We start from the raw sequence: 70,328 nt of genomic DNA, 5'->3' as shown, positions 1-70,328 counted from the left end.
ACCTTCCAGTTGATGTTGATGTACTATTGCCTTAGTCCCAAGAGAGCCAGGACCTTTATAATGTAAATATTTCTATCTCTATCTCTATATCCATATATATAGAGAGAGGTCATATTATTTCATGAGTGTTTTGCCTGCATATGTGTCTTTCTGTACACACATGGGTGCTTCATGCCTGCAGAGGACAGAAGAGGGCATTGAATCCCCTGGAACTCGAGTTGTAGATGGTTGTGTCTGGAAAACAGACTCAGTCGTCTATGACAGTAACAAGTACTCTTAACTTTTGAGCTCTCCCTCCGGCCCGTTTACAGGCTTTCTTATTTCTGGGCTCAGCAAAGGTCCCCTCAAGGGCAGGTTTTGTTTATGTTTAGTGTCTTCATTGAGGTTGAGTGGGGCCAGCAGTCTAATGGGGGAGAAGATCCAGATCTGACTGTGAAATTTTGTCAAAAAAGACAAACCACAAGTTGAGCTGTGGAGATAATTGGCTGCTGATTAAGATCCCTGAATCAGATGTTTCTCCATCCTATGATAGAGAACACAGCTCCCAGGGGCCCGTGGCCTCCGTGAGATAGCAAGGAAATGCAATGGAACGAGCCACCTGGCTCACACAGGAGGGAGACTCAGCTAGCCTGTGGCTCTGTTCCAAAGTCCTGGAAGGACACTAAACTTGGTTAACCTAAAGATGACTTTTTTGGCCCGACTCCATCTGCCCACCCACGCTGGGCCTCCTGGGCTTTGAGAGAATTTGTTCTTCTAAATAAGGTGTTTTGCTTTTTATCTTCCTAGCCTGGAAAGTGCAATTTTCCTCAGTGAGGAAGAAAGGTCATTCTTCAGAAGTGAGGGCCACTTCTCAGACGAGGACGCCCGGCGGCTCCTGAGCAGGACATCTGGCACAGATGTGTGCACCACATGCAGCCTGGGTAGGTACAGGGAGTGTGGCACCTCTGGTCTCTTTGTAAGCTGTGGAGACAAGACTGTGCTGCTTACTAGAGTCTTCCCTGGGGCAGATTCTTGGAAAAGCAGAAACTGGCATGAAGGGTGTGGACCAAATGTTTTGCAACTGGGTGGAGCCCAGCAGTCTGGTCAAGGCCACACATGACTGTCAGACTCTGCCCTCCCTGCCTGAGCTGGGTTGATGTACTATTGCCTTAGTCCCTAGAGAGCTGGACCTGGGCTAGATGCTTCTGGCTCTTTCTGAGCTCCCTAGGGACCCTCTCTTCTCCTCCCTTTCCAACTATGCAGCCTCCCTCAGGCCATCCCCCAAAGAAGCAGCGAAAGCCACACCAGGGATCAGGGCAAGGCAACCCTGTGTCCTCAGGGTTGGGTACAGACAACAACCTGGCTCAGAATCCAAAGATGGCAGGGACTGGTGACACAAAGAAGTAGTCCTGAGGCTCTGGGTGTTGAAGGAGCCTATGTCCTGTCATCAAGCACCAGATGCAGACACACTGGGCCCTCAGCTTCTGTGGACAGGAAAATGTGGGGCCCCATTATGATCTGACAGCACCCTTACCAGCACTGAGGCTGGTCCTTCTGCCTGTGCTGGTCAGACTCACTTCTCCCAGCTCAGGCAGCACTGGCTTCATGACTGTTGGTTGGCCTGGACACTTGACCTCTAGAATTCCAAGACCTAGAACTTCTAGAACTTCCAAAGGTGGTGCCTTTCTTCTCCTGCATGCTGTTGTCATGCATGTCTTCTTCAGTGCTTTTCCTCATTTGGTTGCTATGGCAACCCAGCAGGCAGTTAGTGCTCACCCAAGTAAGTGGGAATGAGGGTTCAAGTGCCACCCTGGGTGACAAGCAACCTACAAAAGGAGCTCAAGCCAGTTTGTTCTGCTGCTTGGTGTCTGTGCCTGTGCTCGCTGTGAAGCTGACAATGATCACAGGCACCCCCAGTAGGCGTGGGGGCAGGGGAAGGGGCACCCGAGGTAGACACGTGCTCCCTCCTTGCCTGGAGACATCTGAGAACATGGGTTCTCTGGCCCTGATCACCATAGGTGCTAGTGACTACACAGCTTGCATTCACCTGGCCACACGAGGCAGAACACGGGGCACAGGTAGAGGAAGTGACTGTTGCCCTTTTCCCTTCTAGACTGGTTAGAAGAAGCTGAGGGTGAACAGCTGGAGCAACGAGGTAGGTGCTCCCCTGCCTGCGGGCTAAGGTCCTCTTCTTATGGCTGAGTCTTGAGGGTGAGCTCAGGTTTACCGGGTGTGAACACCAGACAGAGGCAGCAGCACTGAAGAGCAGGTTGCTGGCCATCAAACGCCACACCTCTGCAGGATGTTGGTGGATGTGGGATGGGTGGCCGGGAGCTCTTCTATTATAACTGCCGGAAGCTTTGGGAACCCAGACCTCTTCTTCAGCGGACCTCCCAAGAAGGCAGAGTCCCCTCCCCTGCTCCAGCCCACATTGCTGTGGGCTCCTTTTCAAGACAGATGTAACTACCCAGATTTCCCACAGTGGGCCTGACTATACTACTACAGGAATATAGTACACTACTACAGGAGTGTAGTACACTACGACAGGAGTGTAGCAGTTGTATTTAGGGATTGGAGAGAGCCCTTTTCCCTAACTTAGTCTAAGGGGTCCCTCCCTCTTGGGGTCCATTCCAGAATACCCGTACCATTGTCCTCTGCAGCTATCTCCTTCCCCAGAGGGTCTAAACAGGGGATCTAGAAATGTGAGCCCCTGAGGGGCCTGGGATAACCCCCAGGAATGTACCTATGTACGCTTAACTGGGATTCAAGGAAGAGGACCAGGAGGAGGCTGGCACTGCTGGGATGGGTCCCAGCCTCCTTCTCTGGGTGCAGCGAGCAGAGGCAGATGAGGATGGAATAGCTTTCTCCTGGGTGGCCCATCCTCTGCTCAGGTCCTGACAGAGGCCCCAGGGCTCCTCCATCTGTCCAGTCAGGAAGGCCCCTGTGTCTGGGGATTTCTAGACCAATCCAATAGGCTTTACAGACGAGGAAAGTCTGGCTGGCCTCAGCCATGCTATGTAGCAGGAGAATCTCAGACACTTGATTTTCCTTCTGCTTCCGAAGTGCTGAGACCAAAAGTGTGTGCTCCCACATCTGGCTCCAGATTGTCTGGAACATATATTTTTTAAAGATTTATTTTTTTTAGGTGTGTATTTGTCTGCCTGTGTGTATCTACATGACCTGTGTGCCCGCTGTCTATGGAGGCCTGAAAAGGGCATTGGATCCGCAGTGGGCAGGGAACCAGGCCTGTGTCCTCTGGAAGAGCTTATTTTAACGTTCACACTTGAGAGCAAAGCGGCTGTTTAATACCAGTGAAGGATTGACCCCAGAGCCTTTGTTCATTCATTTCCTTCCTAATAACTCCATGTTAGGCCTGTGTTGTCCCAGTAGGAAATAGGTGTGTGCTTACTCTGCCCTCATGGAGGACCATGGCTTTGGGTCTGCACCTGACTGAGGCCCACAAGCAGGCGGTGGTAGATTGTGCTCACTGGCCAATCAGTAAACTGTCCCTGGGATCATTCCCCAAGGAGACTGCTACCACTTTCCCATGAGATGGCTGAGGCCAATGACCACAACCTCCCTGCTGTCATTGTCCTTAGTTTTGTCTCTGTGTGTGCATGAATGTGTGTGTGTGTGTGTGTGTGTGTGTGTGTGTGTGTGCATGTGTGTGTGTTACTGAGTACTGAACCCAGGCCACGTGCATATTAGGTACCCTTTCTGTCGCTGAGCTATGCTCCCATATGGCCTCCATAGACACCGGCACACAGGTCCCGCAGATAGACATGATGCTTAACTTTGTCTGTTTTATGTGGCAGCCTTTGAGCCCATGCTGACTACTTGTACCAATTGGCTGTTGGTGATTTCCTGGCTCCTAGAGTCTGAGGGGCCTGCAGAGTCTCACACCTGTGGTTGGAATCTGACTGTGGGCCCGATGGTTAGGTGGCTTTCAGTTCTTTCTAAAGAGCAACTGTTTGCAAGCCACCCCTCTGCTCTAGCATTCAGGGTCTCTGGGCAGGAAGGTTGACAAGAGGAACCAGAACTCTCGTGTTCTGGAATCAGAAAGTGTCATCCAGAAAGTGGAGCAGCAGGGACATGCAGCTAGTGGAATAGTGGGTGGGGGACAGTGGTGGGGGATACCACCCAGATCAAGTTGGGACTCAGGGCCACAGCTGATCCAACCTGGCCTTCTGTGACTTCTAGAAATGTCTCTGCCTTACCTGAACCCAGAACCACATGAGACTCTGCAGATGGTAAAGAACATTTTAGAAAAGTGCAAGGCCTGCCCTGACCACCCTGAAGCCCCGGTGTCCTGGAGCCTTGGAGTGGTGTCCAGCAGAGCGAGTTCACCGGACCTTGAGGAGCCTCCCTTCTGCCTGGATCGTGAGGATGACTGGACAGACCCCGAGCCTCTGGACTCACTGCTGCAGGTCCTGAATGCCCCTGGTTATGGGGCCCACTTCCGGAGCCTGTACGATATCTCTCTTCCCTGGCTGAGCACCGCACTCTATGGCTTTGATGATGAAGAAGAGCTGGCCGAACGCTTGGCACAGGCCCGAGGAGTTGCCAAGAAAGTCGACTTGAGCATGGCCCTGGCGAGGCTCTGCCTCCTGCTGGGGCGGCTGTGTGCCCGAAAGCTCAAACTATCCCAAGCCCGGGTGTACTTTGAAGAGGCACTGGGGGCTCTGGAGGGGAGTTTTGGGGACCTCTCTCTGGTGGCAGCAGTGTATAGCAGCCTGACTACTGTGTACCTAAAGCAGAAGAACGCAGAGAAGTGTGTGCAGGTGGCACCCAAAGCAGCGGCACTGCTCCTGGGGACACCCGGCCACTCCTGCAACGCAGATGCGGAGCTGCTGAAGTATGCACTGCGCAGGGTCATCTGTGGCCTCAGCCCACAGGCCGAGGCCCGGGCCTGCTTCCTGCTGGCCAGGCACTACACCCACCTCAAACAGCCCGAGGAGGCCCTGCCATACCTGGAGAGACTGCTTCGCCTCAACAGGGATGCAGGGAGCCCACAGGCCTCATGGCCTGAAGACTGTTACCTGCTTCTGGCCGACATCTATGGCCGGAAATGCCTGCCCCACCTGGCGTTGAGCTGCCTCAGAGTGTCCTCACTGTGGACAAGGTGCTCTCTGCCTGGCTCCTTGAGGAGTGTGGACCTGGTACTCCAGAATGTTCCTGGGCCAAACAGCCAAAGGAGGGCAGGTCATAGCCTTCCCTCCCAGATTGCTTACTACCTCAGACAGGCATTGGCCTCTCTGGCTCCCGGCACAGGACAGGCACTGCGTGGGCCGCTCTATGCCAGCCTGGCTCAACTGTACAGTCACCACCAGCAGTACAGCCAGGCCATTGCCTTCATGTCTCAGGCTGCAGAAGCTGACACTGCAGCTGGGGTCCACCCTGTCGTGGACCGCTTGGTGGCCCTCGCCTGGTTGCACATGCTTTGTGGAAACAGCTTAGTAGCCATGGACATCCTGAAGTGCATCTCAGATGCAGCCGTGGCCAATAAGGACCAGGAGTGCGTTATGATGAACATGGTGGCCATGGCCCTGAAGAGGATGGGCAGGACCCGGCAGGCTGCCGAAGGCTACTTCCGAGCTCTGCACATGGCCTATGCACAGGGCCACCTGCAGAGCCAGGCAGTGGTCCTGGCTAACTTTGGGGCCCTGTGTCTGCAAGCTGGTGCACGCAGCTTGGCTCAGCACTACCTGCGCGAGGCTGTGGGGCTCTTCTCCCAGGTGCCCAGTGGCGTGTGTGGCCGGGACTTCACCCAGGTGCTCCTGTGGTTGGGCCAACTGTGCACACGCCGGGCCCTCCCGCAGCAGGCTAAGTGCTACTACGAGTGGGCCTTTCTGGTGGCTGTGGAGACAGACCATCTGGAGAGTAAGTATTGACTGACCTTGTTCCCCCTCCACACCTCCTCCTGGGGTCTGGGTGGGTCATGCCTGCTTCTGCGAAAGCATGCCATTCCCCCCTCAGAACACCCTGGGGTGGGAGGCAGGGGACAGAGACCTCCCACTGAGTCATGGAAACCTGGAGATGTTTGCCACCACCTTTGAGGCAAACTTCTTCCACCTCTTCCTGCTCTGGGCTAGATGTGAAGGATGTGCTGAGAGTAACACACTGTAGAACAGCGGTTCTCAACCTGTGGGTCGCGACCCCCTAGTAGGGTGGGGAGGCCAATTGACCATGGGGTTGCCTAAGACCATTGCAAAATAGATATTTACATTACAATTCACGACAGTAGCAAAATACAGCTAGGAAATAGCAACAAAAATAATTTTGTTGTTGGGGGGTCACCAAGACATGAGGAAGTGTATTAAAAGGTTGCAGCATTAGGAAGGTTGAGCATCACTGTTCTAAGGATGCCACAACCCCTTCCTACTGCCCCATCTTGAGGTGGAGGTCCTCCCAGACATAACATGGAGACTTGGGGCCCCACTGAGCTAACACAGCCTGGGGTTCTGTGAGCTGGACCTCTGGTTCTGTCTTCTGCAGCCCTGACCACCTCACATGGCCTCTTCATTAGAAGTCACCAGGCTTCAGAGCCGATCAGGTTTATCTACAAAGACCTTGTGCAGGTGTAATCCAGGCTCCACCCACAGGTGGAAGGGACCACGTTCTTGCTAGGGCCAGGAGCTGGACAGGAGACAGATGGTCATGGGCAGCTCTACTCCAGCCTGTGGCCTGGGGACACTTCTTTGACTAACGGTCTGAGGAAAGGTTAGCCGAGTAGGGAGTACTGGAGGAGCTGAGGGCGGGACTGCTGAATCCATGCACTTAGCAGTGTTGAATGGTAAGCCTCAGTTGGGGGAGGGGGCGGCTAAGCATCATCAGGAATGACTTGTCCTCTTTTCCAAGAGGACTGGAGAACCATCAAGTCCACAGGATGCTCGTTCACTGTGGCTGCGGAAATGGAGAGGAGGTGTGTCTAGTTAAAGTCTGTTAAAGTCTGGTTAAAGTCTGGTTAAAGTCTGTTAAAGTCTGGTTAAAGTCTGTTCTCTGGCAGAGAACCTGATATACACATGAGGTTTTAAGGACATGGTTTGTGTAGAGGGAGCCACAGAGGAAATCCCCCAGCAGGTAAGGACTTGGTAGGACAGACTAACATGAAAGGAACCCAGGAAGCCTCAGGATACATCCTGCCTCTGGAGGCCAGACATTCGAAGCCTCAGCAACCTGACCACATAGCCACCAGCCCATCCCTGCCAGGCGTCCCCAAATGCAAGGCTTGAGCTGAGGACCCAGCCTTATGTGTGTCTCCTCTGCTCGGGAGACTGAGGGAAGACCCCAGGGCCACAGGCCAGCTCACCATTGAGTCAGTGTTGGTGCAAAGTGTTTCTGGAAAGTGTCCTGGGGTGTTGACGGGCGGCTGTTCACGGTGATTACAGCATTCACGGTCACTTCCATGAGACTGACAGCAGCACACCCCCTTGTTTCTGGTTTTAGAGAATCATAGCCTCTTTTCCCTGGTCAGGCTGGTGGAAGGTTTATAATTCTGTCGGTCTTGTCAGAGCACCAGACTTGGGCTTTGTGGGTTTCCTCCGCTGTTATCTTACTGTCTCTATCACAGTTGATCCTTTGTAGTTCATTAAGACGGAGTTGAGGTTTGGGGTTTTTCTTCCCCCCTTCTCCTTCTCTCATCTCCTACCTGTCTCCCCCAACCCCTCCCTCCCATTCCCCTTCTTCTGCCTCACCTTCTCTTTTCCATCTCTTCTCTCCCTCCCCACCTCCCATGTCCATCAAAAGCACTCAAAGCTATCAGTTTCCCACTCACCACTGCTTTCAACACCCCTTAAGTTTCTATCTTCTTCTTCTTCTTCTTCTTCTTCTTCTTCTTCTTCTTCTTCTTCTTCTTCTTCTTCTTCTTCTTCTTCTTCTCCTTCTTCTTCTCCTTCTCCTTCTCCTTCTCCTTCTCCTTCTCCTTCTCCTTCTCCTTCTCCTTCTCCTTCTCCTTCTCCTTCTCCTTCTCCTTCTCCTTCTCNTTCTCCTTCTCCTTCTCCTTCTCCTTCTCCTTCTCCTTCTCCTTCTCCTTCTCCTTCTCCTTCTTCTTCTTCTTCTTCTTCTTCTTCTTCTTCTTCTTCATCATCATCATCTTATGTGCACAAATATTTTGTCTTCATGTATACCTGTGTACCATATGTGTGCCTGGTGCCACCAGAGGTGTCAGATCCCCACTTCAGATGCCCTGGGCCTGGAGTTGCAAAGGGTTGTGAGGTGCCATGTAGGTGCTAAGAATCAAACCCAGGTCTTCTGCAAGAGAAGCTACTGCTCTTGACTTTGGAGCCATGTCTCCAACCCTTAATTTCCAATCCCTTAAACTTCTATGCTTCTGTTTCCTTTGTGTCTCTTCCTTTAACCTCTGGCTATTTGGAAATGGGCAGCTGAACTTTCTACCGTTACTGTTGTCTGTCTGTCCCTCCGTTTGGTTAGCAGAACTAAACCAACCATCCCAGGGTTTCACATGTGCTAGACGAACGCTCTGGAACCGTTCTGTATTCCCAGTCTTCTTTGAGAGAAGTCGTCACTAGTTGCACTACCTGGCCCTGAACACATTCTGTAGTTCTATTTTGCTGCCCTGTAGCCAAAGAACACATTCCCAATGACGTCAGTCTTTTTGCATTTCCTGAGACTTGGTCAGTGCCTGGAGTGTGTCTTTAGAGACTGCCCTATGAGCCCTTGAGCAGACCTGAACCCTCAAGATCTGGTTTGCTTATGGCATGGCTAAGCCTTCTGCCTTTGTGTTGATTTCCAAGTTGTCTTGACAGTTGGGGATGCCTCATGGCTCCCAGCCCCCGGCTTTGGGATAGTCCAGTGAGCCATGGTTTGGAGCTTTGCCTCTTGGGTGGAGCCTGGGCTTATGGGTAGAGCACAGCCTGATGTAGACTGAATTTGTTGTCCTACGTGGCAGGCGCCAGGAAAGATGCTGGCTACGGATTGTCTGTGTGTCCGACTATATTGAGCTGCCATTTCCCTGGCCTGATGGCCAGGGTGGAGATAGGGAAGGTGTGGTAAGACAGAAACAAAAGGTGTGGACAGGGCAAACGGCTGGTTAGGATCCTCCCCTCAGCATTACAACCTTCCCTGCTTCCAGCTGATGGAAAGCCCATGGTATGCTTCTCTACAGCCCTGCCGCTCTATAGCCTGGCTCTGGGCTTGAGATCTCTGATTTTTGAGGACCCAGCTCAGAAGTGAGGAAGAGAGAGTCATAGAATGGGGCCTTCAGCCCTTCCACACACAGGCACTGGGGTGCTTCAAAGGCGATTGCATCAGAAGAGTAACACCTCCTCCCGCTGTCCCCACCCAGGTCAGTTACAGGCTGTGCAAAAGCTGTGCCTCTTCTACAGCAAGGTGATGCCCAATGAGGTGCGATGTGTCATCTACCACGAGTTCCAACTGGCACTGGCACGCAAGACCGCCAACAAGGTGCTGGAGGGGCAGCTGTTGGAGGCCATCAGCCAGCTCTACCTGTCGCTGGGCACTGAGCGGTAAGGGGGGGTGGCACAGAAACCCCGGAGAGCCCTTCCCCTCAGGAACCAGCCAAACCTCAATGTTCCAGGGCTGGGGAACATGATATTCATTGTTCATGACATAGGAGTTCCAGCATGGTCCCTGCTCTGATGTGGGACCAGCCCTCCTACCCTTGTTCTCTTGGTTAAACAAGGGTCACCACTACAGTCATTTCAACCTCCCGTGCCATAGTTGCTGCTGTAATCTGACCCCTACCTGCCTCTAGTCTTTAGTTGTCAGCCTGGGGCCAGGTGGGTGTCCTTCACCTGCCAGATGTCCGATGGTGGCCATGTGTTCTCCAGGCTTCTCACCACAGAGGGCAGAGCCAACTAGATACCCTGTAGCCAAGGCTCAGGGTCATGCTGGAGGTGTAACCTACTGAAGTTCTGGCTAGCCTGCCAGTTGGGAAACTCCTCAGTGTGACACCTCTCCTAAGGCAGGGGGCACCAGAGCAGGGAAGACCCTGTGAGGAAACAGGAGAGACGCCTGTCCTAGCACAGACTCACAGCAGGAATGGTGGCCTGGATCCAGACTTCTTGGATACCTCCCTGGGCTGCTGTCCATCTCAGCTCCACCCAGGTCTCAGGACCAGCCGCTGCTGAGAACAGTCCTCTGTAACACTGCGGTATATACAAGTTTAAGAAGCCCTGGTGAATGATCTGAATTCTGCCATATGCCAATATCTCTCAGAGAATACAGACTGTGTGTTAGGGTTTCTATACCATGACCACAAATAACTTGAGGGAAGAAAGTGTTTATTTTCATTTTCATTTCTATATCATAGCCCATCATTGAGGAAAGAAAGGGCAGGAACTCAAAACACAGCAGGAAGCTGGAAGCAGGGGCTGATGCAGAGGCCATGGAGGAGTGCTGCTTACTGGCTTGCTCAGCCTGCTTTTTTAAAATGCCCAGGACCACTAGCCTGGAAGTAGCTCTGCTTACAGTAAGCTGGCCCTCACACATCAATCAAGAAAACATACCATAGGCTTACCCACAGGCCAGCCTGGTGGGGACATTTTCTCAAATGAGACCCCCTTTTCCCAAATGACTCTAGCTTATGTCAAGTTGACATACAGCTAGCCATTACTGGCTGGATTCAGCATGCTGGGGTTGATGGCACATAGAGGCCTCCTTACACATAGCTGCCTGTCTTCCCTCGAAAGAACTGCCTTTGTCTTTCAATGCTGTGAGGGGGTGCTTGGGGCAGGACACAATGCTGCCCACGGAGGATTCCTTCAGGTCCTGACCTTCCAGGCCGTTCTGTAGGCAGATCCTGTTCTGATGCCTGTGTCTGACCCCAGGGCCTACAAGTCGGCTCTGGATTACACTAAACGGAGCCTGGGGATTTTCATCGACCTGCAGCAGAAGGAGAAGGAGGCACGCGCCTGGTTGCAGGCAGGGAAGATCTACTATATCCTGCGTCAGAATGAGCTGGTGGACTTATACATCCAGGTGCGCTCAGTGCTGGCAGGGTGCACTGGCTCCCTCCCTCACCACCCAACCCACCTATCTACCCACCCACTGCCCTGCGCCCACCTGCTTATTGACCTGTCTACTCAGCCATTTATTCTGCCCTCTTACCTATCCACCCATCTACTCACTCACCCATTGACCCACCAGCCATCTATCCACCCATCCATCCTTTCATCCACCTACCCACTCATCCATTCATCACATCTCCCTCTTCACTACACATTCATTTGTTCACCCACCCACCTGTGCATCCCCTCATCCACCCATATGCCCATCCACGTGTTCTTTTCACCTGCCCATCACAGTTGTGTACCTTCCCACTCTGGCTTCCTCAATTTCCCTCCATGCTCAGCCTCTCTGATAACCAACTGAGCTCCCCGGGCAGAAGGTAGGCGCCCGCATAGTACCCACCCTTGTCAGTACATAGCAAGTGCTTAGTGTACGTAGGAATGATGTGTCCTCTCAGTTTGCACACAGAAGAGCTTGCTTCGGCAATCTGGACAGATGAGGAGCATGGGAGTGGCATGGTGAACTGAGGATCTAGAATCCAGGAGCCCAGGGAAGGGCCATCTGAACTGGAGATCAAGCCGCTTTGAGCCAGGGTGGGGAGCTAGCGCCACCTGCTGGGAGAGAATATCAAGGTCCAGCCTAGAAGCTGGAGCGAGGGTGTATTTATTATCTCATCACTGAGCAGATGTTTTTTGGGCACCTACTCTGTACCAGGCATTGCAGGCATCCCTGAACACAGCAGAGAAGCCCCAGCCTCAGGCTCTGTCTTGTAGCACTGATGGGAGAGAAGTGGGTATGGATGGGTCAGGAATGAATAGGATAGGGTGGGAAACCTCAGGAGGGGCAGCCAGCTGTGATTCGAACATAGTGGGCAGGTCAGAAGCCAGGCCCGAGTGCTTCCCTGCTCACCCAGGCAGCTCACACCTGCTAGGCTCTGGGGATGCAGCTGAACTGACACTTCCTAGCTCTCTGGTCCTGAAAGCTCCTCTCTTCAGAGCCACAAACCCACAGGGACAGAGGGAGGTTGGTGTCTCCAAGTGTGAGACCCACGTCTCAAGAGACACGGCCTTTCCAGAAGGTACAGTCTCTAGAGAACTTCTGGTTCTTACAGGTGGCACAGAATGCAGCCCTGTATACTGGGGACCCCAAGCTGGGCCTGGAACTATTTGAGGCAGCTGGGGACATTTTCTTCAATGGGACCTGGGAGCGGGAGAAAGCTGTGTCCTTCTACCGGGTGAGTGGCCACTCTATGTGGGGGTAATCCCAGCTCCCAGCCTGGGATGTCAGAACAGAACCAACCTCTGTCCCATGGAAAGACCAAAGGGAGGTGACAGTTCCTCACACACATGTGGGCTTAGGAGGAAATTTGCTTGGCAAAATGGGTACTGCAGATTCCTAACCTCAGTATATGAACAGGACCGGGCACTGCCCCTGGCTGTGACTGTAGGGGACCAGGAAGTGGAACTGCGCCTGTGCAACAAGCTGGTGGCCCTTCTGTCCGCGCTGGAGGCACCCCAGGAGGGCCTGGAGTTTGCCCATGAGGCCTTGGCACTCAGCATCACCTTAGGTGAGTCCTCAGCCCTCAGCTCTGCTTGGCCTCCAGTCCCAGGTGTGGAGGCTTGGCTTCTCCCATCTCCTGCGGGAGCAGCTCTGCTGAGCCTGCAGTGCCTAGCCCACGACTGAGCACGGAGCGGGCAGGGACTTAGGAGAGAGCAAAGCTCGGGGGCTTTCTCTGCTTCTTTCTCTTGCTGGGACCACATGCCGGCCTGCTTGCCCTGCTTTCCACACGGAGGGGCGGGCGGTGGGGGTAGGGGGGACTTGTGTAGGCTGTCCTCTTCCACCTCCCTTTCCTGCCTCTTCTGTTCTCACCCACTGTCTGAAGCCTGATTGGCTCATGGCCTGCCTGCCCTACCGGGTAGTGTCCTCACACCTGCCCCTCCACCTGCACACCCCCCTCCCCCAGGTGACCGCCTGAATGAGCGAGTGGCCTACCACAGGCTAGCCACCCTGCACCACCGGCTGGGCCACGGGGAACTGGCTGAGCACTTCTTCCTCAAGGCCCTGTCACTCTGCAGCTCGCCCCTGGAATTCGATGAGGAGACCCTGTACTATGTGAAGGTCTACCTGGTGCTGGGTGACATCATCTTCTATGACCTGAAGGTGGGCAAAAAGGGTGGGTGCTCAGCCTAGGGTACATTCATTGCTCTGCCTGAGTGTGGGGAAGGGTGGGGGCTCAGCCTGGGGTAGAGTCATTGCTTCACCTGAGTGTGGGGTCTACACTGTAGTCACTGTCTCCCAACAATGGCCTCACGGTCTCTTGGAGCCAGACCTGACTGTGAAAAGCCAGCGAGGTCGGCAGACAGGGCTACCCTCTTGTGCTGGTCAGACTTGGCCCTCTCATGTAACAAACAGAAGGCAGAGGGCACCATATTTTCCCAGCAGTGGGAAAAGCGCTAGGAAGCTTCCTGAATGCGGTGATTTCTCCCAAAAGAACAGAAAGAGACAAGGACATGTATGAACATTGACCACTCACATCGCAGAATCCAGCCCATACCATGGTGCCTCTTCCAGGAAGCCCACCCAGGATGTCAGCCTTTCTCCACAATTCCTTACTGGAATTCCATGGCATTACCTTTCCTGGTCACCTAGGAGGGATGGGTGGAGATAATAGCACCCTGCCTCATAGTGAAGGAAACTAAGGTTCAGGAAGGGGTACACTGGTCCCAGCCTGCCTCTCTGAATCCTTGCTGGTCACAGCTCAGGCACAGGTGTGAATCCAAGCTATCACACAGGTGCATGCACACACACTTTGGCTTCCCACATAGCTGAGAACCCTCTCCTCCAGACCTTCTACCTGCTGAGGTGCTGGGTACCTCTCATGCTTCCTCATGTCACAGAGTTAGCCAGGGAAGGATGGCCTTAGGCCCAGGGGGAAGAGTACCTACCATCTGCTGTATGTGGTCCACTCTGTTCTTGGGTCCTGGCTCTGTGGGGTTGGTACAAAGAAGACATTGTTAGATCTTGGACTTTGTTGCCAGCTGAGGAAGATGGCCCAGATGTGGAAGGGGGAAGGCAGGCTGGGTGGGGCCTCAGGAGATTGCTGTGAGGTGTGTCTAGAGGCAGTTTGCATCCTACTAGAATGCTGAGTTTGAGGCAAAGATGCCCTTGACCTGGGAGTGGCTGGGGGTGGGGGTGTCACACCTCACCTTAGGTCCCAGTGATGTGGGCCACATGTACACACTCAACAACAGGGGCCCAGGAATTCCCCAGAGATAGTGAGGCCCGGCCGTCCCAGGAGACCCACCTCCTCCTGGGAATGCATTGTACACTCCCGGAGTGACTAGAAGTAAGGCAAGGTCAGATACAGACAGCAGAGAGGCTCAGGAGAGAAGCAGAGGCCATGGCAGGTCAAGACCTTAGGCTCTGGGATCTGGGAGGATGAAGAGAGCTTCAGGAAAGGGATGTGAATGTGTGCACAGGAAGGAACCGAGGGGTGACCATAATGCTGATCCAGGTCATCTGGGTCTCTGGATCACACTTGGGTGGGACTTGGAGCTGCTCTGAGCCAGCACCCAAGCTGGTGTACCCTTAGTGGCAACAGATTTAAAAAGCAATGTTCAGCTGGGCGGCGGCGGTGCACACCTTTAATCCTAGCGCTCAGGAGACAGAAGCAGGCAGATTTCTGAGTTCAAGGCTATCCTGATCTACAAAGCAAGTTCTAGGACAGCCAGGGCTGCACAGAGAAACCCTGTCTCCAAGCCCCCCCCCCCAAAAAAAAGAACAAAAACCTGGGGCTCAGTGGTTAAGAGCACTGACTGCTCTTCTGGAGGTCCTGAGTTCAATTCCGAGCAACCACTCGGTGGCTCACAGCCATCTGTAATGGGATCCAATGCCCTCTTCTGGTGTGTCTGAAGACAGGGACAGTATACTCACATAAAATAAATACTTTAAAAAAAAAACAACAAAAACAACAAAAGATGTCCAAACACAAAGACCAGAAATCTCCAGCCATTTTGGGGGAAAAGGCTAAGTTTTGGCTGTGACGCAGTAAGATGGGATGTCCCCATAGTATCCTGATGTGGCTCTGTTGGTCCACCATCATGGTGGGTTGTGTATGAGAGGGATACTGGGACCATGTAGTCCTTGGAGGTCACTCAAGGTATTTCCATGCCCACTGCTGCTGGTTATGAGTAGATATACCAGAGTGACCCTGAGATCGTGTCATCCGTGGGGGGGGGGGGATGCTCCAGGCACCCCACCCCCCACTCCGGTGAGTTGGCTTAGCACAGTCTGACATATCTGCCCACAGGACCCCTTTGATGCAGCTGGGTATTACCAGCTGGCACTGGCAGCAGCCGTGGACCTGGGCCACAAGAAAGCCCAGCTGAAGATCTATACCCGCCTGGCCACCATTTACCACCACTTCCTCATGGACCGCGAGATGTCCCTCTTCTTCTACCAGAAAGCAAGGACCTTTGCCTCAGAACTGAACCTCCGCAGGACCAACCTGGTGCCCCAGCGCTTCTGTGGCCGGGCACCCTGGCTGGCCCCTGGCCATCCATCCTGACAACCTGAGAAGGCGCATATACAAAAGGGGACTCTTCCTCTTCTTGGGGTGTGGGCAACTTATTATTATTATTTTGCTGAGGGTTGGGGGGAACTGAAGGACCAAACAGTAGTAAATATTTTTCAGCAACTCTGGTATCTTCTAGGTGTGTGATATGCCTCCCCAGGAGCCCAGGCTGTGCCCCATTCCCAGCCCCCTGACCCATCCTTGTCTGGACCCACACTGCAGCCTAGCCCCACCTTGTTTGCAGTAAGGACTGAATCCAGCAGCAAAGCTTCCTGCTGGCTCTCATGGTGTGGCCTTGGCAAATCAGTTACCTCAGTCCTCTATTCCATTGTCTATGAAAAGGGAAGGTGTTGGGAGCCCCCTCAGCTGGACCTAAGGTGACCTCTCCTCTGCTCTCTTGTGTATATGACACAAGCCTGCATCGTTTATCCTCCCAGTACCTGCCTGAGAGAAGTTCGGGACATGATGGCCTCCATTGGCAGTGGGAGATGTGGGGACCCAGATTATCCATTACCACACAGCAGGGAGGAACTGAGCCCCAGAGTCAACCAAATACAGTGACCTCCCTGCCAGCCTGCCCGGAAGGACATGGCACCTTACACCTTGAGAGCAGCTTGAGAATCTCTTCATCCCTGATGATGTCAGGAGAGCCACAGGCCTGGTCCATGTGGTGGCCTCATGGCCACCCTCCCCAGCCCTGCGATTGCCTGCTCTCCTCTGGCCTCCGCTGTCACCTAGTCCCCAAGACCTCTGGAGTCTCCAGCCCAGGAAATGTGATTCAGGTCATTCCTTTGTTAAGCAGGGATGCCATGGCACGGGGAGGGGGGGCTGTAAGTGGCCTGTAAGTGCTCCAAGCCCCTCCTTCAGTCATGTTTAAATAAGTGAAATTTCTTACTTTAATGGCTTCTGATGGCACTGAATATCACAGTGTCCCAAGGCTCCCATAACCTTTCAAAGCCCTCCTGAAGCAGATGCTTCTACCAGTCTCCCCACCAGGGATGGGCAGAGAACTTTCCAGAACCAGTTCCTCCCTGACCCAAGCCCTTTGCCAGCTGCTGACTGTCCCATTCTTGGGAGGGTTGGGCCACAGGGGGAGGGGTGCTGAAGATAAAAGGTAGTGATGACCTACTCTGGGTTCAGCCAGAGTTGTCATGGTTACTAAGGACCTGTCTGCCAGTCCGCAAGTTGCAAGTTGTCAGCCACTAGGTGTCCTCAGCTGCCAGCTACCTCAGGTTGTGGGGCCTTTGGGAGATAAATCTCTCTGAGCCCGGGTAGGTCAGCACAGAAACAAAGTGGCTGTCTTAGGGCAGAGGTGAGACTTGTTCGAGGTGAGGGTGCTCCCTGGGCTGGCCCTGCCACAATGCTGTTTCCTATTAGGATGCTCGTGAGCCCAGGGCGTCCCAACAGCCTTACCATGCTGTACCTAGGTTAAGTACAAAAGACACTGTCTTAACCTCTCAGACCCTCTGTGTCATTGTCTGTAACCGAAGTAACCCAACCTTGAGTTTTTGCAAATGGCAGGCTGAAGACAACGTGGGGACAGAGTCGCCAGCAGAATCTCTGCCTAGGCAGAAGGGGGTGGTAGAGACTGGGGCCTGGTGCACTTCTTACTGCTCTCCCATTAGCATGGGTCCAGGATATCCTGTGGCTTGCCGAAGGCTGCAGCAGCCTGCAGACCCATTGCTCAGAAGCCAAGCTTTAGAAGGAGGTCCAGTGTCTCCCAAATCTATGCAACTCCCTTCCTTCACACATGGCCTGACTCTGAGGCCATGAGCCCCACCGCAGTAGGGCTGATTCACTCTCTTGGGAGCACAGTTACCTGCACCAGCTTGTCCCGGGACAGATACATGCAGGGGTCTAAGGAACTGAGTAGCTTGGGGGTCAGGATCACAGGGATCCTCTATGTGACCTGAGCCAGAGCTTCAGGTTGCTTTAGTGGGCAAACAGCATCCACTCGGCCCTTCCCTGCCCTCCGTGACACCTCTACAAAGCCAGTCCTTTTAGTCACACATGGGTTGACAGCCTGTGTCCTAGGGAGGCAGGAATCCTGGGCTTTTATCTCTAAAGACCTGAGGCAATAGTGTCTGGAGGTCAAGGATGCCTCTTTGACCCAGTCAGCAGGCTGAGAACATCTCTGTGGGGACCTAGCAGCCTGGCAGATGCAGTGGGTGGGTGGGGGGGGGACAGACTTCCTCTGTCTGAGGACAGAGACAGGCTCGCCCTAGGAGGAGGGTAGTGACTATTGACTCCTGGGCCGTGTTTCCCTGTTCCCAGAACTGCCATAGCTTCTCTCACTTTCCCATCATGCTCGTCTCAAGAGGCTGGAAAAGGATCATTGAGCAATGAAGTCACTCTAGATGACCACTTCTAGACCAGAGCCCAGCGTAAAGGCCTCAGCAAACAGTCATATTCAGAGATGACCATGGATACACCCATTCCAGGCACGGCCTGTGTTGGGCCAAGAGAAGCTAGTCTAGCCCTGACCTCAGCAGTTGAGGATTCCCCTCCCCCTCTAGGGGATAGGGATCAGGGACTCTAGGGGGACAGGTCAAGTAAGCACCAGAGAGGATTCAGGTCCATATTGGCTCTCAGCCATCAACAGCAATGCAGCCACCTGAGCTGAGAATCCTACTATTGCCGGCAGGGGCATCAGAAAAATCCACTTAGGTCAAATTGGGTGCAGTCACCCCATCTCCTGGCAGTGGCACCTTGGGAACCGTGGTATCAACCTGCAGGTCTTTGGGGATGCAGCAACATTCAATTCACACGGCTCTGAGCAAGTCAGCCTCCCCTGGGTCCTGGTCCATCTCTGGAACACTGAGGTCCCTCTCAGACATGATCATGGGAACCATAGGAGGGTGTGAACCCTTGATGACTGCTCCTGTCACTTGTATTTTACTGCAAAAAGCTTAACGGAGACGCCACCACACAGGGCCATGCTCACAGCAACCTGAGCAGCAGCACTTGTGAGGCCAGGGGCTGTGCGGTGCACACCAGCTCTCGAGAGGTCCAGCCACCTCATCCCAGTCACACCACGTTCAATGTGTGGAGTGGAGGGGTGTCTGCTGTTCCTCACTCCAACAAGGACACAGAAAGGCAGTTGGGGCCACTTGAATAACCCAGAGCATCACACACACACACACACACACACACACACACACACACACACACACACACACACACCGGAAGTCTGCCTTGCTCTAAAAGACAGGCTTGGTGAGGATCTCATTTGCAAGGTAGTAGCTGGAACGTTGGCATCTCCAGGGCAGCTCTGGCTTTCTGGCTAGGTGACTCCAAGCAGAGTTAGAAGGAGGATGTGAAAGCAGGGATCAGGAAGTGGGTCAGGGTAGAGGCAGAGGAGCTACGGTGCTGGAAGTTTGTCCGGTGGTGGAAGTTTGTCGGCAAGGTGATGGGTGACTCATAGACACTGTGAAGGGGTGGGCTCTATATCACAGTTGGGGGATGGGACATGTCTTGGAGGGGTTATTCCCTTTGGAGAGTTCATGGGGTCCTATAGGTCCCAGGCACAGGCAGTGTGGGGAAACAGATTTCCCTTTGACAGATGCCTCAAGGCATCTTCCTCTCTTCACCCCTGCACCTTGAGCTGCTGGGTGCCCACCATCACACATGGTCAGGATCCCCTGAGTCATAGGGGAGCCACTGTGTCCCCTGTGTGCCCCCAGGGTCTTATGTCATCATCTGATATTTATGTGGAGGGGCTCCTCTGGCCTTGAGTACCGTTGCAGCCTCTTGATGATTGTAGTACTGGACTCCTCAGCTCCCTCCTCTGTGACTTCAGAAAGACCCAGGCAGCAATGCTTCACCAGGCAGTTCTGAGGACCCAGCCAAACAGGGTCCCTTGCAACCAGAAGCTCCCAGCTCACCCACTAAGGCGCCAGTCCCTTGGCTAATGGGATAACTCCAACTCGGATAAGGGTGTGATCAGAGTGCATGTCGAAACCCAAATAGATCAGACAAGGGTACCCAAAGGTTTCCTCTCAGGCCCTTTCCCAGTGTGTCAGAGGCTCAGATGATGGGTCCGAAAGCAAAGGATGAAGTAAATGCTGTCAGAGAAGCTGTGTGCCAGACTCCTATGTTTTCCCCTAATCCCAGTTCTAATGCCCCATCTTCAAAGCCACCTCTGCCTGGCACACACAGTCAAAGCACTCCCCACTTCTCAGCAGTGTACATGTCTTTTCAGCTCTGTGCAGTCAGCCTCATCAACGCCTTCTACAGACGACACCGAGGCTGCATAAGGCTGAGGGATCCCAATAGTCACACAGCTGTGGCTGCCCAACCTCTGACTGTAGAGGTCGCAAACCAGAGGGGACTGGTCCACCTCTCTCCACCAGCAGCTAGTCATGGCTGGAGCCCTAGGGAGTTACCAACTGCCACTTACAGATCTCCCAAGTTCTGATCCCAAGGCTCCATGCAGCTGCCCCCTGCCCCTGCATGTCTTCCTATCACCTGGATCACATCAATGCTTGACCTGAGAGGCTCAGGCTCCTGGGTCAACTTCCTGCCATCTATCTAAGGTTGCAGCCAGGGACAGGGTGAGCGGGTTCATGCATGAGCAGATGTGTACCTGTGTGTATGTATGTACCTATGCCCATGCCTGTGCCTGTGCGTGTGAGTGTGCGTGTGCGTGTGCGTGTGTGTGTGTCTGGTGTAGGGGCAGTTCTCTTTCTCTCTGACCCTCCCCTGATTGTCTAGGCCCTCTGATGACCCCACCCACCTAGGCCTGCTTCTTTTCTCTGTTTAAACACCCACAGAAACACATCTTGCCTATTGTGGCTGCTGTGACCAGGTTCCATGATCCAAATGGCTGATAAACAACAAGCCCTGGCTTCTGTCTGTCTGTAGGGCAAGATGCAGTGAGCAAGGCTTTCTGCATCCCAAACCCTTTACCCTCCAGTCCTGTTCCAGTCCTAAGTACCCCTCCTGTTCAGTACTCTTGATTTCAGGGGTCAGGGTCCTCCATATTGAACCATGATACCAGGATCAATTTCTTCCAACCAGTCTCGGCAGCCACATGAACAGCAGCCATTCTCTGCCTGACTCAGGAGGGAGGAGGTTCCCAGCCCCCATAAGGCTTTTCACAGAGTCACAAGCTCTCCAGGCTGACAGGCCAACACACCCTTGACAGTTTGTAGAATGACCAGACACTCTGCATGTGGCCAGGCAGGCTGCCTTCCTCTCTGAGCCTTTGGATACTCACCTGTCAAATCCCAGTCTGTGAACAGAAATGTGTTCCAAAAGTGTACAGCACTCTCTGGGGCTCTAGATGGGCCCAGCCCAAGGTCATCGTGTGTCACTTTGTAGGAGTTCAAGGAAAGTTCCCAGTCTGTTGACACAGCCCAGTTTTAGGCCTGAGTGTCTGTCTGGGGTTGTGCACAGTGACTGAAATGCTGACACAGTGCAGAAGACATAACGCCTTCCATGCAGACAAACGCCTTCCATGCAGACAGACAACAGGGCACGGGCACAGGGTGAGCCACAGAAGCTGCAGCTCAGTGTGGACTTCAAATGCATTGGTTATTTAGATGTTCCCACCTCCCTGGACACCCCAGCTCCTTGGTTCTGTTTACATATCCCCCAGGACTCAGGATGTGCTTGAGGGAGTCAGGCGTGAATGGCTAGAGGAGCACGCAGGCAAGGGATTCCAGGATTCCAGACTGAGCCAGTAACTTCTGGCTGACCATGAGTCTCAGGGTGTGCCTGCAGAACGGGCTTCGAGAAGGGACTGATTAAGCAGCTGCCAGATGGAAGGGTTTGGAGTGTGAGCCCACATGGACCAGGCGTCATGAGGGAGGGTGAGAGTCATGCTGATGGAGTAGCAGGAGTTTCCCTGGCTTTCTGCTCTGTACCCCTGGCCATGGCCCGAGCGTGTGCATCCAGCACCATGGTCCAGCACCATGATCAGGAATAGAGAGATGAAATGTCAAAATTCCTTTCAAGATAACAATTCAGTATGTGGCAGATGCATCAAGATGGCACCTGCAGGAAGTGAATAGACAGAGAGGAGAGGGGCATAAAGACTTTATGTTCACTGACTGGTGACGCCCCCTCCCTGTTTGCTCTAGTCAGGAAGCTCCCTGCCTGCTGTTCTCTCTCTGGGCTCAGCCAGGGAGAGCCGTGGGCCAGGCAGGACAAACACCTGGCAAGCTTCCCCTGTTCCTCCTCAGGCTCCACCTCCCAGAGCCCCTTAGCTCTGGGACACACAGCTCCCTGCTCAGGCATTTGTGTCCTTCTGCTCCCCAGGTGGCAGCCCCCCAGACTCCATTGCCTGTCTCTGCCATCTATGGGGTGGCTTTTATCTTCAAATAAGGACCACTTTAGAGAGGTCCTGCATGCCCTTCTCCCAGTGTTCCTCAAGACCACATGCTTCATAACCCTGTAGGGCCACCAAGGTGCTGGCCTGTGGCCCTGTGTCATCACGTTTCAGTGGATGGCTGCCACAGCAGAGAGACATGTCTGGCAGCCAAGTGCCTCCAGCCATCCCTGGTAGCCTTGGGACTGTTGCCACCATTTTAGGCAATGCAGGACAATGACACATAGGCTTCCCTCACTGAAGCTCTGCATCCATCCGAGGCTTGTTGGGGCCAGTGATGCTCCTCTTCCTGTCAACAGCCATAACCTGTGGCTTGCTGGGGACAGACCGTGGCTGCTTCAGTCTTAGTTCGGCACAGTTGGCAAGTTTTCAGTGGTTATGAATGAATGTGCTGTGGGCCATCCTGTCCCAGCCGTCATGGGGACAAGTTGCTGCAGTGAATGGCTGGGATTCAGCACCCAGGTCACAAGGTGATAGTTAGCCTTTAAGAAGTCTGTGACCCATTCCCTGCCATTTCTCTGGAAGGATTTTGTTTGCGGTTGGGATGGATGTGCGTGCATGCTTGCATGTGTGTAGGTGTGTGTGTGTGTGTGTGTGTGTGTGTGTGTGTGTGTGTGTGTGTGAAAGAGGGGAGGGGGGAGCTTAGGTCCAAAGCTTACTGACTGGTTAAGTCTCCCCAGCCAGCTTGATCCAGGCAACCCTTGTCTCTACATCAGAAGCACAGGGATTCCAGGTACTCATCATGCCTCCCTGACTTTTCATGTGGGTGCTAAGGTTCCACGCTCTGATGTTCACACTCACATGGCAAGCACTCTACCCACCGATCCATCTCCCAAGATGCTCCTGGGATGATTTTTGACAAAAATCAAAATTAGAAGAAAAACAAAACTGGTCCTTGCTTTCTGGTGGCATTAGATGTAGTAATTGTTCCTTGTGTCTCTAGCTCTAACTCTTCCAGTTTCTGTGAAATAAGCATGCATTTTGCACTACATATTTTGCAACCAGAAAGAAGCAACTCCCTAAAAAGCATGTGCTAACATGAGAAGATTCTCGGGGCACCAAGCTTTTTAAAAGAGTAAGACATTGTAGGTCTGTCAGTCAATACTCACATACTCACACACATACTCACAGGATAAATTGTCCCCTTCCCTAGTCCCCTGCTGGGTGCATAACTCCCTTCCCCCCTTTGCAAGGAGCTGACCCAGCCTAAGAGAGCAGCTCTGTCCTTGAGGAAGGATGACATCATCACAAAGGCATTTCTCAAGCACATGGGGACAGCTGAGGGAGCCAGTGTGCCTAAGATGACAGGGACAGAGATAGGAAGGCCTAACCTATCTTTAACTCTTGGGAACCTGGCTTAATCTCCCACTACACAGCTGAGGTGACACTGGCTTAGATGGTGGCATCACTTGCTGTGATGCTCACAGCTGTGTGTGTGTGTGTGTGACATGGTTGTGATATTGATGGGGTGTGTGAGCTCAGCTGTAGAACACTTCACAAAGTTGACAGTTCTGAATGCAGACCAGAAAACCTGTCCCTATCTGTGGTGGCTCGAGTAGGAATGGCCCCCATAGACTCATGTGTTTGAATGCTTGGTCCATAGGGAGTGGCACTATTAGGAGATTTGGCCTTGTTGGAGTGGGCGTGGCCTTGTTGGAGGAAGTGTGCCAATGTGGAGGTAGACTTTGAGGTCTCATATATGCTCAAGCTAGCCCTGCTGTGACAATTTCCTTCCGCTGTCTTTGGATCAAGATGCAGAACTCTCAGTTCGTTTTCCAGCACCATGTCTGTTTGCACGCTGCCATGCTTCCTGCTATGATGATAGTAAACTAAACCTCTGAAACTGTACACCAGCCCCAATAAGTGTTTTTCTTTTATAAGAGTTGTCATGGTCATGGTGTCTCCTCACAGCTGCTGTGATCCTCCCTCTGACTGGGAGGAAAGGGCCTACTATATGGAGACCCCAAGAGCCACAGTGGCCCTGCAGGCCAAGGCGTCCCTCCTAGGGCTTGGTGAGGTGATCACCAGTGCTGGGCTGAAGATCTGACCTGGATCATAGCCCAGAGCTCTGCCCACCACAGTCAACTTCAGTTCAGCTATTGTGCAAGCAAGTCCCCAGAGGTACTCTGAGGTACTCTGGGGTCCCTGCTGCCCTTCCTTCTCCCCATGTTGCAGCCAGAAGAGCCCCTGCTTGCCTACCATCCCGAAGGCTGAGCCCCTGTAGGCAGTATTGGGTTCCTTCCAATTTGATGGGGTCACATTTGTGTCACGTAAGAAGCCCTGCTCCTTAGCTCTCTGCCATCACCCCATTCCCACTCCCTACATCCCCCTTCCACAGCACTCAGAGCAGCAGGGAGTAAGGTCAGTGTTCCCCACAGCACCTCCCTGATGCCACACCATGAGGAGCTAGTGTCATCCGCACTCACACCCTAGCTCCCCTACCTTCACCCCTCTTAGGAACAGCCACTGTAATATCCAAAATAAATTCAAGATAAACCTGTACCTTCCCCCTTCAAAAGGACTTTCAAAACTATACTAGCAGGACAAGTACAGAGTCAGATAAAAAGCTGGCTGACTAAACAAATATAAAAACATAGTTTTAACGGTCAAAATTACTAAGCTTCCAAAACAAGATTAACAATTCCCTTGTCTTGCCTCACACTAAAAACCTCAAGGATAGACAAAATGAGAGTCACCCTATACAAACCAACCAATGTCTAAAAAGGTTATTGGCTACACCAATGAAAATAAGCCAAACTACCCTGGTGCCTATATCCGGCCCTTACAAAGGTATAAAAAGTGTGTTCTTTCTTTGTTCTGGGTCTCTCCTCTGGCCTGTGTGCTGAGAGGGGGTTTCCCAACATGTTGGATAAGCAAAATCGTCATGCGTTTTACAACGATGGCGATCTCTGTGGTCTTTGTGTGAGTGAGGGTCTTTTGACAAGCTACAACACCACCCTGCTGCACACAACACACAAGGGGCTCAGCCTTGACTGTTCTGTGTGGCCCAGACAAGCCACAGGGCAATGTGTCCTGAGTTCTGAGAATCACCAGGAGTGGGGACATGCCATTGGAAGGAGGGTTGCAAATATAGACAAATACAGACAAAGGTTAGATGACAGTAGGGCTGTGATGGCTAGAACATTGCAGGTTGACCTGATTTCTTCAGGGGAGCCCAGGGCCATACGGGTCCAGGGACTATGTCTGTCACTGGGAGTTAGGGAGTCACTGCCAAGACCAAATCATGAAGGTGGAGAAGAGCCCCAAGTAAAGACAGTGAAGGGTAACACACAGGAGCAAAGGACAAGAAAGATCACTGGAGGACCCTCATGGAGCTAAGAAGTAGAGAACTAATCACTGGGGAGCCATAGCAGACACAGAGGGAGGGAAGGATCTGAGCTAAGGTTCCCAGAAGACTTCAGAGCTTGTCCACAGCATGAGCCAGTCATGGGGACCTCAGTCAGGGCTTGTGGGAAGGAGATGCCTTTGAGGTGAAGTCACTCGCTGCCTGTGCTGTGTCTGCACATAGCTACCGTGAGGGCTTGTGGTGACCCCAGCCTGAGCCCTGCAGGCAAGGGGCCCTCTCTGGCAGGGCAGCCACAGCAGCTGTGTGGCTGGAGTTTCCTGCCCACTGAACATGAAAATTACAGGCCGAGGCTGATGGGGGCCTCATAGCCCTGCCACCGCTGCCAGCACAGTCTGCTGGTGGGAGCAATTGCCCCACCATGTCACAGCCTATGGAGTTTGTCATTGACCACATCATGCTGGGGCACATAAGGTCAATAGGGCACTGGGTCTGAAGCTCCAGATGCCACCAAGTCATCCCAGGGGATGACAGTGGTAGATGGCATGCCCATGTAACCCTCTTCCAGAAGTAGGTATTCTACCATGCTCCATGCTGAGCACGGGGTTGTCCACCCTACTCCCCCACAAACCCCTGACTGGGCCTGGAGCCATTGGCTCTTAGGCAGGAGTCAGAATCCTGGGAGCCAGCTTGGTCCCCCACTCAGTGGAGGCTGGAGGCTCCCCTTCCTTGATCTTTAATTCTCTCTGTTCAGGCTCCATGTGTCTGGCCTGCAGGATGAAGCATACAGGGCAGGGAAGAGGGTGGTCAGGCCTATTCCCTACTCTCCCCTCCCCCAGAGAGGAGCCCCTGCTGACACAAGCAGTGCACAGCTCTGTGGCAGAGGCCTCAGTGACAGCAAGCAGTGTACAGTCCAGACTGGGGTCCAGATTAAGCCTGTCTGACCCCTCACCTCATTTCAGCTCCTGGCTCCACAGAAGCAGGCCTGAGTTGGCCTGTGACCAGTGTCACTGGGAGTGTGGGAGAGGTCATGCATGCTCTTAGGATGAGTGCTGGAAGACAGCAGGGCAGAAGAGGGATGGGTCCGCCATTCTCCTGAGACACACTGAGACTGGCATGTGAAAGGGAGGGGAAGGGTGAGGGAGGCCTGGAGGGAGATGACTTAATCCACATTCAGAGACTGTGGCCGAACATGTGACGAGGCTGGTTGGTTCCCAGATCCGGAGGTTAGTGCTTCAAAGGTGTGCCAGTGGTGTCTGCTGAGGTCTTATGCTATGCTGTGATGTGCACTGGGCACACCATGATGAGACAGAGCAAACGACTGGCTCAGGACCCTTCCCTTCCACTTGGAAGGCCACTAATGCTGTCTGAGGGCTCATCCTCATGAAGGCATCAATTCCCAATCTCCCTTCAAAGGCACAACCTCCTTGGCACCCGGGGTGCTCAGCACAGGGACATCTTTCTTTGGGTTATTGGTTCAACTTTTGAAAAACTCTACAATTAACCCAGAATGGAGAGTCTGGAACACAGTGGCATTGCTGGGGCAGGTGCAAGGCGGCCCCATGCACCTTGCATGCAGCCTTTGGATGTGGCAGAGAAGGTGAAGTGGGCTGGAGAGGAGACAGCCATATAGAATGTCTATGAGCATGGCAGAACATAGACCAGATCCCACATCCCAGAAGAGGCAGTGGGGTGAAGGCTGGAGTTTCTATAGCTGCATAGAGCAGGTGAGGTAGCCTAAGGCACACCAAGGAATCTGAGGATGGAGGGGTGTGTGTGTGTGTGTGTGTGTGTGTGTGTGTGTGCATGTGAATGCGTGGGCACATTCAAAATGGAGAGAGGAGGTCTGTGGTGCTGTCCAAGAAGCAATCTGGGCTTCTGTTTCTTCCCTGAAGGTATCTATAGTCCTATATTCTTGAAGCACTGTCCACCATTTACAGGGACGGGGATAAGTGCAGTGTCCAGTGCAAGTAAAGCAGATGTGTGGGGACACACCGCAGAATAGTCTTCAGCCACAAAGGAGGAAATTCTATCACAGAGGAACCTCAACAACAGAAGGAAAAGCTGGGCACAGGAGGACATGGATGGCCTGATGTCACTCAAGGGGCTCTAAGGAGGCTGATGTCACCACGTCAGAGAACAGAAGGTGGTGACAAAGCCTGGGGATTGAGAGGCAGGGGACAAAGCCATGCTGGTTTAAGCACCCACAGATACACAGGAAGTAGGGGATCCTGAGACCTTTTCCAGCAGTTAACAGCATTGTAGATCTCAAATGGCCAATGGTGGCTTCAAATATCTTATCAGGAAGCAGCAGGGGGTGAGGCAATGACTGTGTTAACACACTGTTCACACAGAGAGAAGTGTCGTCATATGCTACAGGGATTTGTTGATCAAAAGTAGCCAGATATGGTGGCTCACACCAACATTCTCAACACTGGAGAGACCGAGGCACAGGATTGTCAAGTTGGTGGCCATCCTGGGACTCAAAAAGATTTTTTTTAACTAATATTCTTCCTGTTCAGTTGTTGGCTCTAACAGATCTGGGAATGGGGATTAGTGTTCAGTTGTGGACTCGCTGATAAGCTCACCAATAGACACTTCCCCATGGTCACACAGATGGCCCTTGTTAAACTCAGTGTGTCACTAAACAAGAAGACATGAAAGTGGAAAGGGGACCTGTAGGAGGAGGGAAGCTGACAGGGGTGGGAGAAGGAAAACAGAGATGGGACTAGAAGTCATCAGGAAGCCTTATATAAATGTGTGAACTTGCCAAGAGCAAATTTAACTAGGAGAAAGCTAACAAGATTAACAGTGTAAATAATGTTTTTAAACTAAAGGACATAGAAGCCAGGAAGAAAGCAATGTGGGGGTCCCAGCGGAGCGTCTCAGAGAGTGCAGGTTTAGAGGGCTAAAGAAGCAGAGAAGTCACCACAGAGTCACTGCTGAGAGGAAGGGCACACTGCCAGGTTGGAGGCAACTGGCAATTGGTAAGCTTCTCCTTGGGATTTGGGATGGCAGGGGAGAGAAGCTGCTCAGAGATTCTCCAGAGAGGAAGAGAGAGGAGGAAAAGGAAGGCAGAGGACTTACATGAGTCTGCTGGAAGCCTACACACTAAGTCTCAGCCACCCAAGGAAGGATGAACATATGTCTACGGCTGAAGTGGTGGAGGCCCAGGCCTGTAGCATCCTAGACGTGAACCTATCAGAACTGCTGTAGAGGATCAAGGAGAAGGTGGCAGGGAGCAGAGACGGTGCCAAGACCAGCCAGTGGGAAAGAATAGTGTTGGCCCAAATGTGCTGGGAAAACCAGATACCTGCATACAACCAGATGAAGCTGGATCTATCTATGAAGCTCACACCATAAGCCCTTGCTCAAAACCAACAGTGAACCCAAAAGCAAGAGATAAAGCCGGGAAGCTCCTAAAGAAACCAAAGGAGCCATGGTCATGGCTGATCAAAAACAAGAACGAATAGATAACTCAAAGCCCTCCTGAGCTCTGGGATTAAACTTCTGTATCACCAAACTTACCAGTGAATATGAAGAGACATCTCTCTCAGACAGAGACACAAGTGGCCAAAGGCATACAGAAGACATGTGGTATTGTCTGCTCCCTGGAAAACGTAAATCAAAACCACAAGGAGGCCCCATGTCATAGCTACTAGAATGGCAACAAAAGATTTTTTTGTTTTGTTGTCTTATTTAATGGAAAAATACCAAGAGTTGTTGAGGATTTGGGGTAAATGGAGCCTCGTGGTTTGGGTGGAAAGTGGTACAGATGTGGAAAAGCCTGGTGGTTCCTTAAATGGTCAAGCATGACATTACTACATGGCTTAGTCATTCCACTCTTAGGTACATTCTCAAGAGAATCAAGAACATAAGCCCACGTAAGACTTCACACAGGAATGTCCATGGCAGCATTTTCTCATGATAACTGAAAAGTGAGGGGAAAAATCCATCCGTCGGCAGAAGAATGTACAGACATGTGTGGTCAAGACATGCAATGGAATATTATTCAGCCATGCAAAGGAATGGAGACATACTGATTCCTGATCCCACAGTGCTGATGAACAAACACATGAGGCTCTGGGAGAGGAGGCAGACAGATGACCACAGGTAATATAATCCTATTCATGGGGAAAACTCAGAGCAGCTAGCTAATTCACAGAGATAAGACCAGGGGCCAAGGAGGTGGCCAGTGTCAGCTTGCAGGTCTAGTGTCCTGTCATAATGAAAATATTCTAAAATTAACTTTGATGGTAGTTGTGTATTTATATGAAGATGCCCAAAATGACCAGTCACACACTTTAAAAAGGGGAGTTGTATATGCAAATAGGTATTTGTGTACTAAAGGTTAAATGCTTAACCAGGGATGAGACTGGGTGGGGAGGGATGGAAGGGGAGGGATGGGGTGAGAAAAATGAGAGAGAGGGATGAGTGGGTAGGGTTAATGGAAACTAAGGAGATGTGAGAAATCGTTATGGAAACCCGCTTTGAAAGCTCATTTTAAATATATTTTTAAATGTTTTAATGGTGGTACCCTGAATAGGTGAGCAATGGTGCTCTTAGAAAATACAGATTATCAAATGAAAATTTTAGTACCAGGAGTGGGATGCCTCCCTATGAGTTGTCAGCCAGGGAACGCCCCAGAGGCTTCCAAAGCAGCACAGGCTATTGACATTGTTCTTGAGTTCCTACCATCATTGAATGGTAAGACCGTATTGCTGGAGACACCATACATCTCAGGGGCAGGATCTAGAGAAATCAACTTGGAACTGACTAGAAAGCTTCCTCCCTGATGACTGCTTTCAGAACGCTACAAGGTGGCCTTCAGGTTGCTGGGGTGGGTGGGAAGAGACATGGGTAGTCGTACCCTGAAACCATCCCTGCATGCTGCAATCCAGACAAGGTGTGCTCACAACAGTGGCATGGCTGTTAATAGAAGTTACTAGCTGTTTCTGATTGGATCCGAAGCCTGTTCCACAAGAGGGAAGCCATGCCCGATACTGTAAACGTGGTTAAAAGTCCAAGGCTGGAGCAGTCGTAGACCCTAGATTGTTTTGTTGAGTGGGCATATGGTAAAATTGCCTTCTAAATATTTATGTTCCTAACCATACCGTGAGTGCAGCTCTCACTGAAGCTTCTTTTTGTAGTGGGCAGCAGTTCATACAGAGACTCATCACGATGAGCCAGCCTGACTCCATCTTAGACTTGAAAGCCATCTTATAGTAAAGACAAGCTAGGCTCCTTCTTGTTTATGATTAAACCATCGTTTCTTAAGGATTGGGCTATGCATGGTCCACCAGCAACCTTAACTACGAATGATTCCGTACTGCCCGTTCCAGGAATGTCAGTCATGTCTTGGTTTCAAAAATTTGTAAAGGCCATCTTGCAACCCTACCTTTGTTTCAAAAGATTGTTATAACGACTTTGGTATCTTCTCAAGACCACCTTGTAACGGTCTGCCTTTGTAAGCCCACCTACTTTGCCTGGAAAATCCCTCATTTGGAAATCCCTAGCCCTGGACTATAAAAACCTAATCTTCCTCATGTCCAATGCTGACCTCTTGAACCCCACCTTTAGGGGAAGACATTCCATGTCCATGAGTTAAAAAGCCTGTTCTAATCAATTGTTTGCCATAAGGATTTGGGTAGGTGGTCTTTCTCCTCTCAATTTTGGGATTAACAATAACTGGTCAGAGATGATCACACCCCTCCTTCATAGAGCTCCTAGGAACAGCTAGCGGCTGCTTCTGCCCTTCTCAGCACCCCCATGAGGGAGTTCCCAAAGGAGGGGCTGTAGACAACGTCTTATATCATCACCCAAGCAGGGCCCACCCTGTGAGTCACTCACTAACATGAGCTGAGGAACCTTATCACATGCCATGTGTGGCCAGGGATGATCTTCGAGGTCCCAAAGCCATGTTAGCTATGACCTCATCTGACATGACTCTGGGCTGAAGCAAGGGTCAGGCATAAAGGTCTAGAAGCCAAAGTCTGGCTCTGTTGTTCTACTATGGCCAAGTCAGAGGGACAGCCTGGGGTGCCCAGGAAGGAGACAGATCCTGGTTCACCCTAGCTGCAACCAGCTCTATGCTGGTTCATGGTGAAGCACTGCAGTACATGGGAAGGGGAAAAACACAGGCTGATGGGGCTGGATGGGTCAAGCCAGCCACCCACCACAGTTAGAGAGTGGGCATCAGGGAAGAGTCAGGCCAGAGCCCACTCACACTGTTGGATGACAAAGACTGTCAAGTGTCTGATGCCTCTTTCTGTCCTGAGAGTAGGAAGAGCTGCCCCTACCCTGGTGGACTACATAGGAGATGCCAGGCCTGGGGTCACTCAGACTCCAGAGAGAGGCCCAAGGTGTCCCTGTGATTGAGTGAGAAACTGTAAAGGGCTAAGGCAGCAGGGGGAGCCACTGCCCTGCCTTAGCACAAGACTCCCTGGAAGCTTCCAGAGCAAAGACAGAGCCTGGAATGGACTCCTTCTTAGAAGAGAGGCTACAGCTGTGTCTATCCTTTAACTCTAAGCCTCAGCTTCCCTTCTGTACAGGTGACTGAGAGCATTTATGCAGCCATAGTAAGGGTCAGGTCAGGTGACCAGGGAGGATGATGTGACCCAGAGGGAAAAAGTTGGACTCGAGACCTCAGACAAAGCGAATGTGAGTGAAACCTGTAACTCCCTGTCATTTCCCAGCCTCACTCTGAGGCCCCCACACTCACCCCAGGGGTAGGAGGGCACAGGGAACCTACTCAAACATGTGGAACAGCTTGCCATGACATACACGGTCGAGCAAAACCTTGTTTGCATCATTGCCCCATATGCATTGGAGAAGTCCAGAGGGAGACCTGGCCTACACTTCTGTTAAGAGAAAGTAGTGCGTTCCCACACACACACAACACCACAACATCACTACCCCCCCCCAATACACCACACACGCACTACCACTACCTCCCCCCCCCACATACACACACACATATACACTACCACCTCTACTAGGTGAGTGCTCACACCTGGAACCCCACTTCCCTTCTTCCCAAACAACTCAGTCTGATGAGGCCACTCTGCTTCCTGGCTACTGGGCTTTTCCCAGACCTGGAACCAGACTGTTCCCCAGGCCTTCCTCCTCGGCCCTCCACCAACATCCATCCAAGGGATGTGGGGCTTTATCAACTCATGAAAGCAGAGGTGTCACCATACCACACCACACCACACCCTCCAGTGTGCTACCTGTTTCCAGTGCTGTTGGGAAACTGCAGCAGGTAACAGCTTCCTGCCAAGCTGCTCTACTATGCTTTCTTTCCCTCCAGTGTTGCACACCAGGTTCTCCAGCCCCTGGAACAATGTATTCATTCAGTCTAGGGCCACCTCCCGGGGAGGCTCTGTTGGGTCCTCTGACTCCTGAAGCTCCAGCCACTAGCAACTTGACATCCTGTACGCTGCTACCTGGCCTGGGTCTGAAGTAGCTTGGTGATTGCATGAGGAGGCACCAAAGTGTTGCGGAAAGTTGAGCAGGTGCTTTCTGCTCCTGCACTGCCTGGTGTCCTGGTACTGCCTGGTGTCCTGGCACTTCCAACGACTCTGAGGTAGGAGGTGCTCAGTAATCCTTGTAGAAGAAACAGAAGGACAACAGGCAGCAACCAGAGTTCTAGATCTGAGAGAGCCCAGAATAGATCCAAGGCAGATGGCCCCCCTCAGTCGCCGGGGGCACACCCTTCAGCTGAAGATGGGAGGAAGGGAGCACCTGGCTGCTTTCTAAGTATCTGCTCCAATGTCGCCCGGTGGAGTGATGCAGAGCAGGAGGGGTCTAGGTTTGGGGCCTTGCTGAGCCTGACTGCTCAAGTAGAGTAGGGGTTCCTCTGTGAAGGAGAGCTGGGGACAGAATTTGGACTTGTTCATGTCTCTGGGGTTTCGGTCAGGTCCCTGGCTAGGATTGGGGTATTCCGAAGCAGCTCCCCTTCCCCGGGCCCTCATCCTGGGCCGGCAGACCTGTCACCTAAAGTGCACACCAGGCAAGCGGGGAGCAGGAGGCTCCGGGTGGGTCCCCACCAGCCGGGGCGGGGTCCCGTGGGGCAGGGGCGGGGCTGGCGGCGGGCAGGGCCGCCCCTTCCAGCGAGGGCGGACTGTCTTGGCCTTTAAGCGCCTGCTAAAGCTCGGCTGAGAGAGGCCCGGGTCAGTCCCCACACCATGCCCTGTTTGTGCTCCGGGCCAGAGTGCGCCTGAGCGGTTCGGGCCTCGGTGTCCCCGCGGGTCTTTCGCCGCCGCCTCTCCGTGATGCAGGCGCGCGCGCTACTCCCCGCCACGCTGGCCACTCTGGCCACGCTGGCTGTGTTGGCTCTGGCCCGGGAGCCCCCAGCGGCTCCGTGTCCTGCACGCTGCGACGTGTCGCGCTGTCCGAGCCCTCGCTGCCCTGGGGGCTATGTGCCTGACCTCTGCAACTGCTGCCTTGTGTGCGCCGCCAGCGAGGGCGAGCCCTGCGGCCGCCCCCTGGACTCTCCGTGCGGGGACAGTCTGGAGTGCGTGCGCGGCGTGTGTCGCTGCCGTTGGACCCACACCGTGTGTGGCACAGACGGGCACACTTATGCCGACGTGTGCGCACTGCAGGCCGCCAGCCGTCGTGCGTTGCAGGTCTCCGGGACTCCAGTGCGCCAGCTGCAGAAGGGTGCCTGTCCCTCTGGTAAGCTCCACCAGGAATCAAAAAAGCCTTACTCTGAGGAAACTGAGGTCCAGGGGGAATCTGCCCACTTCCACTAGGCAGCCTTCTAAGAATAGTTCATACAACCCTCTGGTCTTCTAGATGGGGAAACTGAGGCCCCCAAGAGATAAATGCTGTCCCCAAAGTCACAAACAAGTTAGACTTAAACTTAAACTTAAACTCTAGTGTGGCAGCCTGGTAGCGTCTGGTGGGCTGTGAGGCTCTGACCCAGTTTCTTAGAGTCCTCCAGTGACTTAGAAAGGAATGAGTGTCAAGCAATCTTTTCCTGGTCTCTGTCTTCAATTCCTGCTCTGTTTTCTTCTGTCAGGCTGTGCTGGGTGCTGGTTCTGAGTGCCTGTCTTGGGCCTGGCTGTCTGAGAGGGCCGAGGGTTTTCAGGGTGGCCAGGCACCTGCATTACTCGGCTCCCGTCATGGTTGTGTTTGGTGTACTCTTCTCTGCTCTCTCATGTGACAGTTACTATTAACATCAGGCTCTGGGCAGAAACCGGTAAGAATGGAAATGGATTTTGTTCTTTACAGATTAAGGCATTTGTAAGAAAAAAAATCTTTTCTGGCCTGACTGTCCCTAACGGGAAACAGTGTATCAGTGCATGGCATGAAGCAGACCTTCCCCTTCTGGTACCCTTGAGACTTCTAGACTGTGGAGGGCACAGAGCTATGGAGGGAGAGGAGAATGTCAGCCTGAGGATCAGGCAGGCATCCATCACTAAGAATGGCAGGATTCCCGTGGCTATTGGAAGGATCTTAGGCTTCAGAGACCCACTGTCCTCAGTTGATCGCTTCATTGTGTTCTGGGTACCTGACTATGAGCGATCTGATGTCAGGCCTGGGAGAAGCCCCTGCAAGGAATATGTAGCCAGGGGACAACAGATGCTGAGTCTCAGCGTTACTTCCTGTGCTGGGTCTATGAGCCACCTCCCAAGAGAGGTGTTGAGTTGGGACAGTAAATGGGGCTCCCTGGCAAGGATGGGGGAGAGTGGAGAGGCTTGGGCAGAGCAGAGACCAGGATCTGATCTAGAGTGCGCTGGCCACCATCAAAACACAAGCTGCCAAGGAGTTGTCGGGTACTGCAGCCAAAGAGGAAGGACATATTATCAGAGATGTTCACATGCCAGGGTCTGCCATCCATCCTCAAAGGGCCAACTAAAGCAATGTGGCCACATGGGGGGAAGGGGTGAAAGAGTCCAGCGACACCCCCCTAAGTCCATCTAGGGGTCCTGACATGAGATTTATGTTTACATAGAGGGACAGAGGTATACTTGACCAGGCAGCTCCCACCCATCCTTGACCCATAGCTCCCTGCCAGCCCGATGCATCCCTACAGCATCCTACCTCCTCCCAGCATGAGCTTCCTGGGAAAATCCCAGTTTCTCAGGGCTCATCACTGTCTCATAGCCAGAGTCTGATAGCCAGAGGGAAGGGTACAAGGGTCCTTCACAATGTCTTCATTCAGTCCCGTCAGGAAGGTTACAGCTAGACAGAGCCAATGGCCTTGAGCCTGACACCTGTCCATTGCCCACTTTGACCTGAATGTTCCGGGTTCTGCCTACTCCAGGGACATCATTCGCTTAGGCTGCTATCCACAGGTGCTCAGAAGTTTCACATGCTGGTGTGAGTGCCAGACTCGCCCCATGCAGATGAGACTGGCCCAGTTCTTTGTTGTTAAATACTGCCCAGCAGCAGCTGAGCTGTCTCTAATTCTTCCTCCCAACTCAGCTGACAGCACTGCCCCAGGACAGAGGTCTTAGCCTCTGTCCACACACCTGTCACTGCCTCATGTCCACTGTGAGCACACTCACTAATCAGCCTGAGCACAAACCACCATGCCCAGATGCTCTGGACTTAGGCATGTGCCGGGCACAGAGAGAGCTGATGAGTCCCACTTGTGGGCCATGTCTGAGCAGGAGGCTGCTGTAGCACGGGGTCTCAGAACAGATCAGATAGTAGAGGGAGACCAGGCCAGCTCTGACTTTTGCTGACTTCCACATTTCTAATCCTCCTGCATCACTTCACCTGGCAGCCAGGTGACCCTGGCCAGTTTGTCCTGCATGCTACCAACAAGACTCCCTCCATAACTCCCCCCCACACACTTACCAGGACTCTCAGGCACTATTTATGCCAACACACACACACACACACACACACACACACACACACACACATTTCCACTACCATCTTCTGTGACCTTCTCATCTTCTGGCCACCTTATTGTTTTCCCTCCCTCCTACCTCAGTACCTTTGCACATCCTCTTACCACTGGCCATAGTTGCCCCTTCATCCTTCACCTAGCAGGGTTCCTCTTCCTGGGCTCAGATGTCCTACCACCCTGAGCTGGCTTTCCTAACCACTGTGCTTCATTGCTAAATCTATACCCCTGTCTATTGACCTTTCTGTTCTCTCTGCTTCTTGTTCACTCTGGGCCTCGTGGCAGGGGTGGACACAGCACCTGGTTGCACACAGTAGTTATATAAATGTCTGGGCCCATGGGTCCCTGTAGTTCTCTTGGACCCTGTTAGATGGTTCCATTGGGATTGATGGAAGATGTTTGGTCCCACCTGCATGTTAGAAAAGCATTTTCAAGAGAAGGGTCCCTTTGCTAGTATGACCTGCACTCAAGGGTCTGCTTACAGGTGGCTGGCTAGCTGCCCAGATTCAATGTCCCACAGTCCCTTGGTGGTGGTAGATACGCACATGTTACTGAGGCTCAGTGCTGGGAGCCCTGGGAAATTCTCACACAGATTTAATAGGCAGCTTTTAATGTGCAAGGCCTGACAGCCTCTCCCAGCCTGTTTATTTAAGGGCTTCGGTTGGCTTTTGTGTTCCCTCCTCTTAGCAGCTTCCTCGGAGTTGAGCATGAGAGACTAACCAGGCAAGAAGAAGTGTCTTGTATCTGTCCCTCTGCCTGCTGGGACAGCAGAACTGGTCAGTGGCATGGCTGTGTGGGGGGACTTGGAGGGTTCCAGTGGCTTCCTGCATTTATTTGATGCCTGATAGGATTGTGTGTTATAACCTGATACAAGGAGGAGTGCCATGACCTGTGAGTTCAGAAGCTCTGTCCCAGCCATATCTCTTTCTTCATCCACCTCCAGGGCATCCATGGGGCTCTGTGAGGATAATACTACCTAGACAGAATGATAACCACCCATGTCCTACACCATCAAGAGTCTGTGTGTGTTCACTGGACTATAGGAGCTCTGAAGGCAGTGAGGCAGGCAGCCAGACCTATGCAGATGCAAACCTATGCAGATGTCACAGCAGACTGGGCAGGACAGCTACAGCCTGGGGCTTTGAGGGAGGTGGCCACGAGAGTTCCTAGGGTCAGGTGTCTCAGACTCCTCCCACAACCTCTGAAGCCTTCAGGAGTTCATCATAGGGAATGATGTTGGGATATCTTATAAAGACAGGTTCTGATGCTGTGATGTGCCACCCTAGGACTCTCAAAGTAAGGGAGAGCTTGCCCCAAGCTCTGGTATTGCCGATCTGATGTACCACAGTGCTTGAGCCCCATGAGATGGTGGCCATCCCGGAGGACACTGGTGAATGGGTTATGAGAAGTAGTGTAGTCACAAGACCCTGTTCCTGGGGGCTGCAGAAGCATGGCCAGACATGGGCACTGAAAGCTGTGCCTGTAGATCCATGGGACCAGTGTGGCCTGCAGGCCACATACACCTCCAGCTGAGGCTCTAGAACCTGAATGTCACTTGCCTTTGCACACACAGTCCCTTTGCCATATGTGCCAATCCTCCATTCTTCAAGGGCAAGGTCAAAAGTCACACTTGTTCCCTCACTGAGGGCCTCTCTAGAGCAGTGCTTCTCAGCTGTTCTAATGCTACAACCCTTTAATGCAGTTCCTCATGTTGTGGTGACCCCAACTATAAAATTATTTTTGTTGCTACTTCATAGCCATAATTTTGCTACTGTTAAGGATTATAATGTGAATATCTGATAGGCAAGCTGTCTGATATGTGACCCCAACAAGGTCACGACCCATAAGTTGAGACCCACTGCTCTAGAGTACCCTCAGTACTTGGTACCCAGGATAGGCTGGCCCTGGAAGTGATCAGAGAGAGTGGAGCACACAGCCCCTAAATCTCCAGCCCTGCTGCAGCTTGCCTGCCTGGGGGACTGATCAGATCACTGTTTTTTTCTTCTTTTAAAAGCTTGCCTGTCCCTAAGTGACCCATGTCCCCTGGCCACATACATTAGCTTAAGATCCATCTGTCATACCCAGGCACTGTGCTGCGGTCTGTGGCCCTCAGACCCAGGTCGTGCCTAGGGGTTGGAAGATAGAGGAGGGCAGCTGCCCAGCCTGGAGCATACATACTGCACAGCACTCACAGCCACAGATCAGGGCACTAGCCCAGGTGCAAGGCACCACACACAGCACCCCAAACATAGGGCACCAGGCCCAGAGTCAGGTTCACTGGGTTCTCCACGGCTGATACCGTGGTTGCTGTCTAGGTTGGGAAACAAGGCTGAGAGAGATCAGGTGACCTGCCCAAAGCACACAGCCTCAACCTAGGCACATCCAAGCTCCATGCCGCTCCTTGGGAATGTATAACAGTTGGTTAGCTTCCAGGAGATCCTTGACCTGTGTTTGGCTTGGGGCCAGCCAGGCGCCTCTGGCTGTGAAATTCCAGGCTCTGCTGGTTGAGCCAACTCCCAGAGGAGGTGCTGCCTGCTCACGGCTGTGCTGGGAGGCTATTCTCAGTTCACAGAGCTTCCCAACTCCACTTACAGAATGCCCTTCCACCTGTGGCTGAGTGAGGAGGGGCAGGAAAAACTGGCCCATGCGGGACGCTCAATGCTGCCTTCACTTTCCTATTCCCATTTGCACAGGCCATCTTTAGATTTACTTGACGACCCTCACACAATACCAAGCCTGCGCATTCATAATCACGGCTGGCTGATGATCCAGGGAGGGATACCATGGCTGTCTCCCAGTTAGGAAACCCAGGCACAGTGGACTTGGAAGACTTGTGGGGTCTTTCTGTTAGGAAACACAATTGAAGAGTCATGGGTATCAGAGTCAGGCTCCTATGTGTGTCAAGTGTGCTGGCTGGGCTCATGCACTCCGGGACATATGGGTTTGGATCTCTGTTAATCACGATGATGGGTCCATGTAGTAAACAGCCTCAGAGACGGTGTAGGGTGCCCCTGTGGTATGTCTTTGTCATTCATTTTCTCATTCTGTGCCTTTCTTTCCCCATCTCTTCCATAGCCATTGTGACTGTCCAGAGCTACCACAGCACCCTGCTTGAGGGTCATCCACTGTCAGGGCATGTGTGTTGGAAATAGAGCTCTGAGGTCATCTTCCCTCCCAGGGCTACTTCTTATAGCCCGCCTTTCTTCTCAAGGCCCTAGACACCTAGCCCTGACCACTGTGCTCTGGGTCAGGCTGCTGAACAAAACTTCCGGGCCTTCAGATGCCGTTTATTTTTGAAAAACAACAAAAAACAAGAAACTAGAGCCAACAGCTGGGTGTGCTGAGACTACGGCCTTCAGAACTTGGCTCGGCCTGGCATGGGGGTGGGGCTGTTAAGAAACCCCAAATAAACAGAGCTGTTTCCTGGCCCAGCCAGGCCAGTTCATGTGGGAAGCCTGTGGTGGGGGCTTGGGGCCCTCTGTGTGACTCACCGTGACTCATCTGAGGCTGGGGCTGGATTAAAGGGCCATGCCTGTCACTCTTCGGGGCTCCCTGACCTGCAGCAGGGATAGGCCTGCCATTCTAGGATGGCGCTTATACCCAGTCTCAGTTTTCTGGGCCATGGCTGGTGCTTTGAGGTAGGGGGTTTCAAGCTGATTGCCAGGCTGAGCAGGGTTCTGGCTGGTGGCTGTATCATCTTCTTTCCCCTTTCCAGGGAGCACATGGGGGCTGCCTGCCTGTGCTAGTCATTGCTGGGCTTGGGTGAACCAAGCATGACTCTGATCTGCAGAATGGGGCCATGTATAGCAGCTCTGGTTTTTCTGTGGTCCTGGGCATGGGGAGCCAGCTGAAAGCAGGGCCCTTGCTGCAGGTCTTGACATCTCCCCCTGTTGCCCACCATGCAGAGTCCTGGCTGACAAGGTCTCGGAGGTCAGGCAGACCCTCCCCCTGGAATGACAGGTGACCTATCAACGTCTGCTGACTGGCTGGAGCCTCCAGGTCAAAGCCCAAGCAGCCTGGGGACACAGGAATTTATCGATCAGGCCTTGGCTCCTGCCTCAGTTCTACCACTACCCATAGTAGGGCTGGCAGGCCAGGTGGGCAGAGTCTGGGGAGGGTTCTGTGGGACCTGGAAGTGTGGAGTCCCGGGGTGCATTTGGCAGTAAAGTGTGCTGTCTGTAAGAAGGACAGAGTTCCCTCCTCCTGGGTCACAGACACACTAGGCCCAGGTCTCAATCTACTTAGCCAGCCTCTCTGATCACCAGTCAGGGGCAGCTGATGGCTTTGCCTGCACAGGAGTCCTCTTCATGTACCACAGGCTCCATCAGACCCAACCCGGTTCATACTTCTTCATCCCTGGCTGGTCACTTATTGTCCTTCACAGCCAGGGCACACCAGGGCTGGCCTCATAAAGGCTGTGGGCAGGTGTGCCTGAGTAAACTTCACTGGAGTGTGGGCTAGGAGATGTTTAATAAGCCTCTGTTTCCCCACCTTTGGTGATGCAGCTCCATTCCCCACAGGCTGCCACCCAGGGAGTCAGGGACATTGCCAGGCTGTGTGTGGAGACAGCACTAGCCCACGATTGGTTCAGAACCCAGGCTATGCTCTGCACCCCTCTTATGACTGCTGCCGTGGGCATGTGTTCCTGGGACAGGGAATGTCACTGTTCACTTTCATGTCAGTTCACCTATGAGGGGTCACCTTCAGTCCCATTTGTTAGATGGGAAAGTCAAGGCCCAGAGAGGGTAACTGACTTGTTACAGGCCACACAGCTAAAAGACAGCAGGTCCAGTCAGGCCTAGTTGTGTGCAGCTCCCAGGCCTGTGCTCATTTTAGACTTTAGGAACCTCTCATAAGCACTGCCAGGCAGTGTGGTGACCGAGACCGGGACCTGGAAGTCTCAGTATAGGCTCATCCACATGCCTCAGGCCTGTGGTCCTGGCAAGCCACAGCCCTGTTGCTGATGGTGGCAGAAATCTGAGCCAGTGATGAGGCTTTGGGGCGTTCGTGTGCTGCCTGGCAAGTAGGCCTGGGCTATGGCCAAGTTGGACAAAGGCGGTGTTCTGTCCACTCAGGAATCTATAGCCTAGCCAATGAGGTCATGGAGGCCAGCTGAGATGGCTCAGGAGAGGCCCCAGCCCTTTCACTGTGCCCTTATCTATCAGCACACTGACCACCAGGCACAGAGAGGGCGACGGTCCTCTCTCCAACATACTGCTGTTACATGGGATCAGGCAAGCGCCTAGTGGCGCTGGTCCCCAGCCCCAGTGCTGTGCTTCCCAGAGCAAAGATCTAAATTCTCTAAGATTCCTGCCCAGCATTGAGGAGTCCATAGGGGAAAATGTGCAGTCTCAAATCTCAGAATACCTAGTTAACCATTCTCCAGGGCAGGGATCACTGTCCCCAACGTCTGGGTACCCCTGCATTTCTGAGAGATGGGGTACGGAGCATGCTGAGCTGACATTAGCTCTGGGACCAGACGTGAGTCTCTAGCAGGGTCTCTTCCACTCTGGGCCCAGGGCTGCTGGAAGCCAGCAGGTCTCACTGACACCCTTGGTCCTTGCTGCCAGCGCAGGTCTCCACCAGCTGACCAGTCCGCGGTACAAGTTCAACTTCATCGCCGATGTGGTGGAGAAGATTGCGCCAGCTGTGGTCCACATAGAGCTCTTTCTGAGGTGCGTGCCCCCGTCCCCCCTCATCCCCCCGCCCCGAGTTCCTCTGCAGCTTCCCAGCCATTCCCAGCTGCCTTGTTGCCTGCTGCAACCCAAAACTAGATCCGAATCCAGCAGCCAGGAGCATAGTAAGGCATGGGTTGGGATGAGTAGCAACCGTTGAAACTTGGGGTGCCTGGGGGCTGAAAGTTAGCCTGAAGTGAGTCTCTAGGAGTCTAGGAGTTAGAAACAGGGGACAGTCCCACTGCGGTGCTAGCTCAATAGTACAACTGTGTCTAGATCAGGCATGAGGGAGAAGGATGTGCCAATTCGTGGGGGGAGGGGAGGGAGGCCTGAGTGGATGTGGGTGAATAGGGAAGCAAGTTTGTTCATGGGAGAGGAAGCTCACTGTGTGATGTGTGGTCTAGCCCCCTGAAAGGATCTGTCTTTACAGACAGGGGTGGAGACTCCTTCCTTCCTCCCACACCCCGTATTCTGTCCCAGAGATGTCTGTGCTGGATGAGAAGGCCTGCCTTCTAGACACAGCAGCCAAGGCCCCATCACTCACATCCGGTCCTGAGGTCTCCATTTAGACCCCCCAGAGAGAGGCCGGTTATGGTAGGAGCCTCAGATCTCCAGACACAACAGTCTCCACCCTTCTCGCCCTGCAGCTGAGTGGAGAGGGCAGCTGGGACGGTGGAGCCAGACAGGAGCCCACCTGATAGAGATCAGGGGAGATGGGGACCCGCTTATTAGTCTGGCTCTGGTATGGAGCTGCCCGATGTCAATCACCATCCCGCCCTCTGTGTGCTAAGGCCAGCAAAGTGTCAGATTACTCCACCTCCTGCACACTCACAGTGGCCACAGCCTCACAGAGGCAAGATGGAGCGAGGTATGCAGCAGGGGAGGAGGATGGGCAGTATTCATCCAGGGTCTAGCCTGAGCTCTAGAGCATGTAGGCTCTGAGTCTGTTTTCTCAAGTCATCCTGGGGCTCCTGCTCTAGAAGAAATGAGCCAGATGTTTGTAGACTCCGCAACCATTGGACTGTGAGATCCTTCTGCTTGTTGGATCCCTGCTATGACTGACAGCTTTTTAAACCTATGCATCCCAAGGGTTTTCCTGTAAACTTGCTTATGGTACTCTCCCGGGAGCCCAGAAGGCAGTTCTGAATTCTCCCTGTCAGGAGGCAGGAACAGAGGCCTAACAGAACACATGCACGCACGCGCGCGCACACACACACACACACACACACACACACACACACACACACACCATACACCACATACTTACATACCCTGGAGTAAAATCTGAAACTGTCATTGAGGAATTCACCAATGGATACACTAAGAGGCTCTCAGCAGAAAGGAGCTAAGGGGGGACTGTGTGTCTCTAAAGGGCCTGGGCACAACCCCTGAGCTGGTTAATCACAGACTAAGGCAGCAGGGCAGCAGTGACCTGGCTGGAGAAGCCAAAACCTCATGGGTGCGTGAGGCCCAGGTAGGGCAGCAGCACAGAGCCTTCCAGACATTACCCTTGACCTGTGGGGTGTAGGTGCAGGGCTCTCTTGGGTCCTGCCTGCAGTTTTCAGAGGAGATGGGTGTACTTCTTAAAGACATTGCTGGTAGATGGGAACTAGCCACAGCTACTTCAGTTCTCACACAGGATGCTAAGCAGCCTGCCATGGTGGGAACCCTGCTCTGCCCTGCCTCCTCCTGCCCGACCCCAGCAAGTAGACCCAGATGTCGGGGCCTCAATCTCCCCTGGGAGGTTTGTGCAACAGTCTTGACCTAGGGCTAAGTCACAGAGCCCCACAGACCAGAAGCTTAAACAGTGGGGCACGTTGCCTTCTGCAAGGCACCACTCCCAGATCCTGGGCTCTCTCTTAATTTCTAGAGGTTCTGGGTGTCCTCGGGTTGGAGGGTGTCCTTCCCATCTGTCTCCCACAGTTCCCCGTGTGCCTCTTCCAGCTTCCTAGCTTCTCAAGATACCAAAGCTTGGACATAGAGCCCCACTCCATCAGAATGTCACAGCCCTGTCACACCTGCAGAGACCCACTTCCAAATGAGCTGTGGTCTGGATTTGACCACATCTGTCTGGGGGACACTGACCCACAAGTCTCCCAGAACTTGAATGAACTCATCCCTGGCTTCCCTGGTCTTGCCAGGCTGAGGTGACATTTTGAAAACACTGCCACCATGCTCCAGTGTCAGATACTTTCTGTTCTTTCACCTGCTTAGTGTCCTCAAGGCCCATGTCCTTTTCTGTGTCACCCCGAGGAAGGTCTCAAGCTGCACCAACCTTCTGCCCCATCCCATCCTGAAAATAAAGGCTCCTTAAGCAGACAGCCCATTTCCCAGGTGGGAAGACTGAGTCTCAGAGGGCTTACAGAGTCTGCCTGAGGGTAGCTCATCTAGGTTGGCGCCACTGTGGGCTGTTACATGTTGACACCAGTGGTACTTTGTCTCACTGCAGCAAACTGCAGATCAGAGATGATGGTCACATCTTTACGGTCGTGAACTGGATCCGGCTTCTGTGTTGGCAAGGCCACACCCGCACGCAAGTGGCAGCCTCAGTTCAAACCCAGGTGGAGGAGGGAGTGGTCCCTCCAGCCTGTGTTCTTTCACCTTACATATGGTTCTGCTCCCTCTACCATGTTGACTCCCCCATGCTGAATGCCCCTGTTCTTTCCTGCGCAGACACCCCCTGTTTGGCCGGAATGTGCCGCTGTCCAGTGGTTCGGGTTTCATCATGTCAGAAGCCGGTTTGATCGTCACCAACGCCCACGTGGTCTCCAGCTCCAGCACCGCCTCCGGCCGGCAGCAGCTGAAGGTTCAACTGCAGAATGGGGATGCCTATGAGGCCACCATCCAGGACATTGACAAGAAGTCGGACATCGCCACGATTGTAATCCACCCCAAGGTGAGGGGGACAACGCACCCCTGCCTGTCCTAGCCCAGCCTTCTCAGGGGACAGCAGGGACTGAAGCGGGGCCCAGGAGGGAGGGGATAGCATCCCACACCTCTCTACCTCTTTACTGTTCTAGTCAGATCCACACCCCTGTCCCTGTGGGCTGAGAGACCAGGGAGATCAGTCCCCACCTTTCACCTCTGTGCCCACACTTACTCTGGCCACCAAGGCAGACCTGTGTTGGGGCCACAGGACCTACTATGGTCACTGGCAGCATCTAGAAATCCAGGTGCTATTGCTTCTTCCTGTTTGAGGCAGAGCCTTGGGAGGAAGGACCTGGTTGACTCATTGCTTAGAATCTTACAGGGAGAAATGGGGCCATAGGGAGATTAGAATTCCCAACACTTGTCATCTGAGGGGAAACTACAGCTCGGTGACATTTGATTACACACCTAAGATCCCAGCTAACAGTGGTAGGGTCAGGCTGCCAGGCCCAAATGCAAGCCTTCCTCAAACTGGTTTTTACTGCATCCATGGGTAGCATTGCACGACTCTGGGATGGTCACGGGGAGCTCCTGTATCCCTTGCATTCATCATCAAATATGCTACTGTGCCTTCAGCTGCACTCAGGCTCGTAATTTCCTTTAGATGTCTGTGAGTCAGATGGTGTGGCCGAGTGGAGCCTAGCCCCTCCTGGATGCAGCTTCTTGGTGTCCTTGGTGACAGGTGTTTGCAGAGTTCACTCCCAAGGTGGAGGATTCACAGTAGGCTATCTTAATGCAGTCCCTCTATAGTTCTGATCCTTGTCTGGGTGCATCCCTTCCTCACGATAACACAGACACTGTAGGTGGGAGTGGGGGACAGACTGGAGAGATGAAGTGACAGGAACTCTTCACGCTTTGGAGGCCCAGCCTCTTTGAGAGCAGCACGCAGTTCTGCTGTGCTCAGGGGATCCAGGCTAGGAGAGGCTCTGTGCTCAACCACGGGCAGATGCAGGAAGCTGTAGGGCAGTGAAGGATGCTACAGCTCTTCCATAGCTTCCATGGTGATAAGAGAATAAGCCATTCATTACTTCAGAGCCAGACCAAGAAGACTGCCAAGCTGGCTGGAAGAACATGCCTGTCTTTCATCGGCAACACAAGCATTGTGTGACTCAGTAGCACACACACACACACACACACACACCTACCTCCTGGAGCCTCTGCTGTGCTCTGCTGCTCCCCAAACTGATGTGCACATACGTTTGCTCTCCAAGACCACAAAGCAGAAAGACGAGGTAGCTGAGCCCACAGACAGACGGGCTCTGCCAGCCCTGTGTGAAAGTGTTCAGGTACCTCATGTTCCAGAGGTGGCCTCAGTTTTCCTGTGTATCAACAGCAAGGGATCAAGGATTCCAAACTAGGGTTCCCAGATCCTTGACAGGGCTCCAGGGAGCAACATACCCGCCCATGGAGTGACTCTATGGGTACAGCACACCAAGCCTGGTGGTAGCTGTCACTTTCTGCCAACTCACAGAGCAAGCTGCCACCATTAAATCCCAGGCTTAGCTGGGCAGTAGCACAGGCCTTTAATCCCAGCATGTGGGAGGCAGAGGCAGGTGGATCTCTGTGAGTTTGAGGCCAGTCTCGTCCTATATAGTGAGGTCTACGTTACCTAGGGCTACATAGAGGGTCCATGTATCAGAAAACAAATCACTAGACTCAAGGATATCAGAGGCCAGACCCAGCCTGGATGCTCTGTACCTCCCCATGACAGACATTTCCGGCCTCCTCAGATGAGCCTTGGCTCTATGAACTACAGCCTTAGTCTCAGCCAGCTGCTGGGCTGGCCTCAGGGCTGGGAATAGCCTCCTTCCTCTCCAGAAAGCAGCCTGCCAGGATCCTTGTCTGTGGTCTGAGCCTCAGTCCTCTCTCACACCCTTCTCCTTCCAGAAAAAGCTCCCTGTGTTGCTGCTGGGTCACTCAGCAGACCTGCGGCCTGGCGAGTTCGTGGTGGCCATTGGCAGCCCCTTTGCCCTGCAGAACACTGTGACAACGGGCATTGTCAGCACTGCCCAGCGGGATGGCAAGGAGCTGGGTCTCCGGGACTCAGACATGGACTATATCCAGACCGACGCCATCATCAATGTGAGTGCTGTGGGGAAGGCTGACCTCGGCAACTTCGGACCAGCTTGTGCCCTGTCCTATCATACAGCACACCACCATCTAGGAAGGCCTTTGTTATCTCATGCAGAGCACCCACCCACCCAGTGACTGCCTCCTGGGATGGGCCATCTTGGACAGCTGCAGAGATGAGGTGGCCCAGGCATACCCTTGGAAGGTCTTAGCCTACCCTGCATAAGTTGTCACTTGACTAAGATTAAGGTTATATTGGATGGTACCATGACATTCACACAGCTCCAAGCCTGGGTGCCTTGACATGTACCCCTATGCCTGCCATGACTGGTAGCTGGAGCCATTCATAGCTGTAGAGACGACACTGGCTGTCTTGCAACTGCCTAGCAACTGGCGAGTTGTGGAAACATGGAAGCACAGGGTCTGGGCAGAGCCCTGGAGGGTCAGTGGGATAGCTCCCTGCCATTGTCTTTGGGTTGAGTATCAAGGCAGTGGAAGTCCATTCTGGTGACCTGTCTTGTCACTGACTGGAGTCAGTGGTGGGGAAAGAGCTTGGGGACCACTGGGGTGTTCACGGCACAGCTAACAGTGGTTTTCTCCTTTGCAGTATGGGAACTCAGGAGGACCCCTGGTGAACCTGGTAAGTGAACCCTAAAGTGCAGTGTCTGGTTTTCTAGGCTTTGCTTACACCAAGACACAGGCTAAAGATAGGGACAAACCCTATCCAGCCCTAGGAACTGCATGTCCAGTGGTCAGTAGTGTGACCATGTTGGAGGCCCAGGAAGATCTGAGCCCTAGGTCTATGATGCCTGGAATCCAGAAGGACAACAGAATAGTGGCCAGGCTGGGGCCATGTGCTCCCCCATGGCATCAGGCAATGGGGGCACAGATCAGGCTGTTACTACCCTGGGCCTTGCTATCCTCAGTTATAATCGAAGGTGAGAGAAGAGACCACACCCATGAGTTCTATAACCCACACTCATTCCAGAGTCAGCCTCAGCATCATTCTGGCTGAATTTTTTCCAGAACAGGGCAGGAGATTCAGCTGGGATCCCAGGCTCTGAGAACTTAGTGACAGAGTGGTAATATGCACACTTGACGAGCCTGCACGAGGAGGCTCTGAAGAGACATGGGCCTCACCACTGAAATAGAACAGGGGCTGGGAGCATTTATTTAGTGAGTGTGTGGAGATGAAGGAATGGGTGGAAAAGGATATGCCAAGGACAAGACACAGCACATGGGAGCACTGCCGGGGCTGGAGAAGACAGCCATGGGGCAGCCCATGGGCTGGGACAGTGTACCCTGGCACTCAGGTGACTTGTGCAGGTGGCTGTCTCCTCCACACTCACGATTCTCCAGGCAAGGCTGCTGATGGAGAGGCTCATGTGGTAGGGCTAGATTCTTAACTTTCTTCTCTAGGCCCCAACAAGTTCCCTGACAAGCTGGTAGTGCCCTGGCTGGGTTGTCTAGGGCAAGCATCCTGCACTCCTCCCACGGTCAGGCCTTTGGGAGGGGTTCTGCCCAGGAGTGGGTCCCTTTGACTGGGGCAGCTCCTGGTCTGATGGCATTGGCTCCATAAAGCAGGGCAGGGTGGGAGCTGAGCTCCAAACAGATTATGAGCTGCCACCCTGGCCCTGCTCACTGGTCTTTGCTTTCATAGAAAGGGACAGAAGGGGTCCAAGTCTCTGATGGGGATAGATGGTGTCCTGAGTGCAGTGGACACTGCCTCCTAGGGCAGAGGTGCTGGAGCTGGGGAGGCAGGAGCAACCCAATAACTTTCCTAGATACCCTTTCCAGATCCCCAGGATTTGGTGGTACACAGGGTGGGGGACTCAGAGAGCCGTGGTTACAGGAGGGCATCTCAGTGGAGCACTGACAGCCAACTTTGCCTGGAGAGAGTGCTCTTGCCCTGGGCTCAGCAGCAGTCCGCGGTTTGCTTGCACTCCTCCAAATAACCCCACACTTCGCTCTCTCTGCCCAGGATGGCGAGGTCATCGGCATCAACACGCTCAAGGTTGCAGCTGGCATCTCCTTTGCCATCCCCTCAGATCGCATCACACGCTTCCTCTCTGAGTTCCAAAACAAGCATGTGAAAGGTAAAGAACTCTCCCGAGGGGCAGGTAAGGCAGGATCCCCAGGATGAGGTCCTGCCCCACCCATGTGAGTCAGGGCCCAGCTGCAGGAGCTAGGTATACCATGTTTACTCCTAACTAGATCGGTTATCCTCCCCAGACCAGGAGACCCCAGGCATCTCATTTGCAGCTTCTCTTAGGGTCTTCCTCCAGGCCTCTCAGCTCATGAACAACATCATCCTCTGCTCCTTCAGACAGGTTTTTCCCCCAGGTCCTACCATCCAAACTTGGATTCTGGGACTCCTCTTAGTTGGCAGAAAATTACGTTTCTTTCCTTCCACCCAACCATCCATCCACCCACCATTCATCTACCTCCACACTTTATCCTTCATCTATGCATTCATCTGTTTATCGACTCCTCAATCTAAACATTCATCTGTATGCCAACCCACCCATCCATTCTATTACCATTCCATCCATTCATCCATTTACCTGCTTGTCCACTCAACTTCCCACTCATCTATACACTCGCCAATTTATCCATTCACCCATCCACCCATCCATCCATTATCCATCCATCCACCCACTCACCCATCTATCCATTCATCTATCCATCCATCCATCCATCCATCTATTCATCCATCCATCCATTCATCCACCCATCTATCCATCCACCTACCTTTCCATCCATCCATCCATCCATCCATCCATCCATCCATCCATCCATTAATCCAGCTACCAGTCTTCCCACTCATCTATATATTTACTCACCTGCTCATTCATCTTTTCATATATCCATCCATTTATCCATCCGTTTATCCATCTGCCCATTCATTCATTTATCATCCATCCATTCACCCATCTATCCATTTACCATTCATTCATTCATTCATTCATTTATCAATCCATCTATTCATCCATCTACTCCCATTCGCTGATTCACTCATCCACCAATCTACCCATTCATCTATCCATCCTCATATCCATCCTCCCATCTATCCACACACCCACTCACTCCCCTCAATCTGCCAACACATCTACCCATCCACTCATCTGCCCATTCATCCCTCTTATCCTTTCATCTATCTACTCATCTACTTGTACACACCTCCAGTCATTCATCCATTCTGTCACTCATCCCCCCATCCATTCATGCACCCATCAGTCCACCCATCCATGATTCATTCATTTACTCATCTGCCTTCCCCCCACCCATTCCTGCTCCACCCATCCATCTATCTACCCATCCCTAAGTACCCTTCTCAGCCTATGAATCATACGGTTAGTTCAGCAAGGTATCCTCTGTTCCAAGGGAACAAAGTCCAAGAACCCAACCCTTGGGAGTCACCTCCTGCCAGCCCTATCCTTTTACCACAGTCTAAAGATGGATTTCCAGTCCCTTTTGCCCCCACTCCACACAATGGGTGGCCATCTGCATCCCCCTAGGGAGAAGGCTTGCCAAGACTGCATGCTAATCTTTTCAGTTGGTAATCATGGCAACTGTCCAGAAAAGATCTCCATTTCTGGTCTCAGGCTTCTGGGGCTCCCATTTTCAGCCCAGTGAGTTGCCAATGATCACGTGCCTCCCACACCCATGTCCTGGCCGGCGCCCAGGTCTCACCCCACCTTGCTGTTCATTCCCTCACACTGCCTCCCTGTCTCCTCCCAGCCCTCTCACCAGCACTGCACTGAGAGCAGGGGCCTTCCTCCTGCTTGCCCCCTCCTTTGCGGCCCTGCCAGCCACACACAAGGACCCCAGTACAGCCAAGACTGGTCCCATGAAGAACTGCAACCGAGGAGCCTCGTTCTGTTCCAAGTGGCCCTATATGAAGATGACAGGAACAGGCAAACCCTGTCCCTCCCAGGAATCCGAGGCACCTTCTGGTGAATAGTGGGAACTAGCTGCCTTTTCTCTTGGCCAGTAGGAAGCTCAGAACTCGACCAGGGTTCCTAGACCATTGGTAGCCTTGGCTCTTTGTCTAGTGGACAGGGCTTTCCAGTTTAGCTTGTTTATGGGTTCGGAACATCACCCTCATACACTGGCCTGTGGGTGACTACTGTGCTGGAAATGGGCCAATGGCCTTTTGTCCCCTAGCTGTCTCATCTATTCTCAGACAAGAAGTCCCTGGGGGCAGGATCTGCTCCTCTGTTGCAGAGCAACTATCCTAGTTGCAGTGACCTGGTCACTCAGCCTGGGCTCTGCGGAAACGCTCACACCCATCCCAGAGTTATGTTATCACCCAAGGACAGTGCTTACCTACTATGAGAGGGTCTGACGAGGCTTAGCTAAGTGGGGTCCATTGACTTAAAGTCCTTCTGAAATTTGTGCTTATTTATGCTTTTCCATTTTTAAATAAAAACATCAGATGATCTGAACCCTGCTAATCTAAGTTCTTTAACACATCCCTTTTATTAAATCAGGAAGCAGTGAGAGCATCTCTTTTCTCATCCAGGGGTTGGTGCAGATTCTGGGGTGACTGAAACAGTACTGGTCAGGGGAGCCGTCCCCTTGGCCCTGAGCCAGGAGCTTTGGGATAACAAGAGAGGCAGGGCGCACTCCTGCTTCTTCAGGTCTCAGTTTCCCTCAGAAGAACTCCCACGCCTGGCAGAGTCCCAGATGATGGGGTGGGTGGGCCTAGGGAGTACACAGGGCCTGCCACAGAAGCAGGCTCTAGAGCAGGAGAAACTTGAGCTGGGCTCTGAGCAGAGCAGCAGTTCAACTGTGCCTCTCTGCATCCTTCAGGGGAAGGCTCTAGGACCCTTGATTACAGAAGATTAGACTAGCCTTGAACCAGAGGTCTGACCTAGCCTCAGCTCCTTCCCAAGACCGCGCAAGCATATGATTGGCTGAGCTGCCCTGTCCTTACCTAAGCTGTGCCCTCAGAGCCTTCCCTCTGGCGGGGAGGGAAACCTAGAGGACCTTGGAATCATGTGACATCTGAATGAAGAGCCTGGACAGGAGAGAAGGGGAGCAGAAGAGCTCAGAATACAGGAATGTGTCTATCCCAGCTGTGGGCAGTGCAGGCTAGCCCACCATCACAGAAGGCCAGTGAGGGGTGGTACTGAGGAGACTCTCAGAGCAGGGGACCCACATGGGCTAAGTATTGTGAGGCACTGGAGAGCGGGTGGTGGTAAGTAGGACATGTTGGCTGATGGGTGGGGGTCAGCGGCTGAGAGGAGGCAAGAAGATGTCAGGGCATAGCCACCTTCTCATGGTTGAATCAGGCTTTGTTCGAAGACTGAGGCACTGGGGTTTACCAAAAGGCAAGAGGTGGTATGGGAGCAGGGGTGGGGTGGGTGATGTGCTGAAAAAGGGAGGGGCTAGGGGGGAATTAACCGGAAGCTGAGGAGCTGTCACAGACAGCTGGCTGGGGTTCCTTTGCCCTGACCTGAGAGAAATCCCAGACAGGCAAAGGGCAACTCCAAAGGTCCAAGAGTTACTGCTTCAGAGCTCTGTGGTGGGGACCCTCTGCTCTTCTCCTCATTACTATCTATATCTATAGACTGTGAGTTTCCACTCTCTGGGCTTTTCATGGCCTTTTGGTCTATAGTATTGTTTCTTGGCCATCTTCTTTCAGAGTCTAGCCTCTGCCGATCTCTAGAACTCTTCAGAGCTTCTGGTGTCAGAGTCTGTATCTTTCGGTGCCTCTCTGAAATACTCAACCACTTCTTGGGGATACAGCCCCAAGCTTTGGGTGTCAGGGTCTACAGCTTTCAGTGGCTCCCTGAAAGTGTCAGCCTTCTCTGGGGGCAATAGCGCCGAGCTTTGGGTGTCAGGGTCTACAGCTCTCAGTGGCTCTCTGGAACTCTTAGCTGCCTCCTTGCTGCTGCCAACCAGGCTGGAACTTTGTGTGTTTGTGTCTTTTTACATTTTATTTTATATTTTTTTCTGCTTTTTGTGCAACCAGTTCAACCCACTCTACTTGTGATAAAGATCAGAAGTAGGCAAAAAAGACCAGTCAGAAAAAAGCCTTTATAGAGGCTGGAGGGATGTGTCCTTATATAGCTAGAAAGAGTAATTCCACCATTTATAGCACAGCTTCCTGCCTACCAATCATAAGCCTCTCGTGAGCACAACCATTTTCTGCCAATCACAAGCAGTTTGTGATTGACAGCTCCCACAGTCACTGGGGAGGTGCCCCACCCCCAACTTGTTGAAGATTGCTATAGCCAGGGCTGAAGCATCTGTGGACAGGGTTGTCTGGAGGTCACCAAGGCTTCTCAAGGCTGGAGTGAGGTGTTCCAGAACTGTCTGGAGCTGGCCTGGATAGAGCGAGACCTCCTCATGGCTCCAGCGGCAGCTGTGGCTGCAGAGGTTCTTGCAGCTGGAGTGGAGCTCCCCCTGAGGACTGTAAAGAGTGCACAAAAGCCATCCTGGCTGCCAAAGGAGGGTGTGCTTGGCTTCCAGGCCCTCCTCTCACCCCCACCCCATCCCCACTCAAAACTGTGAGGCAGAAGGGCCCGTCATGTCATTCAGGGGACCGAATGGCCTGACCCCAAAATAGGCCTTACCCTATTTAAAGAAACTTACCCAGAAACATTAAACTAAGAAACCTATATGAGAATAATGTCACTAGTGTTCCCTGCTTAGGCACCCCTCTAACCTGCCTCAGACTGAATCCTCAAATGTGTGAAGCCCTGGCTAGCTGGGGCTTTGCCCGCGACATTGGAGGTGTGTGTGAAGGAGGCAAGCATGGTTGAGTGGCACTTGCCGTAGCCACTGCTCTCTAGGTCTAGAACATTCTCAGGTTCCATTTGTCTCAGTCCTTTAAGGTATCCTCCCCTCCCTGTCTTGTCATTCTGTCACTGATGCTCACGGAAGTGGGGATACTTGAGGGCAAAGTGATGATTCCCTCCTGTGCTAGTCTCTTTCCCAGTGGGCTGCATGTGCCTTACAGAGGTGATTTCCCGCAGAGATAGGGACAGGATGGAAGGGTTGACAGTTCCTGCACTAGCCTCAAGAGTCCATAGACTGGCACCTCTGCTTTGTACCTCACAACAGAAGTGAGTCTAAAGGATCCAGCCTCTGGGGCTGGGGCTCTGCCAGGTGACCTGCAGGGGTGGTCCCCCATCTAAAGATGTCCCTGGAGTCCCCAGGCTGCACCTTTGCCAGGAAGGTACCTCTCACAGGAGAGGGATGAGGGCTCCTCACACCTATGGGGAGCTGTGCTTTGTAAACATGGTTTACAGGCCAAGTGGAGGTATCAAAGGAGGGGTACCCTGAACACCCAAGCTTAGGTAGGACTCATGCTTCATCCTGTCCTGATCCAGGTTCCTGGATTTCAGTGGCATCTGCAGTGATGCCCCAGACTCTCCACCTCACCACCCAGACTCTCCTTGCATGAGCTGAATGTACAAATGCTTATAGGACATCATCTGAATATCAGGGCACTGTATCTGCACCCCACCTGCTGAGCACGACATTAAGGGCACCCCCTCGTTCCCCCTGAGTCTTATGCCCCTCTTGACCTCCATCTGCATTAGCTGCACCACTACTCTGTTACCCAGCATCAGCAGCTACCAGAATCCTAGCTTGCTGTGGTGCTTCTCCAGCCACACCACTGACCTCCCACAAGCCTCAGAACTACAGCTCAAGCATGTCTGCGATTCCAGTAGCATCTCGAGTTGTCTATGGCCCACCCAGCTCCTCTGGGCATTGCAGCTACTCAGCCATCATTTGCTTTGGATAATGGATTGTTCTAGCACCATTTGCTCAAACGATGCTCCTTTCTCCACCTAAGTGATTTCCCAGCTTGACCACGAAATCAAATAACTCAGTCCTTCTATGGTGTCCCAGCGCCGCATGGCCTCGTGCCTTCTGATGTCCTAAGAAGTCCTGAGGTCAAATGTTCTGAGCCTTCCCCTCTGCTGGCCCTCATCATCTCTGCTCTCCGAGCTCTTTGGTTCCACACACAGTTGAGACTCAGCTTTTCCATTTCTATGGAAGAAAATCAAAAGTCTGTAGTGTATCTGTCAAAGAATTTGGGGTGAAGGGCTGGTATTTTAACAGTGTTGCACCCTCAGATCCAGGATCACATCTGGCTTTCTTTGGCATATGTTATACTGAGTATACGGTCTACAGGCCAATTTGCTACCAGAATCTGCAAGCAAACTGACTTTGGTATGTTGAATTTTTGATAACTTATGGGTTCTAGTAGCTTCTTGGTATATTTCACTGTTTTTTTTTCTTTCTATGTAGATGATTGTGTGGTCTGTAAATAGGAACAGTCCTCTCCTGTTCCATCTGAACGGCTCACCCTCATTCCCAATATTGAATAAAATGTTGAATAAAGGTTCGAGGAATGGGCTTCCTTGTCCTGTCCCTGCAGGAAGAGGCATCCAGTCCCTTGGCATTAGGCATACTGATGGCCAAAGGTTTTTTTTTGTTTGTTTGTTTTGTTTTGTTTTGTTTTGTTTTGTTTTGTTTTGTTTTGTTTAAGTTGCAAAGCCTCAATCCTGTTTCTGGCTTCCCATAGGTACACATATGAGATTTTGTTCATTTAGCTCACAGCATGTTTCTTCCTTTTCAGTTTATAACTAACATTAGCTCATTTTTGCCCTTTTAATTTTTAAGGTCTTGGCAACTAAGCCCAGGTCATAGACACACTAGGCAAGTGTTCTACCATTGAGGCATATTCCCAGCCCTCTTCTAACTTCTTGTTTTGAGTCAGGGTTTCAATACGTCACCGAGGTTGGCCTTGAACTCACTCTGTACCTCAAGTAGGCCTTGAACTGGCCACTCTCCTGGCTCAGCCTCTGGAGTACCTGGGATGACAGACCTATGCCACTAGGTCAGGCTGACCTTTTAATGCTAAAGCATCCCGTGCCTTCATACATTAAGTATCTCAGCCCTGATATACTGTACCTTTGGGTATTGGATCTGATTTGCTGCAAACGTTTGTCTCCACTAAGACATGAGGTTGTTGGTTTAGTTTCTGGATATGGTCGGGAGACACCAGGGTCCTATCTGGTCCCATGGAGGTGTCTGTAGAACCTGTGCTATTTCTCTCTTAAACTGCTGGTTTCTGCAGTGACATCTTCTGGGTCTGAGCTCTTTCTGGGAAGACTTTTAACTGCTCATCAACTTGCTTAGTAGGTGGAGGGCTTTGGGCCATTTAAGTGCCTGGGGCTTTCCAGACCCTATGTGGTGGGATGCATGGTTGCAAGCAGTGGCTGGCTCTCCTAGCAGCCTTGTGATGTCTGAAGGTCTGCAGCGACACCTCCTCTTGAATTCTTGACATTGACAATGTCAGTTAACGATGTCACTTCACCGACATTGACAACTATCTGTCTTTCCCTCACGATCACACTGGCTAATGATTTGCCTACTTTATTCATTTCAGGATAAAGGCTCTTGAGTCACCTATTTCTTTGCTGGGTTATTTCACAGTTCGTTGACTCATATTCTCATCTTCTGCTTCATTTGAGTCTCGTGTGGCTACCGTTTTCTTGCTTTAAGAGGAATTCAAGACCACAGGTTTGAGACTTTCCTCTTTAAAAAAAATATTATTGGGTCTGGAGAGCTGGCACAGCAGTTAGGAACAGATACTGATCTTACAGAAAACCTGGGTTCTGTTCCCAGCACCCATCTGACGGCTCTGAATCCAGCTCCAGAGGATCTAACGCCCTCTTCTGGTCTCCACAGGCACTGCATGTATGTGATGCACATACAGACAGACAAAAAACTTGTGTACATAAATAAAAAATAAATAAATCTCTTTAAAAATTTTAGTATTTCTGAGGGAGGAGGTTGTGTGTCGCGTCATTCACGTAGAGGCTCCCAGTCTCTCGCTCCACCTATATGTGGGATCAGGTTCAAGTACCACAGACACCCTCAGCTGCTGAGCCCTCTCGCCTGCCTGAGTCCTTTGTCTCTGGCACGGGTGCTTACTTGTGTTCTGTGCTTCTAAGAACTTGTGCCTCTGTGCCCTGAAAGTCTTAGTTAGGAAAATGTTCATTTATGTGGTTGAAACCATCTTCTCATTTCTCCTTTTGCTTTCCTCTCTGAGAATGGCTTGCTATCACTTCCTTCCTGGGCATCTGGGTTTCAGAGACTCTTGGTATTATTGATTGCTGGATTAAACCCACCATGTCCATGGAATTTTAGTGACATGAAAAACTGAAACGCGCCAAGCCTTGCTTTGTGTTGAGAACCTGTCCCCATGGCTTCACCACCAAAGCAGCCAGGGGTGGGCTGCTGGCCCCGGGCCCTGTTGAGCCTTCCCTGCATTCCCTTCTCAAGGGCACTGACCATGTAGCTTAACTGAGCCACTGTTTTTCACTTCCAGACTGGAAGAAGCGCTTCATTGGCATCCGGATGCGGACCATCACGCCAAGGTGAATGATGCTCCCCTGTCCTCCCAGGCATCCCCTTCTGCAGGCTGACCACTGGGTCCTGCTGCTGTCAGACCCACCACCAACTCTATTCGGAAGCTCCCCATCAAGGAAACCTCTAGAACTGCTTCCTGGCTTTCCCACGATAAGTAATTAAAACTAGGTGGCTTAGAACAGCTGAAACATACTACTTGAGAGTTCTGGGATCCAGAGACTGAAATCCAGTGCCCACGGGTCTCACACTCTGAGATTCCAGTCCTGGTTCTTCCCGTCTCCTCCTGGCTGTGGGCACCCCTCAGCAGGCTGGCCTATCCCTCATCCCTGCCCATCTCCACACAGCCTCCTCCACCCTGTGTCTGAGCCCCAAGCTGCCAGTCACTGGATATGAGAGCTGCCCAAGTCCATGACTTCATCGCAAGATCCCTGACCAACTAGAGTGGCAAAGACCTTGTTTCCAAACATGGTTATGTTCTGAGATCCTAGTGGCTATTTCTCTATCGCCACAGGCCACTCATGTAAGAGAGCCTCCCCCTGTTTGCACACCCTTTAGCACAGTGGTGACCCACAGTGTTGGAGTAGTTGTCAGGCATCCTTTCACCCTGCCAGCCACCTTGACTCTGAGTTCCAGGGAGATGGCTGTGTTCCCTCTCATCTCTTGGCTCTGGCCTTGGTAGAGGTTCTGAACAGAGCAGCTGCCTGGAAATATAGGGTGAAAGTGATAGAGAAAGGGGTGGACAGGAGGGAGGAAGGGAGGGAGGGAGGGAGGGAGGGAGGGAGGGAGGGAGGGAGGGAGGTCCAGCCCAGGGTTGTGAAGGAAGCTACCACATGGTGAAGTTCTAGGGATAACTCGGAGATATTGACCAACCACCCCTGACTCCCTCTTCTTGCTTCTGTAGCTGTCAATCTAGGAAGCAAAATTTAAACAATCTGCAGTTAGGACCAGTATGCCAACTCACCTTTACATTGTGTGCTTCCCCAACCATCCATCTATCCACCGACCATCTGTCCAGTCTTCTCATCCATTCCACGACTGAACTATTTTCCATTTCTCCACCCAGTACCTTCTGTCTGTCTACCCACCCATCTGTCCTCCCTCAGCCTCCCTCTGTAATCTGTCCTCCCATCTAGCTTTCCCCTCTCCACACTTGTAGCCAGTTGTGGCCATCTCATGGCTCAGGGTTCTCTGAGAGCTCACAAAAGGTTGTTTGTCTAGCTTGGGTGGTGGCGGGAAGGGGCAGCCACACGCCAGGGAACTGGGCTAGAGGCAGAGAGGCTTACACAGAACTGCTTTTCCAGTTTGGTGGAGGAACTGAAGGCCGCCAACCCAGACTTTCCAGCGGTCAGCAGTGGAATATATGTTCAAGAGGTGGTTCCCAATTCACCTTCTCAGAGGTATGCTCTACAGGCAGGGGCAGGGCTGCTGGCAGTCAGACATGGGGCGAGGGAGTGCTGGGGCCTGGACTGGGCCTCCTTGATGACCTTATGTGACCCCAAGTCTCCTGGCAAGGAGTTGTGGAGTCTGGCCGGTCCTCTGAACCACTGGATGATCAGTCTCTCAGAGCACTGGCCACGCCTGTCCTTGGCGCAGAGGGATCTTCCCTTTGAGAAGCAGAGGCTGAAGAGTCCCTGCCTGGGCCAAGACAGAAACTCCAAGCCTCCCTCTCTCCAGAAAGAACCGGGGCCTCAGTTTTCTTTTCTGTAGAAAGAACATCATGGTACTGCTGACTCTCCATCCCAGAGTTGTTGTCATGGTGAAATGAGATAAAGACTTTGTGTGTGTGTGTGTGTGTGTGTGTGTGTGTGTTTTTTTAACACAGTAAGAACTACAGAAATGTTAGGTACAGACCTGGTATGATGGCACAAGCCTGAACCCTCACCATTTGGGAGATAGAATCGGAAGGACTGGGCATTTAGGGCCAGACCCTGCTAGACTGGGATCAAGCCTTAAGCCATATAAGACCCTGTTTCAAAACACCAAAAACCCAAAGCAATGTTAGGTATTGGGACACCACGAGTTGAGGCCCCGTGTCTCATGTGACCATGCCCTGGCATCCTGACCTTTACCGCATCCAGGTCACATTAGTGGTTGTGAACTGAGGCTCTGGGAACTGGAGGGGCCCCGTTGCCATGTACGCTGCTGTGTGTGTGTGTGGGGGGGTGGCCCTGCCCTTCCTTCTGTAGTCTGAAAATCACTGGCCACCATGTGCCACTGGCTTTCCACTGATGTTCTTTCTCAAAATTATTTTGCTAAACTGCTGCTGTTGAGCCCAGGCGAGCCCAGCCTGAGCCCAGACAGTACGTGCGTGCTGAGGGTCTTTCTCCTGCTTGGCAGAGGAGGCATCCAAGATGGCGACATCATCGTCAAAGTCAATGGCCGCCCCCTGGCGGATTCCAGCGAGCTGCAGGAGGCAGTCCTGAATGAGTCTTCACTCCTGCTGGAGGTGCGGCGAGGCAATGATGATCTCCTCTTCAGCATCATCCCTGAGGTGGTCATGTGAGGCTACTCTCGTCCAATGCCATGCCAAAGCCTACAGAAGGTGGGGTTCCGGCCTTCATGAAATCAGGACAAATGGCTGCTGTGGTCCTCAGCAGGATCAACAGTCTCCTCTCTGAGTCCAGTGCTGAGTCCAAGACTGGACCTAACCAGGGGTCTGGATCTCAGCCTTGACCCTTAATTTCAGCTCCAGTAGAGGAAGCACAGCGTCCCTTGGACCAGATGCTCCTGATGTTACCGTCTGAGTTCTCTGGGCCTAGAAGCTCTTAGAAACCTCCCTGGAAGTCTGCCCTCCCCCCCCCCAGCTTTCTGCCTCTGCCCTCAGGAAGGCCCACCCAGCTCCCATCCCACCTCCTCTCCCTTGTATCCCAGTGCCTCAACCTCTCCCTGTTATAGGCACTTTCCTGACACTACCAGGCTTCCATCTGCCTCAGCACACCCCACCCCCATGGTAAGACAGGGGCTGTTTGCCCTACCACCCGGTATCCCTGGAGGGCAGGCCCTGTAGCTGTCCCCTGGAGAAGCCAGGGTCCTGACCTGGAGCAGGTTAACATCCCTCACTGCTGAGCTGAGCCCCGTGCTGGCCAGGATGGACAGGAAGATGAGTTTCATAATCACGTGGTCTCCAACCCTGACAGCTCATTCTCCCAAGGTGACCACATGGTGGCCAAAGAGGAGCGGGCACCTGCCTGAGGTGCAAGGACTGAGCCACTTCACCTCTGCATGCAGTTCTGGGTGCGGCAGCCGTCTGTTAAGATGGCCACCCAGCAGCCAGCAGGCTCCCAAGGGCATCTTTGTTCTCCCTAGTGTTTCAAGTGTATTTGTGAGCATTGCTGTAAAGTTTCTCCCACTACCCACATGGCTTGTACTGTATGTTTCTCTACTGTATGGCATTAAAGTTTACAAGCACATAGCTGTCAACCACAGAAGTGTTGGTCCCCCACTGGCTGGGGTCTTTTCACATGTAGTTCATCACTGGGGTCATTCTGAGAACTGTAAGTGGCCTTTCCAGGTTGATAAAATGTCATGCATATGAAACGCACCAGATCCCAGGGCTGCCTGCTGTTATGGGCAGCCTGTGTCAGGCTGCTGGGATAGTTCCTTCACATCCAGCTTGAGGTCTTATCTCTCCCTCCTGACACTACCCAACTCCTGGTTGCTATGGGAAACAAGGTCATTCCTGCTAAGCAGTTAAAAGGGTACTGGCTCCCAGTGAGTACCTGAGCCCTTCCATGAACACTTTGCTATGTGGCTGAGCTCTGCCCCTGCTTACCTCTGTCTGTCTGTCCGTCTGTCTATCTACATCTATCTATCCATCCATCCATTTTATCTATCTATCTATCTATCTATCTATCTATCTATCTATCTATCTATCTATTTTTTCTTTTCACACACCCTACCCACAATCCCATAGTGGCTGGAAGCAGACACAGTCCAGATTTTCCAAGCGAAAATTCTCAGAAGGACTTGGTGGTGGTGGGGAGGGCAGGTTTGGAGATGGTGATCTACAACCATGCAGATCTGTATCATAGAGTTCAGAAGGATCTGAGACCTTCTAGCTCAACCTGTGCACAGAGCAGGGGCTGCAGAGGCATGATCCAAACTCCTTCTCCAGAATAAACTGCAGGCATTTTGAGCGGCCCACTCTAGGGCTGCTGTTCCCCAGCCTCAAACACCCAGGGCAGCATCAGTGTCTCCTACTGGAGTCCTCCGGAGACAGATGTCCTAATTTGATGGGTGGCTGTGGAGGATGGGTGGCTGTGTGCTGTGTGGCTAACTAGAAGGGGGGGGGTGTGCCTCAGTGCCCAGGAGGAAGGGACTAGAAAGTGTCAAGTAATTTGTAAGGAGGGGGCCTGGTATCTGCTTGCCACTCTCTCAGCTTTGAGTGGAAGGCATAGATTACCACAGCATGGCTATACCAACATTCTGCCTTAGTCACCCAATGGCTACCCGCTTCTGTCCACTCCTTGTCCCTATATGCTCACCACTAGCATCTTCTGAAAGACCCCATCTGCCTTCAGAGCCTGGTACAGTTCACACAGTGTCTGCCCTTCCTAGCCTGCCTGCCTTTCAGCCCCCACATGACTGGTCCAAGCCCAGTAGATCCTGCTTGCTTCTGTGAAGACCCTGACATGAGCACATCACACAAGCATTTCAGAAGCAGGTCTTTACTCTGCTGCTCATACCACATGTTAGTGCTTTCCACATAGACAGAAGCTTAACTGACTCAATGTTCAGCTCCACCCCTACTGGGGCAGGCCTCCTTCCTAGGCCCCTTTCCATCCCATAGCAGCTGAAATACAGGGGTTCACAGACCTCCCCTCCAGTCACCAATTCATCCAGCTGTGCTGACCTGGGTCTGTCTGGATCCATACTGGATCTAGCATTGGGAATCTACAAGTCCCCCTAGGCCTCCCCACCAGCCTGCCCCAGTCCAGGGTGGTGTGGCTACTTTAGTATCCCCAGCTGTAAAGTGAAGTCAGTATTATTTTCCTGAATGAAATGGCACACAGGGGTGTCTGAGCTCCAAAGTGTTCCCAACTGTCTCCTCTCTTCATGTTCCTACCCCACTCTCTTCTCTGGCCTCTGGTTGACCTTATATGATGTGGAAGGCTGAAGGTGGAGTATCTAAGCTAAGAGAGCCCGACTGTCTGGGTTCTGACCCATTAACCTTCGGCTCTGAGCTATGGTATTCAGGGAGGTCATGGTCACACAACTCATACCCCCACAGATGGCCAGGGATTCTCAGAGAGGGTTCACCATATGCCAGGGGCCAATCCCCACACACCGGGGCACTGTGTAGGTAGCCATAGCAGCCCCATGCTCTCCCAGCCTTGGGAGAGTGGCCCCTAACCACTCCCAGCTAAGTGGGATGACCCTCAGCTGCACAGGCAGCTGCACTCCATGAAAAACAACTTTTTTCAGAGTCAGCCAGCTGCTGCCAGAGCGTTGTGCAACTCCTTTGGGTTCCCACGAAGCCCCAACAGCTAAGTTCCTACCCACCCTCCACGGTCTGTCTCATGGGGCTGTAAACAGGAGAGTTCACAAGGCCAATCCACTCCAACTCAGAACTCCATTCACAAACAGTCTCTACCCAGCACAAGACCCTGCCTTCCAATACCCTGCTGGATGGGGGAGAAACTGAGGCCCCGAGAAGAAGAGAATTGCTCTAGGTCACACATCAACTGGCAGCTGATTACCAGGTGACCTGGCCAGGTTCTGCCCATCTCTCGGGTAGCTAGCCATAGCATAAGGCTACGTGACAAATTCCTCCTCAGTAAGGATCACAGGGTGGCCTTGTACCAGCAGCTGACCCTCAGGACTCGTCACCTCCTCCCTGTCACATAGGTGACCAAAGATGAAAATTCTGGAATAAGACCCAACTGAGGGGAGTAGGAGCCTTGGGCCGTGACCCTGGCCCAATCACTATGACCTTGGGCAGTGCTCACTTGCTACCTGATCACAGGCTCTCTGTCTTGCCTACAGTCACCCCTCCTTTCTCACACAGCTGCAGGGCTCTTGGTCTTATTCTGGGATCCAGCTGTTGCTCTTTTCCAGTCCTGGCCTTTGTCCAGTGGCTCCCTTGGCTGGAACCTTCTCCAAGGTCCTAGGAGTAGGACAAAGACAATCCTCTTTAGTCCATTTTCCAGTGTGGCCACACTGAATAAACCTCCCTTTTTCTGGTTTCCACTATTACTTTGACTCTATGACTTGGTGATGAGCGGCTGAGCCTGGTTTGGGGCACAAGCTGTGACCCCATATTCAGTAACACCAGCAGTGACACAGCTGTGAAGACAGCATCTCACCTCCATCTCTGGAGGGGCCCAGGATGTTCTTGTTGGACCCTCTGTGCCTTTGTCGGGCATGCAGGGGATGAAGTTTTTCTCCGAAAAACCTGATGCTCCTCTTGAACTCTGTGAGCCTGTTTGCTCAGGCATTTTCCCTGACAGGCTGCCTGTCGCCAGAGTCTGACCTGTCCGAGAACCCTGCCTTAGATGGCTCCCAAACCCCTTTCTTAGGACAGGTATGCAAGGAGCCATCAGTGGCTTTCATATTTCTTTAGAGGTCATTTAAAAGGAGGAGAAAGAATGCACTGGCAAGATGGTCCAGCAGGTATACGCACTTTCCACCTTGTGACCGGGGTTTAATCCCCGGGACCCATATGGTAGAAGGGGAGAACTGACTCTACAAGCTGCCTCTGGATTCCATAGAACTGTCATGGCATGTGTGCTCAACATATCACACACACACACACACACACACACACACACACACACATCATGTACAGACACACACAACTGCGCACACACACACCCCTATCTATGCCATGTCCCTAAATATCCCAGATGCTCAGAGTCACATGCTGTGCAGAGCTGCAGGCACCACAGATATGGCTCACACAGATGCTTAGAGACATCTGTTGATTGGCTGGACGTCGATCACGAATGAACTATACTTGAATTTTCTCCTTAGCAGCTGTGAGATTCCCTGATAGAGTCACAAAACCCACTTCCTGGAAACAGCAGAGGCATCCATTGCAGATGGCTGGGAACACAAGCGCTAGCCAGGCACACAGTGCATTCACCCTGTCACGGTCTGGCTGTGAAATGTCCCCCACATGCTTGTGTTCTGAATGTTGGGTCCCCAGCTGGTGGGGGCATTTTGGGAGATGGTGCTCTGCTGGAGAAAGCAGGTTGTAGGGACAAATCTTTAGAGGTTCTTGCCACCCCATCTATTTCTCTCTCTCTCTCTCTCTCTCTCTCTGTGTGTGTGTGTGTGTGTGTGTTTCTCTTTTATTTCCCTCTCCTTCTCCCAGCCAAGAGATGATCACATGCTCCCAGCAAGTCGTCTGAAATGTCACTGAACATGGCCTTTAAAATGGTGAATAGGACATTTCATGTTCTATGTTTTCTATCACAATCCTAAGGAGGAAAAGAAGCTATTCCTGGTACCCTGGCCCAGCCTTTATGTAGACAACACGAGGGCAGGGGAGTGTGCAGCCAAACTGTGATGTCAATATAAGCAATCTTATAAGGGCATGTGCATGGCCTGGTCTTGGGTCTGGAGCTCATGATAAGGGGGTGAGGCACAGCCTGAATCATGACCACATGTGTGGACCAAGCCTCCAGGTCTGGCAGTGCCCCGTGACAACATGCTTTAAGTACCTCAGATGAGTGCCTAGGTCACTCTGACCCTGAAACCCATGACTGACTTCCTTCCACTTTGCACAGCCCATCCCTCTCTTGGGTCTTGGTGTCTTTCAAGTAGAATGAAAGGCCACACTCACCCCCTCCTTCTTCCCAGCCTTGTCCCCCAGACTCGACACACCAAGCCTGTCCTGAGGTAGTTGTCAGGACCCTGGACTCAAGGGACAGTTGAGAGGACCATACCTCATTTTTGGTTGTAAGGGCTCTATTTGGTGGCAACGTTGTCTCAGTATGACCTCTGCTCCAACAGAGGAAACCTCTAACCCGGCCAGGCAGATAGGATGCTCTGTGGAGTGGCATGTGAGCTGGAGTTGGGATGAATCGGATGTGAGACGTGAGCAGACTCGGAGCTGCATTGGGGTTTTCGTGGCTGTGAAACATTGCTGTTATGATACAGACAACTTCAGGGATGGGAAAGGATGATTGTGGAGGTTCTAGTTCATGTCAGTAGGCGGCCCTGTTGCACTGGGCCCGTGGGAGCATTCGATAGAACCTCAGGAGTGCATGAGGAAAAGATTGTTTACATTGTGGTGGCCAGGAAGTGGGGGGAGGCTGGGTCTCAATTTCCTCTTCTAGGGCACTCCTCCAATAACCTAGTTTCCTGCCTCTAGGCTCTGATTCCTGAAGGTTCTACCATTTCCCACAACCTGGGGATCATGGACTTTTGGGGGAACATTGAAGATCCAAACCATGACATATTTAGGTTCAAATCCTGGACAAATTCCCTTCTCTGGTCTTTAGCGTCCATGTCTATAAAATGGGCAGTGATACAAAGGGAAAGAGGATGTATAAAAATCTCACCCATGGGGGTACAGGCATCAAGTCATTGAAATCTATTAGAACTGCCATTTTAAGATGGTTCAAAGGTCCTGAAAGGTCCTCATACGATGGTTGATGGCTGCTAACTTAGTTATGGAACAGCATCGAAGTGTCTGAAACAAACTCACTTCAGCAAGCAGGACACCCCCCCCCAATACCTACCCCACCCCCTCCCTACTCCTGGCTTCTCTGCCCACTGCCCTGATACCATGGTCACCCTGGTGGGAGGCAAAAGGCATGGGGGAGTTCTCACGGTTCAGAGCCTGGAAAATAAGGTGTCCAACTTTAAACTAAGGCTTATCAGTCTGCAGCAGGGAGGCGGGGCTCTGAAGGGACACTTAGCCTATCACAGGCCTGCTGGGAGTGCCTTATTTGCCTTGCAAAGCTTTCTGCACCCGTTCCTTTGGGTTTAGCAACCCTCTTTCTTGAATCTATCCCAAACCTGTCCATGGAAGCATGAAGAACCATGATGGTGGGAGACCCGTGACCCCCAACTGCTAACCTGGCCCCTGTCCAGCTGGGCTTAGTTTCTGTGGAGGGGAGGGTGACTTTAGAGAAGCTGGTCGTCCCTTTTGGCTCCTGCTTGGGGAGTCACATCCTACACATGGCTGTCCCTGCAGCCACCTTGCTGGAGCAGGCTGTAGCCACTGCAGAGCACTGGACAGGCACCTGGACCCCACTCTGCTCTGCATGGACCACTCTGGCCACCTCATACCTGCAGCCTCAACTAGGCAAGGGGTGTTTCTAGCTGAGACTGCACCTGGTGTGGCAGCTGCCTGGTCCTCTCCTCCCAACTGGGGAATGAAACACTCAGCTGCCAACCAGCTGTGCCCAACACATCCCCACTCAAGCCTAACCGCTATGTTTACTTCGGCAGTGGAAGCCAAGGCTGACACATACAGGATACCCTAGACACTCTTAATCCCACCCCTGGGACCTTCTGGCTGCTTCTTTCAGCATGGTAATCTAGCACTCTTTGCTTTGGGACACAGATTCTGGGCACAAGGAGCCCAACGAACCACGGTTACCGTGGCAACGCCTGTGTTGACCACTTACATGTGGAAGGCATTGTACTGAACACTGATGTCCGTGATGTCATCAAATCCTCAAGTGACCCTGTAACCATATTTGTCTCTTATTCTTACAAAAGAGGAGCCACATCCAGGCAAAGGGACTGTCCCAAGGGTATGGCACGAAGATAGCAGAGCTGACACGTGAGCCTCAGTCTATAGCATTCCAACCCTGGAGTTGTATTGGCCCCACCTGTCCTCTGCCCTGGCCTTCCAGGGAGGCGTCTCTCTACAGTTGGATCTTCGGGGTCTTTGCCAGCTTTGGGCTGGCTTTGCTTTGAGGATGGCCAGATGAAGACGACAATAAATCCGTGCTGAATAAATGAATGGATGCCTTTGCTGTCTCCAGGACTGGGAGGAGCTGGCGCAGATCTCCCCAACTCTACACTCTTCTTCAAATTCCCCCACCCCCGCTCTGGGCTTAAAGAGAAAAGTTGGATGGCCTCACCCACCAACCCATTCCTGGGCTCCTCAGCACACGGCTTTCGTCAAAGGCTGCTTTTCTACAGGATGCTGGGTACAGCTCAGTGTTCCTGAGGGGCCCAAGACTTAGGTTGCTGTGCCCCCTGCAGTGCAAGCTCACCTGTATGCTTCTTCTCATCCAGCTATGGATACGGGACCAGCCTGGGCTATGTCCCATGATCCGGAGGCTGTGCCCATGATAGCTCTCTGTTACAGGTGAACAACTCCAGAGGCAGCTTCCTTGTATCTCCTGTGGCCACTACAGGCATGTCCCACACAGTGTCCAGAGAGACCCTGGTACAGTGTTTGTGACTGGACCTTTCTACCCCTTATCACTTCTCTCCCCAACCAGGGCTTCCTGAGATCATCTTGTCCCTGGTCAGCTTTTGGGGAGTCTACTCTAAGCCTGTCCCACTACCAGAAAGTGACAGAAAAGCCACTTGGCCTCATGTCCAGCCCACTTCCCTTCTGTCACAGGCTTCCCTTCCAGGGAAGAGGAGCCCAGGAACTCAGGTCAGGGCAGGTGGAGGTGTTCGAGGGAGCGAGCAAGCCTTCTGGGCTCAGTCAATCAGAAGTGTTTCCTGGGGGGGGGGGGTGGCACCAGAGATCCAGGCATTGATGGCTGAGCAGAGTGGGAGGAGCTCCTGCACACCCCAGGCCTCCCTGCTGACAGCCTTGCAGACAGGGGCCTGACTCTGAGACGCTGCAGTAGAATTTCTTAACAATCCCTGTTCCATCGTTTATCTTATAAGCATTTTAAAATAAAGGACCCCAGCTGGATAAATAATCCCCCCAACCCATCTAAGCCATGGAAAATGGGAAGCTGCCCAGGCCTTCCATCTCCACAGATGAGAATCACAGAGGGGCCCGGACCCCAGGCCACCTCCCTGTCAGAACTCTGGACAGGAGGGGCTGCCAGACTCCAGGAAGGAGACGTGTGGCAGCCGCTTCAGTGACACTCCTGGGCCCCATCCAGGCCACTCTGAAAAGACTCAGCTGCTAAAATCATCTGCCTGGACCCTCTTGGGCCTGCTTTCTGTTCTTTCTGCATTTTTTTTCCTTCAAAAACATTTACTGCTCCTCTCGAATGTTAAAAGTAACACATGTTCACAGCATAAAAGTCATATAAGCAGCAAGGAAAAAAGTAGGATTGCTCATAATGGCACAATCGACAGCATGTACTGTCACACAATGGGTCTGCCACCTGAGAGCAGGCCTACCTTGCCTGTTGTTTTGAGACAGCCACGTAAGAACTTGCTGGGGCCTGGGCTGGGTTGGCCTTGAGCCTATAGGTAAAGATGAGCAAGCTGATGTTCTGATGACGCTGTCTTTCTGTCCATGGACATGGGATACTTCTGCCCTTATCAGCATCTTGATTTCTTAGTGTTTTGTCTACATCTGCATCATGTTGCACTGAGGAAATCATCCAAACGGACTGCACCTGCTTTCTGCCCTTATGCTATGTGACATTCCATCTTTCTCTAAACGTTGTCAGCTAGGCCCAAATCCCCATTACATGCAGACATTACAGCAACACAGATAACTGTTCCCCAGCACTGCGTCCTCCAGGCTTCCTGTGAACGATGGGAACAGAGAAAGCATACCCATCTGGTTCCCTGAAAGTTCAAAACTGTGCAGTAAACATGGGGCCAGTAAGATGGCTCAAGGGTTAAAGGGGCTTGCTGTCAAGCCTGAGCACCTGATTTTGATTCCTCAGGTCCACGTTGTGGAAGGGGGAGAACTGACTCTTGCAAGCTGTCATGTGACCTCCATACATGTGTTGTGGGCTCCATGCATGTACACATGTGTGGAAACACACACACACAAACAAATAAAATATAGGTTTTTTTAAACCTCAGAAAATGGCTGGTGAATGCTCAGCCAGCCTCCATGTCACATGCACGTGGCACTAACTCAGTGTCATGGCTTAGACCATATGGGTGCTAGGGACTAAGGGACCTGAGTCCCAGGAGTCAACAAAATGCATGAGATTGTGGCAGTAGCCCCTGGTGCCTATGCAACATCAGCCTGAGAGCACAGAGCCTCCTCATGGGGCAGGTCTGTTTTGTCACAGTGATTCACAGTGGGGCTTTCCCCCCTTATTCCAGTTGTCACCCTCAGAGCTCTGTTGGTAGATGCCCTGAGACCTTACTGATATCTCCTTCATCCTTGTTGCTATGGTGATGGCTGTTCTTGGTTGTCAACCTGACTACATCTGGAATTAACTAAAACCCATGCCTGTGAGGGATTTTTTCCATTCTTCATTTCGAAATGGGAAGACCCATTTTTCAATCTGGACCTTTTGTGATGGAAAGATCTGCTGTTAGTCTGGGCCATACCTTCTGCTGGCAGCCTCTATAAAGGGCACAGAAGAGGGACACTCCATCTCTTTCCTGCTTGCTCTCACCCTTCCTAGCAGGTCCATTCCTTCACTGGCATTGGAGCCTACTTCTTTGGGATACCAGCTTATACTGAAGACCAGCTGAGACATCCATCCTCATGGACTGAACAACTATTGGATTCTTGGCCTTTCTGTTTAAGGCCAGCCATTGTAAGTCATTCTAATAAATCCCCTTTCTGTACACATAGTTTCATTCTATCAGTTCTGTTACTCTAGAGAAGCCTGATGAACACGGCTGTGATTATTTTAGTAAGTCGTTGCTGGCTGCAGCACACCCAGAGATAAGCGCTGATCCCCAAGTACTCTCAACGCATGCTTGGCCCATGTGCCGTGTACCAGAACAGATCACAAAAAGGAAAAGCCAGTCGGTGCCCAAGGACTCCATCAAGATTCCTCAGAGCAGCAATGTACCCCAGGTAAAGCTTGAAGATGTCCAGAGCCGCAGCTGGTTGTCAATGATGCTGTTAGCATCCCATGAGAAGAGGTAACATTGGGCAATTCACAGGGTGGTCCTTCCCTTGGCTGGGCAGCCAAGTAGCTCAGATGGCCTCAGTCCAGTTGAACCCACAAGTCTCAGGACACTCTCTCGGAAGTGGGAAGCCCTGAGGTGGAGATTTCCTGGTCCTAGGCAGCACATCCTTCCTTCCTTCCTTCCTTCCTTCCTTCCTTCCTTCCTTCCTTCCTTCCTTCCTTCCTTCCTTCCTCCCTTTCTTTATCTTTTGTTCTCTCTCTCTCTCTCTCTCTCTCTCTCTCTCTCTC

The 70,328-nt window shown here is 52.4% G+C and overlaps 2 protein-coding genes across 8 annotated transcripts in view; both read left to right on the top strand.

Moving 5' to 3' along the window:
* Positions 1 to 15,680, top strand: part of Sh3tc1 (SH3 domain and tetratricopeptide repeats 1) — a 44,502-nt gene extending 28,822 nt beyond the window's left edge. For all 7 annotated transcript variants that reach the window (XM_029477641.1, XM_029477645.1, XM_029477640.1 and 4 more), the window contains 9 exons: positions 787 to 920; positions 2,093 to 2,134; positions 4,180 to 5,859; positions 9,284 to 9,464; positions 10,788 to 10,938; positions 12,080 to 12,202; positions 12,385 to 12,535; positions 12,932 to 13,128; positions 15,278 to 15,680. In XM_029477641.1, the coding sequence (XP_029333501.1) occupies positions 787 to 920; positions 2,093 to 2,134; positions 4,180 to 5,859; positions 9,284 to 9,464; positions 10,788 to 10,938; positions 12,080 to 12,202; positions 12,385 to 12,535; positions 12,932 to 13,128; positions 15,278 to 15,535 (2,917 nt within the window). In that variant the 3' untranslated portion in view covers positions 15,536 to 15,680. The remainder of the gene's footprint in view (positions 1 to 786; positions 921 to 2,092; positions 2,135 to 4,179; positions 5,860 to 9,283; positions 9,465 to 10,787; positions 10,939 to 12,079; positions 12,203 to 12,384; positions 12,536 to 12,931; positions 13,129 to 15,277) is intronic.
* Positions 15,681 to 33,015: 17,335 nt separating this feature from the next.
* On the top strand, positions 33,016 to 60,534 carry Htra3 (HtrA serine peptidase 3). The gene is made up of 9 exons (XM_021162387.1): positions 33,016 to 33,852; positions 41,613 to 41,712; positions 44,386 to 44,608; positions 46,528 to 46,722; positions 47,318 to 47,350; positions 48,692 to 48,806; positions 57,071 to 57,119; positions 58,413 to 58,508; positions 59,449 to 60,534. Exons 1-9 carry the CDS (start codon positions 33,450 to 33,452, stop codon positions 59,612 to 59,614), a joined length of 1,380 nt encoding a protein of 459 aa, XP_021018046.1. The 5' UTR covers positions 33,016 to 33,449; the 3' UTR covers positions 59,615 to 60,534.
* The last annotated feature ends 9,794 nt before the right edge of the window (positions 60,535 to 70,328 follow it).

Source organism: Mus caroli, chromosome 5 (genome assembly GCF_900094665.2).
Source record: "Mus caroli chromosome 5, CAROLI_EIJ_v1.1, whole genome shotgun sequence".
Classification (NCBI taxonomy): domain Eukaryota; kingdom Metazoa; phylum Chordata; class Mammalia; order Rodentia; family Muridae; genus Mus; species Mus caroli.
The sequence above is the reverse complement of the archived record's forward strand: the minus strand, read 5'-3'. Positions and strand labels throughout refer to the sequence as shown.

Bases quoted from the DNA above. Each gene is read 5' to 3' on its own strand.
- Htra3 (XM_021162387.1), top strand. From the start codon at position 33,450: ATGCAGGCGCGCGCGCTACTCCCCGCCACGCTGGCCACTCTGGCCACG. The intron at 44,609-46,527 runs GTGAGGGGGACA...TTCTCCTTCCAG, and splicing joins CGATTGTAATCCACCCCAAG to AAAAAGCTCCCTGTGTTGCT. The intron at 57,120-58,412 runs GTGAATGATGCT...CTGCTTTTCCAG, and splicing joins ATGCGGACCATCACGCCAAG to TTTGGTGGAGGAACTGAAGG.